Here is a 72,089-nt window from a genome sequence, read left to right on the forward strand (position 1 = left end):
TGCTTATTAGACCGAAGGAGTTCAGCATTCAGCAAACAAGTTGTTGGTAAGAAAGAAATTTGGGGGTCCATACATACTCTAGACTCTACTCCAGCCTTATAATATAAACTACCATCCAAATATGGCCTAGGATTCATCTTTTCTTGGACTGAGAAACAAATTATATCTTTTACAAAATATAAAATTGTGGGAATTTGAGTTACTTTCTACAAATTATTAAACATTAGCGACTGTACACAAGATTGCAAAACATCTACTCTCTACTCCTGTGCTTCTTCATTCCCTTCCATCTCCTTTCTTCTTGTTTGAATTGGGATTTGAGAGTCAAATAATAAGATGATTAATGATTCATTCACAGAAAAAAATTTCATCCGAATCTGTCCGAATGAGATTCTGACCGATAAGAGTTTGCAAAACAAGAGACTATTACCAGTCAAAGTCTTATTCGAACATATTAGGATAAGGAATAAAATTATGTAGATATATAACAACGTTCTATTAAAATTGGGTGATTAAGATTTGTGAGAGATGAGTTAAAAACATTTCCATTTGTACTAGGGTAAGGAATTAAAAAGATGGATGTGAAGAATTGATGTTTAGTTAGGTTTTTTTTTTTCCTTTTCTTTTTCTTTTTGCCCTTATGGTTATTGACATGACACAACATCAAATTGGTGTTCGCATTAAATAGAGCGTTCACATTATATATATGGTACTATAGATATATTGGAAGAAGATTCTATTTTCATTAATACCCAGGAAATGAGCATTGAATGGTTTATAATCTGACAACTACCATTTTCGGCCAAAAAATTTTAGAGTTTGAGACCCTAAAAAGAGAAGGGAAAAAATGAATAATGATGATCACATTGCATTCCATATGATAAAAGTAAGAGTGGAGATAAATGTTGCAACCTTCAATGTGATGCATGATTTAGAGTGGTGCCATAATTAATTTCCCTCTTTCTTTTTTCTTTTTTCTTTTTTTTTTTTTGATTGAAAAATACTTGCATAATCAAAGCTAATGTCATATTTATGAATACTTTCGTTTACTAATTGTTTTACTGTGAAAATAGTTGGTCATGCTAGAATTCTAAGATTAAAAAGGAACAAATAATAATAATCATAAATACAAACACAAGGTATTAGCACCCAGAAACGAAGCCACCCAAGGACGCCAGAAACGAAGCCACCCAAGGACGAGATGGTCCCTCCAAAAGATTTGATAATTATACTCAGTGGCGGAGTTAGGAAACTAAATCAGAAGAGACACTTATTGATTACAACTTTAATTTTTTTTTTTTTCATATCCAACAATAAGAAGATAATAACAATTTTGAATTAATATTAAGGCCAAGTTTGGGAAGATAAGAAAAAGTCAAAAAGTCAAAAAGTTACTTAAAAAGTTAAAAAGTTAACACTATTCACCAAAAGTCAACAATTACGGCTGCACAACTCTCAATCCTAATTTTCCCCTACAAACCAATTTTTACAATTTTTTAATACATATTTTTCCATAAAAAGTCAAAAAGTTAACCCAAACATCCATATTTTTTTCCTCAATTTTTTAGTCCAAAAAGACAAAAAGTGCACTTATTTAGGACACCCCAAACAACCCCTAAGTACAAAAATTTAAATAAATTATTACAAAAGTATTTCACATAAAATTTTACAATTAATTTCGAGTAAAATCGAAAAAAATATTGAATGTAACTAGTGTATCATGGACAATGTAAAAAAGTCATATATTTAAGTCTTAAAATAAATTATATAATGGTAAGATAAATCAAATTTTTACAAAATTTGAGTAAAAATTTCATATAATAGTGATATTACGTCATTATTAACATATGATATCACCCAACCAATAGCAAAACAACATATGAAAGGTGAACTCTACATGCAAATATAACTAATACTCTAGTAATTTTTAAATATATATAGTGAGATTAATTATATTTGTATATCAACAATAATGGATATTACTTTTATATTGAGATTTTTTAACAAAAGTTTCATACATAAAAATATATTTTTGTTATGGTCACTTCATTTTCAATAAAACAATCACTATTGTTTTCATAAATTTAAAAATGCCCTTAATATTTTATTCTAGATATTATTTTTGTTTAAAATTTTATTATATACATATGTAAAAATAAAAAATAAAAAATAAAATCCAGAAAGGGCACGTGACCCTCCTGGTCACATGGTGGCTCCGCCACTGATTATACTATTACCCTATACATAAAAATATGTATTGTTTATTCCTAATTAAATTGTAATTGTATCCCTCCTCAAATCATATGAAATTCTTTGTATTTTTAAAATTTTTAAAATGTTTTATTATATTTTTTTATTATTCTTGTACACTCTTAAGTGATATAAAAAGCAAGAATTGAATTAATTGATAGTTTATTTTCCATTATGGAACTTATTTGTTGGTTATTTCTTTTCATTGGTTGAATTGATTGTGTTAGATTTATAGATTGTAAATTCAATTGTTTGTTTGTCTTTATTATTGGATGGATAGAATTTAGTTGTTGATTGTAAATTTATAAGTCACTTTGATATAAATCTCATGATAATTATAATATTATATCTCACTCATTGAAAAAAATAAAATAAAATAATGTATAAATTTAATAAAATCTCATTATTATTTGTTATGGAAATGCATGTTGTTAAATTGTGTAATTAAATAAAATAGAGAAACAAATTTATACGAAATGAAATTGATTTACAGAAAAGAAATCATGAGATTACACCATACAACTTAATAAACCGAAATGCATAAAACAAAATTAAGGAAAAGAAGCGCAAACTGAAACCTTTGTGATACTACAGTCTCTTTAAAACAGATTAGCCGCCTCACCGTGGGTGCTGGAAGTACGTCAACTTCTGTCTCCCAGGACACGCCGGTTTAGACCGACTAACGCAAAAGCACCTTCTGTTAGTTTTGGCGAATCGATAATAACAGCACTCCCTCATATAGGAAGAAAATTATAGGAGCAAAACTGACTATATATTCTAGAAGCAAAAATTTTGTGTTGACAACCAAAGAAGTTGGTCTCTATTTATACACCATGGAAGAGAGAAGAGGAGCCTTCAGTCATGAAAGCATACACACAATAATACACATGAGTATATATACATATCTACAGCAGACCTGATCCAAAAAGATTAGGTTAGTGGACCACCAATTCAGTCCAACCCAAGATCCAAAATCCATTACCCGGTCCGGTCTAGGCGGGCGGCGCGTGTGTGGCAATTTTTGCATAATCAACTTAGACCATAGTCTTGGCCCAAACTCATCCTTGAAGCATCCAAAACTCCCTTCCTTCGAAAAATTTGGATGCCCTAAAGGGCTCATGCCCTTATCAAAATCTTGAGGTTTAAATACTCATCAAAGTTTTTCTTTACAATTAATTTGGGATTAATAGTTATACACAATTCTCAATATCTCATTCATAAAGCTAATTTTATGAGACAATTTCTCATTCAATTCTTAATGATTTTTTATCATTATTTTTGTGATATAAAAATTTTATTACAAAGAATCTAAACTCATTTAATCCTATCTTAACCAATAATTACTTACTTTAATTTCTTATTAAAATCACCATAATTTTTTTTTTTTTTTCAACAATGCCAATGTTAGCACCACATCGTGTGTGGTGATCTAATACTGTTTTGGTGAATAAACACTCCCAAAAATCAAATCAAATCAAATACATATGGCATAATTGATTGGATGCCTAATGTTGGTAGAGAAATGCTTCATTTCCTATTTAACTACTCATAATTACATTTTTAATGAAGTGACAATTAATAATAACTAATTGACTTTTTTTAAAGTTTAAAATCACTTCACAGGAAAGTGAGCAAACGACATTACAAGCAAAATTAAGAATACAAAATTAAAAGAGTGTAGCACCACTTATGTTATTATCAACTCAATATACACTTTATAATTAAATAAAAAGATGTTATAATTTTATATTTTTTAAGTTATAATCAAATATTACACAAAATATAATTAAAAATTTTATAAATTATAATTAAAATAACATCATAATTAAAACAAAATAACAAACTAAAAAAAAACATATGATACACTTTTGTAAACGGGTATATATAGGCGGTGTTTGGCAATAATTTTTTTGGGTTTTTTTTTAGAGTGCTGCTATTAACATCTATCAAAATTCTTTGGACCCCCCATTTCTTTGGATCCCAACCCTAAACCCTAAATTTTAATAATGTTTTTTTAGGCACCCCACTTATTACCAAATCTACCCATATTCACAATAAAATGCACACTCACCTGAATCCATTCCAACATATGCACGCAATTCACAACCCCAACCACACTCACTCTCTACCTCCCTCTCTTCTCTCTCCGTCTCTCCTCATCAGTGATGTCTCTTTTCTCTCTTTTCTCTCACTCTCTCAAAACCCCTTTTGTTCAGATGAGAAAGTGAAGATTTTTCTCTCTCTTCTCTCTCTTTTCTCTCTCTCTCTCTCTCTCTCTCTCTCTCAAACCCCTTCAAAACCCTAGCTTTTTCTCTCTCTTTTCTCTCCAACATTAACCACATCTAAAAAGTGGTTCCTGAAAACACAATGCATTTACTTGTGGGGTTGGTATTCTTCGTCGATTAGGATTTCAACGACGTGGGTCTCTTTGGAATTTGCCATTTGATTGAGAAATTCAGATGAGAAAGTGAAGATTGATGTGAATTGTAGGAATAGAAAACAATGTATATATATGAAAAACTAATCTCCATAATATTTCCATAATATTTTCAGAATAGAAAACTAATCTCCATATTTTCACAATGAAATGCACACCCACCCAATTTGTTCACCACTGTGTAGCCGAAAAAATATATTTTGTTCAGAACTATTTTGTCGAACAATAATGATCCTGTTAGAACTGTATGTCCGAACAAAATTTGTTCATCACCGTGTAATTTGAATCCATTCTAATTCACAACTTAAAATAACATGAATTAAATCCATTCAAAATACATAACTTAAATCTATTCCAATTCACTCTTTTTCATTCTAAGTTAGTTTAACAAAGAAAATTACATAACTGACTATCTGCATTAATGTTCGGAACCTATGTATTAAACGAAAGGATTATGTTCAGTACTGTATTACCGAACATAATTGTAACAGTCAGCAAACCAGTACCGAACAGCTCGAACGAAACAAGAACGACCGAAAACGACCGAGAATGTTAATACAAGACAGATAAACGACCGAGAATGCTGTCCTCGTCCTCCATTGCTCTACACAGTGAAATAAGTGATGAAGTATACGTTATACTTGAAGCAAAACTTTCAAGTTCAATAGCGTTGATGATGGTGATGAAGATAACACATTCAGGATTTAAGATGATTATGAAAAATAATAGATTTAGGGTTTATATTAGTTGGTTATGAAAAGTAATAGATTTAGGGTTTACAAACATGGAATACGTATAGTTGGAGTTGGAGTTGGGGGTGAGGGTGCGGGTGCGGGTGCGGGTGCGGGTGGGTGTCCAATATTATAGAGTATTAGTTATTATTGATAGGTGGGTGCTCTATTTCATAATGTCTTTTAATGTAATTTTACTTTAGGGTATAATTGTAATAAAAAAATTATAAAATGGGAGGTCCAAAGAATTTTGACAGGTGCTAATAGCAGCACTCTTTTTTAATTTTTTTTCACTAAAAGACAGTTTTTGCAAAATCAAAAAAATAAATACAAACAAAATATCACATCAAATCCCATAATCATTTCATTTTTCTCTCACAAACATTACATCTAATCACAAAAAAATCCAACTATCTTCCCAAATAAAAAAAAAATTCCAATAATATTCTATAACTAAAAAAATTTATATAAAAACTCACTTCTCAAACACCCACATCGAACTAACATTTCACCATTGAAAATACGACCCCGCTACGTAGCTCGAAACTCGGTGGCTCGAATTTGGCTCGACACCAAAATGACGTCGTTTTGGTGTTTTTTTTTTTTTCTTTTTTCCTGTGTTTTTGTTGCAAAAGGAAGAAGAAAAAGAAGGGAGAAGAAGAAGAAGAAGGGTAAAGAAGAAGAAGAATGGTGGGTCTGCAGATCTGGAGGAGGGGGAAGGAGGAGGAAGAAGGAGAAGTGGAGGGGAGGGGGCCATAAAAATCGGATTGGAGGAGGAGGCGGGGCTGCGACGAGCTGTGGCGGGGCTGCGATGGAGGAGGAAGAAGAAGGACTGGAGGAGAGTTGCGACAACGGTGGGAGCTGCGATGACGGCGGGGAGCTGCGACGACCTCTCCTCTCTCTTTCTTCCTCTCTCCTCCTCTTGCCCTCTCTTCTCTTTCGAGTCATTTTTCGAGCAAATTTCTCGAGCTACCAATCTTTTTAATATTCAATCAATGATGCCATTAAATTTGTTGGGTCAACTCATGATTGACTTGTCTAGCGATTGCGTAAACTCAGCGTAATTCATCATTTTATTTATCAGAGTTTGTGCTTCAATGCTGACGCATCACGTGGAGAACTTATTTGGTGATTATGTGATATGGCCAGGTAGTACCTATGAATGTTCTATTTTTTTTATTTTTAGATAGGAGGAATGTTATGACTGACAGAGCAAAAATTTGACATTTTGTGATTGGTGGTAGAAGTTGGGATATTCTTAGATCACCCGATAATTAGGGGTTGTTTGGGGTGTCTTAAATAAGTGTATTTTTTGTCTTTTTGAATTAAAAAATTGAGGGAAAAAATATGGATGTTTGGGTTAACTTTTTGACTTTTTATGGAAAAATGTGTATTAAAAAATTGTATAAATTAGCGTGCAGGAGAAAATTAAGATTGTGAATTGTGCAGCCGTACTTTTTGACTTTTGGTGAATAGTGATAACTTTTTAACTTTTTGATTATTTAACTTTTTTTCAACTTGCCAAACTTGGCCTTAATCACTTTATAGAACATACAAGTATTGTACCTAGGGATGGAGATGGAACACATGACTTTGGCTTATTATAAGAGATAGGTTAAAAATTTAATTTTTATTTATTTTTGAAAAAATATATAAAAAAATTAAGATACTTGGTCTATAAATCTAAATTTAAAATTTATTTGGTCAAAAGTCGAAATACTCAAATATTTTGTGTAAAAGGATAAATTTAGACATAATAACCAAAATATGATATATATATATATATATATATACATATATATATATATATATATATACCATGAAAGGGAGAAGCAGTACATACAGAATGAAGGAGATGGATTACGAAATAGCAAATGAAATAAACTGGAATGAATGAACAAAACTGGAATGCACTTTTTTAAGAGAAGCAGTACATACAGAATGAAGGAGATGGATTACGAAATAGCAAATGAAATAAACTGGAATGAATGAACAAAACTGGAATGCACTTTTTACCAAAACATTCAAAACATTTAATTAAAACTTTAAATTGACTTACAATTACAGTAGCAACTGTAAGGATCTGAACTGGTTACAGCATAAGGGTGTTGGTTTTCACTCAGAGCTCTTAGATTTTCAGAAATTTTCTAAGTCTGCCGAATGAGTTCAACATCATTACAATATATACAAAATAAAGAAAAGACAAGTAATAATTGACTGGTGAAAGCAGCTGGCAATGCATGGGGTAGAGCAGATGCTGTCGGTTGCTTTCGGCTGATTGATTGAATAGTTGAGCAGCTTTAAACAAAAGTTGACTGGGTGAATAGTGACGGTGAACAGTAAAAGTGAACAGTAACTTTTACTATTCATCACTTTCGGTGGAACATGTGAATAATGGAATCAATATAAATACAAATTGGCAACTTTTCTCAAAAGAGTATTGATTTAAGCTAATTTGTATGTATATGGAATCCAATGTTGATTATACAAATGGATCTTGAGCATCTTGAAACTCGGGTCCTGAATATTGATTAGTTGAATCTTCAGAGGAGTGGATATGATCTGAACCGTCTTTTGAATTGCCTGAATCGGTGGATTGGGTTTTAGTTTGATCCAACAGTCGATGGGCTAGCTGGATCATGTCTTCTTTGGATGACTGGGATTTACTCTTGGGCTTGCCTTTTGGCTGAGCAGGAGGTGAAATGGGCTTTGTCTTTACTTTGGACTTTGATTTAAGCTTTGAGTGGGCTGATTGAGCAGCAACAGCTTTGGACTTTGATTTGGATGATTTGGGCTTGGAACCACTGGATGAGGGGCTTCCAAGGTTGACTGGAGGAAAACTGGGCTGACTTCCTTGAGTAACTGCAGCAGTTGGGTTCTGCTGGGCTTTAGCAAGAGCAGAAGTTGGAGTATGCTGATCTGGTGGGAATTCTTCTTGAACAATTTCAAGAATTCTGGGAACATTGAACTTCACCCACCATTTAACTGTGTGTTGGCGAATGATGATATTATCATCAATCCCATAATGCCATTTGAATATCCATGAAATTTTGTATTTGGCAATAAATATGAGTAATAATGGAAATTGCCGTTGGTGAGTAGAGAATGGGTAAACAGAGGCAAAATAATGAATTATGTTACTGAGATCATCAGGGAGGATATCTGAAATGGCGCCATAGTGAGTCCACCATCTCAGAAACCAAGTAGGAATTTCAGATTTGAATTTTTGATCAAATGAGATGAACCAAGAATGACTAAAAGTTTCATTTTGGTACAAGAAAATCTTGAACCAAGCATCAACGTAATCATGATAATTATATTGAATAGAATGGCCAGGTAAATCACGAAGCTGGTTAGGGTTTCCCCATTCAGTCATGGAAACAATGTTGTGAATATAAATTGAATGATATAGGATCTTATAAGCATAGGTGCGATCCTGGATTGGTTTGATCAAAATGGAATGGTGGTTGAGTAGAATGTCTTTGTAGTAGGAAAGGGTTTTCTCTGGATGTGAAAGGGTGAAATGACATCCAGAGCCAAAATGGAATTTAGCAATTTCATTGATGGTTTGAGTTTTGGGGTGACTGGGTTCTTTGTAGAACATGTTAGTAACATGTGAATTGGTGTATTCAGATCGGGATGGTTTAATAGGGTTAACAGGGAATGGAGTAACTGAAACTGATTGGCTAGAGGCAAAAGGATCAGAAGCCAATGTAGATGAATAATCAGGACGATGAATGGTACCAAGAGTTTGGTAACGGTTAATCATTTCAAGTGAATGAGATGGGGTGACTGACTCCAAAGGAGGAGGGACAATAAGTTGATTAGGTTTACTGGAAGATGAGACCAAAGCCTTAGAAGGAGGCCTTGGGCGAGACATCTGTTGAGAAAGAAACAATGGTTAGCAGCCAGAAAGAAGATCTAAATAATCTTGATGGCGATGTAAACAGTTGTAGTTGTGAGCAAGTAAATTGCGACGAGCTTGAATCTGATGGTAATTGATATATTGGGCTCTTTTGGTAGTTGGTCTGGCTAATTTGAGGCGGTGAAGGCGGTGGGTAAGTTGTTTAATTTGGGTTGTGAAGTAGGTAATTCGGGATTTATGGTAAGAAGTAAATGGTGTAGTCATCCCTTACCCCCTTGTAAAAATTCCCGGGTAAGAAAATCAGGCAGGGAATTTTGACAACCAGGTATATAGGTAATCTCAAAATCAAAAATGCTTAAAATATCTTGCCAACGAGCAAAAATTTGTTTACTAGCAAGATTTTGAACATCTTTTTCCAAAACATATTTAGCAGATTTACAATCAACACGAAGTAAAAATTTTTGATTTAAAATGTCATCTTGAAATTTTTGAATACACAAGACAGTAGATAAAATTTCCTTTTTAATAGTACTATAGTTTAATTGTGCTTTATTCCATACACCAGAATGAAATCGAACAATTTGTTCAGATAATTGAGGAGTAATTTGCTGAAGAAGAATGCCACCATAACCAATATCGGAGGCATCAGTTTGAATAATTTTGAAAGAATTTTCAGTGGGAATACCAAGACAAGGAAGAGACTTGACATAATGTTTGACTTGTTGAACAATAGAGGTATGGACAGGAGACCAAGGAGGAGGATTATCCTTTAACCTATCAAATAGAGGTTGACAAGTTTTCCTAAAGTCTTTGTAAAATTCAGCAATGTAATTGAGGGATCCTAAGAATCTCTATAATTGGGTTTTATCAAGAATTTCATCAGGAAATTTAGAGGCAAATTTAATGGATCGACTAATGGGTAAAATAGTATTATGATGAATATCATAACCTAAAAATCGAATCTTAGTTTGGAATAATTTAATTTTAGGAGCAGAAATGACAAGACCATGACTTTTAATTGTGTAAAAGAATGCAGTTAAATGTTTCCAATGTTCACTAATTGATTTTGAAAAAATTAATATGTCATCAATGTAAACAATTGAAAAATGATTAAAAGGGTTGAATATGTCATTCATGATATTTTGAAATTCACTAGGAGCATTTTTTAAACCAAATGGCATGACATTCGATTCATATTAACCAAATGGTGTATTAAATGCAGTTTTATATCTATCTTTCGGATGAATTTGAATTTGCCAAAAGCCACTTTTTAAATCAAACTTACTGAAAATAACGGCTTGACTAAGGCGTTTGATTAAATCTTTTTTATTTGGAATAGGATAGCGGATCCATTCGAGAACAACATTTAAAGGTTTGTAATTAATAACTAAACGAGGTACACCTCGTTCTAATTCAGCATTTTTATTAACATAAAAAGCAGGGCAAGACCATGGGGACTTACTTGGACGAATAATGCCATTGTTTAATAATTCATTAATTTCTTTTTTACACATTTCAAGTAATTCATGATTCATTTGGATCGGTCGAGATTTAGTAGGAATTTGTCTTTCATCAAAATTCTTAATATAAGGCAGAGTGACTACATATTTTTTCCTGTGCCAAAAGGCAGTAGGTAAAGTGGAACAAACAGTTGTTTCAAGTTTTAATTTGAAACCATTGATTTGAGAAATAAGAACTGGATCAGTTAATTGTTGGTCAATGCGTTTATGATTTATTTCTTCTTTAAGAAAATTTAAATGCCGAGTTAGGCGGTTAATTTGATAGGAAATAGAACAGTCTTGTAATTGATTGAGTTTTAATATTTCAGGAGGAGATAAAAATTTAAAGGTAACAGGTTGACCTAAAACATGCGTAGTTATTCCTGTACTAGATGTAGTAAATGGATATAATAAATATATAAATGGAGAACCCAAAATAATTTTATCAGTCATGTTTGTTACTAAAACAAAAGAGGTTTTAAAACAGACATTATCTTGACAAACATGAACTTTAGGTAATTTATATTTGATATGCATTCTAGTACCATTAGCAGAAGTTAATTTCTCTTGACATTTTTCATAATATGTAGTAGGAAGTAAACCTTCTTGTATACAATTTAAATCAGCACCAGTATCAATTAAAGCGATTAATTCTAATTCAAAATCATTGATAATTATTTTTATTTTAGAATACCATTTTTGAATATAAAGTTTATTAATTAGACTTAACCGTTTTTCTTCAGGATTGTTGGATTGAGATTGGTGTGACCTATTATCAAATAACAAATTATCAGGATGAGTGGGATCAGAATCATGCTCCGATTCATGGGGAGATTCTTGATCATTATTTTGGAAATTATCGAGACTTTTATTAAGTTTAAAAGTAATGATTTCGTCTTCTAATTTTTTATCTTTATGTTGTAATTCTTTGATTGTTTGTTTAATCTGATTGATTTCGTGTTGTAAATCTTGTAAGGTCACTTCTTTTTGTTTATTTTTAAATCTCTCTAAAGTTTTGGTTAAACTAATTATTGGTTTATCAAACTTTGGTTTGGTATCTGAATGGATTAATAAGGATTTTAATTTATCAGTATATTTTTGTTTTAATTTTGGATCATCTAATTTGCCAATAAGGTCAATAAGAGCGGATTCTTCTTGAGTGTTTTTGGTAAGAATGGTAATTTGTTTAACTGGTTTACAACAAACATCATTACATCCGATATTAATGTTATCATCAGAATCATCGCTTGGTGATTGGTAGTTAGATGAAGTATCAGGATGGTCAGAAGAAGAGGAACTAGTAATAGATTGATTTAATTGAAAATTTTCATATAATTGTTTTTTGGAGTTATCATTAATTTGAAGTTGATTAACTTTATCTTTTAACTTTTGTTTTTCTTTACATTTATTTGAGTAATGACCTTTTTGTCCACAGTTATAACAAGTAACATCTTTGGTAGATTTAGATTTTGGATGAGATTTGGATTTATAATATGTCTTTTTAGGTTTAGTATAGAATTTATCATTTGATTTGGAAGGGGAATAGTTCTTTTTATATTTATTAGAATATTTGGATGACGATCTAGGTTTATATTTGGAATATTTTTGTGATTTCCTACGAGAGGGTGCAACAGGAGGTAAACCATATTGTTCACAGAAATTGCCTAATTCATATTTAGCTTTATGTTTATCTTTATTGGCTTTCTGAGTAAGTTTAAGATCAATACACATTTTTAAACCTTCTTTTTGAATAGTGCTAATTATATCACCATATGTTAAATTGTCATATTCAATAACACCAGTGGGCTGACTAAGGACATCTCTAATCTTATGGGCAAATAAGCTAGGTAATCCGTTAATAAATTTTTCTTTCCAAAATGATTTAGTACAGTCATCTCGTAACATGACTCGAGAAGTAAATACATCTTTATACCATCGAAAATCACTTAGGGTTGGGCAGTTAAGATTACTGAGTTGATCATGTATGCGAGAATATATATTTGTAGGAGTACCAATAAAATATCGGACGATTGTAGGAGTACCAACATCCAATAGTTTCATCAAAGATAGGTAGACCAGTTTCATCAGTTTGATTAGCATAAATGATTGTGTCACGTTGTTCTTCAGTAAGGTATTTTTCCCACCAAGATTTGAGCATACCAGTAAAACCAGAGGTAAGTAAGGAAACAATTTCAGGTTGAGAATATTGAGGATAATTACTGAGATAACTGTTTGCTACCATAGATAAATGATTTAGTTTTTGAAGGATTTGATCTTCACTGAGTCCATCAATATTCCATTCATATAATTTTTTTGCAGAGACAGAAAATTGATTATTAAGATTAGTTTCTTCAAATTGGAGGTCAGGTGGAGTAGGTCGAGAATACCAGTTTTTGGTAGTTTGAGGATTAACTTTGGGATAATGAATTTTAGTTAGATGAGAGGATTGAAATTGTTGGGCAAGCTGGTTGATCTCATCATCAGTAGTGCTAGTGTCAGTTTGATGAAAAACAGTGTTAGTAAAAGGTTGTTGATTTAAAACAGTAACACTTTATTCTTTGGAGGTAGAAGTATCATTGGAAGTTAATTTAGTAAATAAGTGTTCAATGGCTTTGACAGTAAATTGATCAGTAGTAACTAAGCTAGTTCGTTTGGAACGATGACTAGGAAGATTAAGTAAAGGTTGATCTAAGGGTTTAATAGTTTTTGCAGATTGGCCATCTAAATTAGTTTCTAATTTATCTAATTGTTTGCCAATAGTTTTTAAACATTGATTAGTATAATTATTTTGTTCAATCACCTTTTCAAGTTCAGGGTCAGTACCAGGTAACTTAAAAGGAGAGGCTGGAACTTCAGAACCTTGATGATCAATAATTATATTTTCTAAAGGAGGATGATTAGAACTAACAGAAGTAGTGGGAGAAGTTTTCCATTTATGTTTCGTGATTGTGTTAATCTTTTTGTAATATTGATCCATATAATCAAAGAAAGATAATTTGAAACCATATTGAACCATAAAATTATACCATTCTCGCGTTATTTTGGATTATTGAGTAGAATCATATTGAGCTCGATAAGCATATCTTCTAGTTCTATTTGCTTTGGACCTAAAGTCAATAAGTAATTTATCTAAATCAGGAGTAAAATCTTTTGTGATTGTCATAAGTTGAGGATTGACCGGAGGTATAAATTCTTCGAAATCAGTTTGTGTTGGAGAATTGTTTGAAGCTATTTCTTCCTCAGGTAAATGTGTGGTAGTAGTATAAACAGGTTTACTAATCTGGGAAGTGGTAGAATTATCAATCCCTTTTAGTTTATTTTGGGAAGTTTGGTTGGTTTGGCCAAGATGTAGTTGACTATTTTTGCGAAATAAAGGAGTGTTAAATATTTCATCTTCAGTTGTAATTTCGGAAGGGACACTAGAGGTACTATGCCTAGATGATTGACTGTGATTAAATTTAATTCGGACAGAACCATCATTATATTGTTGAATATCTTGAATGTCCTGAATTGAAGATTGTTGTTGATTGTGTTTGTAATTTTCATTGACAGCAACCCATTGTTCAGGTAAATCTATATGTTGCCATTCAATCATTTGGGGAATATTTATATTTGACTCACCACTACTACTACTACTTTGGATTAATAAAGTTTTATCTTTAGGGCTTTTATGTAAAGCATGAACATTTAAATTAGTTTGCATACATTTATAATGGACACGATAAATTAAGGCAATATTATGAGCTTTTTCTAACATTTCAGTGTATGAACCATGTAATTGAATATTTAACGTTAAAGCTTTGAGAATATGTGGATCTCGTAAACTGAGTGTAAAATCAGGAAAACAGTTGAAATGTACGGGACCTTTGTGAAGACCAGTTTCCATCATACCCATTAAACTATCATTGTAATTAAGAAAACGAGCATCGCGTAAACATAATAAAACAGAGGTATTTTTACCAACTATAGTTAATGGGTTGACATCAACTTGAATTAGACCAATATGCATAAAATTATAACCATTATTTAAATGTCGTTTGATTAATTTTGAATCAAATAATTGGCAAGTTTGTAGTGGTTTTTCTAAGGCATAAACTTGTTCAATAGTTTTAACATGGAGAGTAACTTTAAAAACATTCTGTAAAAAAGTAGTTTTATAAATTTCTTTAATTGGCAATTTGGGTATATTCCATCCAGCATCAAATTTATCATTTTGTATTTCAACATTTTCTTCATTAATTACTAAACCTTGATTAGGTAAGGAGGGTAAAGTTGTGGACCTAGAACTTACTGATGAGTTACTTCTAAATAATCGATTCATTGTTCTGTATTAATTAATCAGTTTTACAGATATCTTAATTCTTACCCTATTCTTGTCAATTGTACCTCATACCTAGTATACATACATACCCTATCTTGAAACCCCAAAGTCTGAATCTGCCTAGACCAAAGGACTTATACGAGACTGGGAAGAAGTGGGTGACTTAAACTAGGTGGATAAAACAGACTGATCTTTTGGGTGATTAAGATGAATTGAAAACCAGATTAATCAAATAAACAATAAAGAAGATTAAGTAGAAGTAGCAAAACAGTGAGAAACAGGATACAACATCACTTGGCTCTGATACCATGAAAGGGAGAAGCAGTACATACAGAATGAAGGAGATGGATTACGAAATAGCAAATGAAATAAACTGGAATGAATGAACAAAACTGGAATGCACTTTTTACCAAAACATTCAAAACATTTAATTAAAACTTTAAATTGACTTACAATTACAGTAGCAACTGTAAGGATCTGAACTGGTTACAGCATAAGGGTGTTGGTTTTCATTCATTCCAGTTTATATATATATATATATATATCTATATAATAAGAGAGAAGGCTTTTTGAAAATGTATAAAATGTGTGTGAGATATATTTTGATTCAATGGTCAATATCAATCCTGATATATATCAATGGCTCAGATCTATATAGTTCCCGCCCAAACATTTCTCTCCCTCAACCTTTCACCTACCCACGTCTCCTCCCCATTCTCTCTTCATCTCTCTCCCTCTCTGTTCTCACCTACTCTCTGCCTCATTCCCTCTTTATCTCTCTCTCCCTGTCTGTTCTTCTTCTTTCCTACCCTCCTTCTTCCGCTGCTCTCCAGTCTTCTGCCTCTCGAACTCGACTCTGCTCTCCAGTCTCGCAAGGTAAGATTTCTGCCTCCCCCTTCTCTCTCTGTCTGTGTCTGCCTCTCCAGTCCTCGAACTCGCATTTTGGGCTATTTGATTGTAAGATTGATTGTTGTTTTAATATTGATTTTGATTTTGTAATTAAATAGCCCAAAATGCGAGTGGACGGTGGTCTTGGCCTGTGATTTAGAATTTTTTACACAGTATTTGATTTTGACTTATTAGCATAGTTGAAGAGTGGACGGTGGTTGATTTTAATTTTATAATTAGGTTACCAATTATTTTGCGGAGTTGTTTGGTGGATCTGATTGTGGAGGGAAGAGTGGACGCTTTGGGGAAAATGGGTCGAAGAATTCGAATGGAAATCAGACGATTCGAAAAGCGGCTCCAGTGGAAAACAAGTTGGTGTATAGTTTGGAGGAGCTTTACAAGGGTTCTCGAAAGAATGTTAAGATTTCGAGAATTGTTCCTGATGATTCTGGGTATGCAATTCTACACCTTTACATATAATTAAGATTCTGGGTATGCAAGTTGGTGTTTAAATTTCTTGATTTGAGAAAAAATTTAGATGTTATGATTGATTGTTTGGAGTTACGAATTCTCTGTTGCCTTGAATTTTCAAGAATTTGCACGAAACGCATTGCCTCTTGCTTTATTTTAGGCTCTCTTTTCATTTTTCTGGATTACCGTAAATGAAATTCATAAAAAAATTGATTTTTTTTAATTGTTTTTGTTTCCTTTGGAATTCAAAATTTTGAATTCAAAAAATTTGTCTAAGATTGTATTTCAAGGATTGATTTTTTTTCCCTTCTTCCTTTTTTGGGTTTCTTTTTCTTTCAAGAACCAGTTTTCGCAAATGCATAGCATTCCTTTTTTTTCCAGATCACAAAACAGTTTACAAAAAAACAGGACTGAAAATTTCTTTGACTCTGTTCTAGAATCTATTTTAGGAAAATTGAGTTTTAAAGAATCTGTTATCTGTTTTTTTGTTTTCCATTAAAGGGTTGATTTATGTAGTTTTAGACTTGATTAAAGCCCACAAAAGGCTAGCCTATTCGGCATGGTCTTGAAAGCAGGGCAAAAGGCTTAAAATTTTGGTATTGTTCAATCTTTGGTGGTCAAGAATAACTCGGGAAAGACTATGGTGCATGCCCTTCAAAAAGTGTGGACCGTTTGCACCTTATAATTAAAGAAAAAATTGGTGGTCAAAAATTTTGGTATTGTTCAATCTTTGGTGGTCAAGAATAACTCGCTCTGTGCTATCCCGGAGACGAAGAATGTGGATTTGATCTCGAAGAATGCCCAATTTGCGTTTTGGTTTGTGTTTCAATTCTCAAGCTATCAAATTATTTGCATTTGGCCCAATTTTCTATCTGTGTTTCAATTCTGAAGTTGTCATTTTGTTTCCTTTTCAAATTATTTGCATTTGGGTTCTGTTTAGTTTATAGCAAATTGAGTAATCAAATTTTCTTTTTTGGTTTGTGTTTCAATTCTGAAGTTGTCATTTTGTTTGCTTTTTCGAATTATTTTCATTTGGGTTCTGTTTAGTTTATAGCAAATTGAGTAAAGCAAAAGGAAATTTGCGGAAAGGAAAGTAAAGTTCATTGGCTTGATGAGGCTAAATTACTGCACGTTACATGGGTTGGGTTGATTTGGAGTGAAAACAAGAAAAAAAAGGTATTAAGTTTTTAAAATTTCATTCGTGGTAGGTAATTGTTCAATGCATGACTGAAGTATGTGAGGTTCTAATTATATGTTTCAGTTCAAGGAGTTGATTTATCTAACCAACTACGAACCGAAACTATAGCAACCCTAAGTTTGCAATCTAATTTTGCACTTGGTTTTATTCTTGCTACTATTGAAGTTTCTAATTGTATACTTTTTTCTGTGTGGTTTGAAAACTTTCAGTATTATCCAAGTCTCAATCACTCAAGATGTTGCACGAAAGGCATTTGTACAGGTTCTTGTTATTTATAGCATTTGTCATTAATTATTGTAATTTTAATTTGGATACTTTTTTTTTTTTTTTTAATTTTTTTGTTTTCTCTTTGCAATAGAGTGTTTTCTGCAGATGAAGACCCCGAATTCGACTCAGCCTACTCAGTATCCTTGAGTCTATGATGTATGAACTATGTTTCTACATTTTTGGGTGATAATTTCAGCTACTATGTTTTAGAGAATCTCTGATTCTTTCTTCCAAATTCATGTTCTATACTTGCATTCTTTAACCATATGAGGTGTCCATTCTGTAAAACCTTGAACTATGCGGTGGAGTATCGTGGGGTGAAAACAAAGGAGGAAAAGGGGATCGAGCAAATTGTAAGATTTTCTTTACCATAGTATCCTTTATTTAATTCTATTATTAAAGGGAATTTTTGAATATGTTCAGAATAGCAAATTTTCATTATGTGTGCTCTAATAGGAAGAACAAAGGGTTATAGAAGCAAAAATTAGGATGCGGTAACAGGAACTTCAGGATGAAGAACTGAGAATGCTGACAAGGCAAGAAACAAGTTCTTCAAGCAGATCAATGTTACCAGGAGAGGTTGGATATAGCACAGGGGAAGGTATTTTCATTGTCTGGGTTCAATGCTATCTATATTCTTTGCTTTGGTTATTGTATACCTTATTTTTTTCCTTCTAATATTTTATGTTGTGCATTACTTTTATTTTTCCTGTAGTGAACGAGGAAATTGTTTCTTCTCAAATACCACTAAGACAATCTCTACGGCCTAGGCAGAACAGGCATTTATATATTTAATGTAGTTTTTTTTATTGTTCCTTCCATCTCCCCCCCCCCCCAAATTATATATCTGATGCTGCTCAAGATGTCTGAATTGTGCTTCTTCTATTTCACTTTTTATATGGCATGAAATTTCTTTTTGTGATTGTTATTTCCCATTTAAGTTTCTACTTAACATCCTTTATGTCTTTATGATGTCATTTTTTAATTCACATAATGACATTGTCTTATTTGTGGTTAGCCAAAATATATTTTAGTTAACATTGGTGTTTTTGGACGTCACTGTACATATGACACATTTTACTCAGAATATATGAATGGGATGATATTGATCATTTGTATAGGATCAAAATTACGAATTTTATTCTCATTAGCCTCATTTCAAAAGCAGCAGTCAATGTGTCTTGGAAAGCTAATCTTTATTCTCAAAATTTAATGAATAAGTAAATTTCTGGTTACAAAATTCTTGATGGTTTACATTTTTCAATTATAAAATCCAAGTAACATCTAACATACTCTCAAAATTGTTGATTAATTGAGAAGAAAATTTTATAGTACATCATATGTCAAATTATGATTTTGTGGCACGTAGTATCAATGTGAAATTAAGAGAATAACACACTCTTCATGAAAGTATATATGTGTGTATAGTATCAATGTGAAATTAAGGAGTATAGTATTCTATGCTGTCTTCATGAAAAAAAAATGTATTCAACCTACAAGTATTTAACTTAACCCAAGTATTTAACATAATTAAATGAAAATTTTGAAAGACTTAGCATTTTAACATTTATGTGTAATATGGCAAGAGTTTTTTTTTTTTTTTTTGCACATTTTTAAGGAAGTATAGTATTCTATGTTGTATTTCAAAAAATTCTGCACAATGTATATATGTGTGTATTACTTTAGTTGTCTTCATGAAAAAAAAAATTGTATTAAACTTACAAGTATTTAACTTAACCCAAGTATTTAACATAATCCGTTTTGCTTTGAATCAACTTTACAAAGTATTTAACTTAACCCAAAAAAATGTATTTAACATTTTGTTATAAAAAAAAATTAAAAAAAAATTGTACCATTCAAATATAGTATATTTGTTATGTGATTCTAAAAAGAAAGGGACTGTTTTTTTCATTTATTTATTTATTTATTTTTGAATATCTAGAGTTCCTAATGAAAAGAAAAATTTGAAAGATTTGGTATTTTAGCATTTATGTGTAATGCGGCAAGAGAGTTCATTTTTTTTTCCCCACCTTTTTAAGGGAGTATAATACTCTTGGTTGTATTTCAAAAATTCTGGTAAATGTATATGTGTGTATTACTTTAGTTGCTTCATGAAATAATTATTCATTATTGCTTATAAAATGACTTTGTTATTTGGTGAATTTTTTTTTTGGCATAAATTTATGTTTGGACTTTTCAAGTCATAAATGGCGAACTTCAAAATATTTATGATTATAATGGATTTTGATTTTATTTTTAATTTCATCTCTATAAAATTGAAGTCAGTTAAGAAAGAGAAAAGTTTAAATTTGGACAATTATTTTGCTCCGATTTTAATTTATCATTTTAATGTGATTGTTAAAAAAATCTATTCTAAATGCTGGGTTGACTCAGAAAATGTGAGTTTGATTATGGGTTTCTCAAAGAATGTAGAGAGAGAGAGAGAGGTTATTTGTGACTTGGTTTGTGGTTAGTGCTCTGTGTTATAGAAATTAGTGTGATAGGGAAGGAACTATTTGTTTGGAACTATTTAAAAGCAAAGTAAGAGTGATTTATTTAGTTGATTTTCCTGTAACAAAAAAATTAAATCCACACTCAAAAAAAATTATTTAACATTTTATTTGCAATGTAATATATTTATTTAGTTGTATCATTCAAATGTAATATATTTGCTGTGTGATTCTAATGTACATATGATAAATATTATTCATATAATTTTTTTTGAATATCTGGAGTTCCTAATTAAAAAAAAAATTCAGTGATTTGGCATTTTAACATTCATGTGTAATATGACAAGCGAATTTATGTTTTTTTTTTTTAGCACATTTTTAAAGGAGTATAGTATTCTATATTGTATTTCAAAAAATTTTAGTGAATGTATATATGTATGTATTATTTAAGTTGTCTTCCTGGAAAAAAAAATATATTAAACTCACACAATATATTTTAATTGTCTTTAAGAAGAAAAATATTTCAATATATTTTTTCAATATTTTTATCAAAAAATGACATAAACTTTATAAATTTTAACATAATATATATAAATTATAACTACATTTTAATTTTAAAATTATTTATATCTTACCTTTAGGTACGGATATACGTTAAGATATATATATATATATATCACATACGCGACCAAACACAAATTCAAAACCCTAACCTGTCATCTCTCTCTCTCTCTCTCTCGCTCTTCACAGCACTGGTGAATGCACCAATGTCTCCGCCTTCCTCCACCATAGTACTTCTACCATAGTGTCTTCTTCTTTCTCTCTCTCGCCATCGTCAGATTCAAGAAAACAATCGCCGAACTCTCACCATCTCCAAACTCTCATCGAACAACTTGATCTCGGGCAACGGAAGTTAGGTTGTTAATTGTAGTTCCTAGTGGTGAATCTTCGGATCTATTGAATCTGTGGCAAATCTGAGATCTGAGGTCTCTCAAATGGATTACGGATCTGAGGTGCTCTGAATGAACAACGCCGATCTTCTTCCTCCTCTACAATCGTCTCTCTCTCTCTCTCTTAAATACCATTCTTATTTTCGAACTCTGAGGTTTTGGATAGAAAATCTTGAGATCGATTTCCATAGAGATCAGATATGTCATTAGAGGAACAATTGGAAGAGGAATCGGCACACCGCAGCTCTAGATCTGTCGCCTTCTTATTCCTCCATTATAGTCGGAGTAGGCGTCTCTAGTGCTGTCCTCGCTCACACTCTCGGCAAGGTGAGAAATTCTCGTTTCTATTTGTTTCTTGTGAAAAAATATTATTAATCTCCCCTATGTGTTATCACCTAATAGGCCCTGTTTGATTGGGGATCTGTAGAATTCATATATTTTATGTTTGTAATTTTTTTTGAAGGGGATATAATATTCGGTGGGATTGTATATCCCCCATTATATCATATCCCTTTGATTGAGATATGATGTAAAAAGTCTAATTTATCATTTTGTCTATCTAACATAATATAATTTAATATATTTTTTTAAATTTAATATAATATAATTATTAAATTTAATTTAATATTATTGAATATAATATAATATAAATATTATTGAATATAATATAATATTATTTTCTTTAATTTAATTTAATATAATATAATTTAATATAAATTTTGAATTTAATATTATATAATATTATTGAATTGAATTTAATTTAATATAATATTATTGAATTTAATTTAATATAATATAATTTAATATAAATTTTAAATTTAATATAATATAATTATTGAATTTAATTTAATATAAATATTATTGAATTTAATTTAATATAATATAATATTATTTAATTTAATTTAATATAATATAATTATTGAATTGAATTTAATATAAATATTATTGAATTTAATTTAATATAATATAATATTATTGAATTTAATATAATATAATATTATTTAATTTAATTTAATATAATATTATTGAATTTAATTTAATATAATATAATATAATTTAATTTAATTTAATATAATATTATGAGGACAATCTTGGAAATTACTTGTTATATCCCACAATATATTTTGTAAAACAAACATGCGTAACATATATCCAATATTATATATCAAGTCAACAAACATGACTTGGGGATATACTATCTAATACCTATATTCTATTCATTATATATCCTGACTAAGGCCCCGTTTGGGGATTTACCTTTTTAGTCAAAAAGTCAAAAAGTTACCCTTTTAGCCAAAAAGCCAACAACTCATACCAAAAATTCAAAAATTTTCTTTTCTCTTTATTTTTTGCACATCTTTTCGTAATTAGCTAAAAAGTCATCCTAAACATATAAGTTTTTTTTACCTATTTTTTTAGCTAAATAGCCAAAAAGTTACTAAATTAGCCTGTTCCCAAACGAGGCCTAAATCTCACATCATATTATATCCTCCATTTTATATCCAGTGAAACAAACATGACCATGAAATACGAGTGCATGTACAGATATGGATACAGGTACGATACGAGTATGCCGACACGACAAATTCTTTAAAAAGTATGGTACGGGTACGGCTGTAATACGTCAAATTTTTTAAATTTTTAATTTTTTTAATTATAAATTTATAGTTAAACATCCAACATACAAATCAAAGATTCAATATCAAAGTTAAAAAGAGAACAATTTGTCTAAAAAGTTATATATAATTTTTTCTTTTTCTTTTTGATTGTCTAAAACATAATGCAAAATTGAGCAAAACCGTGACTTATGGATAAAGGGTGTTGGAAATAAATTACTTGATATTTTCAAAATTAAAAGAAGAATAATAAAGGCTGCAATAAATTCTAGCAGCTGTAAGAAAAAAAAAAAAAATCACCTCGTCGTACCGATGCCTTACCCATGTCATACCCACGGCATACCCAAATGTATTTGCTGTACCCAACATGTATTTAGCGTACCCAATACACATACTTCCGTACCGGTATGCATACTCACACCCGATAAGTACCCGATACTCATACGGTATCATTTTTGGAGTACTCGTGCTTCATAGGTTACCACAGAAAGAAGTTTTTCTAGGGCATAGTTTGTTTTCACAGTAAAAATTATTAGATGCATTTGATATTTAGCAGGCTGTACAATAATTGCCTATAGTTCACATACGTTTGTGTTGATTAGTAAATTAATTAGTATAATTTTGGACTTTTTAGCTAGAAATTAATATAAAAAAATAAATTCTATGCAGTATAGTAAGTTAATCACCAGTATAAAACAAGTAGGCTTAGTTTAGTTTTGTTTCACTAGTTTAGAGATCTGTGAGGACTCAATCAACTTTTGTATTATGTGCGTATATGAGAGGGTAATTTATACTTATAAATTGGGCCGAGCTGGGTAATAGGCCGTTATGGGCCACGTTGTGAAGGACTGAATAAAAAGGCCATGAAGTTACTCCGGCCCAAGAGAGGTGTAAAGTTACTCCGGCCCAAGAGGGGTATGAAGTTGCCCCGGTCCGAAAGAAAGCTTTGAACATAGCCCGGTTGCCGTACTCAAAGTTAGTCCGGTCTTGGCTTATCGAGGTTATCTTGGCCAGAACCTTGCTATTTGATAGCTCGGTCTGATCACACCGTGGTTGGGGCTAGGAGAAACCTGGGTAAGAGCAGAGGACAGAGAACCAAACTAATTATAGTTCGGCTAAGTAGGGCCATGCTTATTTCGGTCGTATGGTAGTTCGGCCATGGTAAAACCATCTCACTTGGTTTAAACAGTGAGGGGGGTGTTGAGGGATAAGCATTATCCTTCAGGAGTATGAATCCTAGGAGGACTCTGCATGGAGGAGTAAAAGTCCTACTAGGATTGTGCCACACGAAACCTATAAAAGCTCACAAACATCACCTTTGGAGAGGTAACACAACTTTGATTCTCGAATTCACAGAGCTTCTTGTCTACTTGTCTGTTTTTCTGACTTAGGCATCGAAGGGGTTTCCGGCACACACCCGCCGGCTAGCTCACGCTTGTGTTTTGAGGGAGTAAAGTGACGTCGTACGGAGGAGCGCAGACTTGATCAACAGGATTATACGAGAAAGTTTATTTTTTTCCCGTACAATTAGCGCCGTCTGTGGGAACTACAGACAGGACAAAACCTCTTGATCAAGCTTTACCTCTTTAGGAACAATGGCGCAAAATGAAGATTTACCACAGTCCGCCATCGACGGGCAAACACCAAATGGAGGTGCAAGGCGCGAAGGACTACCTTCTATCCCTCCCATGGCGGACTTGGAGCCCCAACGACATAACTCCAGGAGGGATACTAGGGCGAGGCGGACTAACAGCCCCCGTCACTCTCATTCACAAAGTCCTAACAGGCAAAGGCGGAGGATTGATCCTTAAATTCTAGAGGACCGCGTGAAGGAGCAAGACGAATTAATAAGGAAGATGACAGCGGACATGGAGGCCTTGAAGCGCTAGATGAAGGGAAAAGGAGTGGCGATAGGAGAGGGGCGCAAAAACAAGACGCCCCCTCGCCGTTTAGAAGACCATAGAAGGCACTCCACACCATCACAAGCAGAGAGTAGAAGCCTCAGGACAGACGATACTCAGTCTAGAACCTCCAGAATTCGTTACTCTAGGTCTGAGAGAACGAGATCATTGAGGTCTTACACAGAGGGAAGTACCTACCGACCCTCACACTCGCACCAAACATCATCCAAACAGACGGAGTTGCCCAGATCATCCGATTTGCGGATCATGCTGGAAGAAAAGGCACGATAGAAGGAGGATACCAGGGCGCGCGACCCACGCAGAGTTTCTGCCCTTCAACGATTGGCTCCTCGATCGCATGGAAGCGTCAAGGTTGGAATGCCATTACCACGCCCTGCCTACGAACCGACGGACAAAGCATTAGCAAGGCTGCAGACCTCGCCGTTCATTCCGGCAATTGAAAACGCGCCCCTACCTACAAGCTTCTTTCAGCCCAAATTCACTACGTACGAGGGGAAGACGGACCCCTACATTCACCTAAGCCACTTCCGCCAGGTTATGGTGGTATATCGGCGAAACGAGGCTCTAATGTGCATCCTCTTCCCGTCAAGCCTTGGCGATCTAGGCTTGACTTGGTTTGAAAAACTTCCAGAAAGCAGCATAGCCTCCTAGGCGCAATTGGTGAAGGCGTTTGTCACAAGGTTCAGAACAAACACCAAAACCCAGGTGGAGATTGACCAGTTACTCTCCATCGACATGGGTGAAAAAGAGACGCTAAGGTCCTACAATAGTCGTTACTGAGAGACATTCAACCAGATTAGGGACTGCCCCACCAATCTCGCCATTGCACAGTATAAAAGAGGCCTTCCAGTCGGGAATAGACTAAGGGACTCGATCACTATGACACCACCCCTCACCATGGAAGCCTTGATGGAAAGAGTGCATCAGCACATCAAGGTAGAAGAGGATGGCGCACGTGCGAAAACAAAATCTGGCACGACTACAGTACCAGAGAAGAAGGCCTCAGCAAAGGTCAACGCGGTAAACCGTCCAAGCAAAAACGGACGAGGCAGACGAGACAACGAAGAGGACCAGGATAAAAGATGGTTGAGAGTCCGCACTGCCATAACCACGGTCTTCAAGAAACCGATCTACCGAATTCTAAGTGAAATACGGGATGAGCCTTTCGTCAGATGGCCAGCTAAGCTTGGGGAAGCTCAGAATGACTATGACGAAAGATCACGGTGCACCTTCCATAAAGAAAAAGGGCATCGCACTGAGAATTGCACGCCATTGAGACAGCACCTGGAGGAGTTGGTGGCAGCAGGACACTTGGATAAATACATTGAAGGAGGGACGCAACCAGCCCCCCAGGACCATAATAACCCCAACGAGATGCCAGTCGACGCCCCACCTCAAGGCATTATCAATGTGATACATGGAGTCTTTGAACCTGAGCGTGTATGCGAGCTTAGGGGATCAATCAAAAAGGCTGAACACTTAAGAGAGGTGCTAAGTGCCCAACTTGCCATCAAGAAGGGGAAGATAGAGGCCACAAACGTCATGTCTTTTTCGGATAAAGACTTGGAACAGATATATTGCCCTTACAATGATGCCCTGGTCGTCACTCTCCGAGTCAAGGATTTTGACGTCAAGCGGATTCTGATTGACCAGGGTAGTTCATGTGAAATCATGTACTATGAAACATTTAAACAATTGAAGCTACAAGACAAAGACTTGGCGCCTGCCGTATCTCCCCTAATTGGATTCAACTCCATGCCAGAATGGCCCGTCGGCAAAATAATTCTTCCAGTCAGAGCAGGAAGCGTGACGAAACAAGTGGAGTTCTGGGTATTGAAGGTCCCCTCCACTTACAACATCATCTTGGGCAGAACATGGCTGCATGCCATGCGATCGGTGGCGTCATCGTACCACCAAGTAATGCGATTCCCCAACGATACCGGGGTAATTGAAGAAGTTTATGGAGATCAGATCATGTCGAAGCAATGCTTCGTCACGGTGAATGGCAGCCGCGCTGCCAAAGGATACGTTCATTCGGTGGAAGAACTTGAGAGTAATGAACTATTCGCAGATGTAGGCAAAACAGCTAATCAGAAAGCGGTGGAAGACTTGGTAGAGGTAAGAATAGATGAAAAAAACCCGGATAAGTTCTTTTTGCTCGGTTCATCATTGTCCAGCACTGAGAGATTAGAGGTCTTGGAATTTTTAACCTCCAATATCGAAGTGTTTGCCTGGACACCATACGACATGCCAGACACTGATCCCAACTTCATCTGTCACCAACTCAATGTCCACCCATCCGCCAGACCAATCATCCAACGCACACGCAGATCGACACTCCACCATACCGAGATAGTAGCGGAAAAAGTAGGTAACCTGCTAGAGGCAGGAGCAATTAGAGAAGTGCACTACCCAAGATGGATCTCCAACATAGTCGTAGTGCCAAAGAAGAATAGCAAGTGGCGTGCCTGCGTTGACTATAAAACAGTCAACAAGGCGTGCCCAAAAGACAGCTTTCCTCTACCACGGATAGATCAACTGGTAGACCTAACGGCGGGGCACAACCGACTTAGCTTTCTGGATGCATACAGAAGCTACCACCAAATCGCTATGCATGAACCAGACCAGGAAGTCACATCCTTTACAACTCCAAGAGGATTGTGCTATTACAAGGTCATGCCCTTTGGCCTAAAGAACGCAGGGGCGACATTCCAACGGATGGTCACCAAGATGTTTGAACCGTTGTTAGGCAGAACAATGGAAGCTTACATCGACGACATGATGGTCAAGAGCAAGGATGAGAATGACCATCTCAAGGACCTAGGCGAGATGTTTGAGATCCTGAAGAAGCACAAGTTGCGCCTCAATGCGTCCAAGTGTGCATTCGGAGTAGGATCTGGCAAATTCCTAGATTTCCTAGTAACCAACCGGGGTATACAGGCAGACCCCTCCCAAATCAAAGCAATCCAGGATCTGGAGAGGCCTAACTCGGTGAAAGAAGTACAACATCTCACCGGCATGGCGGCTGCACTCAACCGATTCTTTAGCCGGTCGTCAGACAGACTACGACCATTTTTTCAAGCATTAAAAGTCAAGTTCGAGTGGGACGAAGAATGCGACCGAGCTCTGGAAAGCTTGAAGGAATATATGTCTGTAGACGTCCCCGAACGCCCTGGGAAGGAACGAGTCCCCCCCGTTCCGTTCGATATTGGGCTCACTACAGTTCAGGACTCTCAAATTGTCACGGTTCTAAATCTGAACCAAAGAGTCCAAATTCGGCAAATCGTTTTGAGAAAACAGATTTTTTTGTAAAGAAGTGCCAAACATGGACTGCTTTGCCAGATACAGAGTCGCCACCTAAATGTTTTATTTTGGAAAAAATTAGGAAACCCTGACTCGTTGCCTAAGGCCACGTGTCCGTCATCACCAAAGTTGCCTCGGCTCGGGAACTTGGGTACGATTGGGGAAGGTCACTTTGTGAGCACCCCCGCTCGCCCGATCAAAGATTGGCCTCTACTAACCATCATATCTATTTTTGAAAACATTGTGTGTTCTTATTCCGGTTATTAGCCTAGATTTACTATGTAATGCGCACAGCATACAAGTATAGACTGGATCGCCTGAATTGGAACAAAACATTTCATGTTTGTTTATTTGAAAATGGTTTGATGGTGCTACCCACAAGTAGGCTAAGACATGGATTTACCACCCTCAGGTGGGCTTAAAAAACATGATTTTGCCACTATCTAGTGGGCTTTAAAACACACAGTGAATGAATTGTTCCAATCCAAATAACCCAACCTTCACCCACAGGCATTCAGGCAGTTATATCACATAAGCAATTAGCCTCATGGTAAGCATGTTATTCATGGCAGTCACTCACACACATGCAAGGATGCTAAAGCATAAAAACTTACCGAGTACTCCAAACCAAAACAGAAGCTATTTAGAAATCCATGCATGATCCTAATTATACAGAAATGCCTAATGCAACACATGCAAAATGCAACTATAGCAGGCTCGGCTATTCTAAACATGGCATATGAGATGCAACAGCTAACAAGTATTCAACTTTGAAATTGAAATACGAATACAGTTAGTACGATGCGCCGAGCCCGGTGCATACAAAACAGATGAATGAATGCAAACATGCTATCATACTGTATGCTAATTGAAACATGCCCTAATCTAACCATCAAAAGCTGGTAAATAAAAGGGAGAAAGACGTGGGGTTGGAAGACGTGCATCACACACGCACACTTATTACAGTTGTGCCATCGCGCAGAGGGTCCGAATAAATAGTACAGTCCAAATAATACAGCCCAAATATGTACAAATCCCTAATTAATTTACAAATTAACTAAGAAAAATAATAAACTGGCATGCAAGCCAGGGACTGTCTTGACTCTTCTCCAGATGATGAATGATGCATGCTCGGGTTGCCTTTGCACGAAAATTCACTGCGATGCCCCAATTAGCCTCTGTTTTGTAATGATTTCTTGGAAAGCGCGCAAAGCTCCGGGAGGTTGCTGATTCTTGATTTGCTGCAACAGAGAGCAGGAGAGGGGCATAACAATGTATTTTCACAGATGTATGCATGCCTCGATCCTTGTGCCATCAATCACGCATCTCGATGCATGATGGCCGAGGAATCGAATTGTGCAACTCAATATAGAATGAATGCACATAAAAAACTCAACTAAAACCTAACTCCATCATGGATAATCCGGAGTGTCGGTGACTGGGGAATTGAGACACGTTCCGTCACTTGGAGTACGAAATGTACCTCGTTTCCCGTGCTCAGGCTAACTCCTATCCCAAGCACAATGCAATATGTATGACATGCATGAGTGCAACTAATATACAACCTAACATACACAATGCTATGAAATGACATACACGATGCACGAGGTAACATAGCATATACAATGCGCTAACATACAACCTAGCATACGCAATGCTATGAGATGAAATGGCATATACAATGCACAATGGACTTACACCAACATGAGTGGACCTCAGTCACACTCACATAAGAGGCCATTAGATGAAAATGAGACTCTCGAGATGCGTGCACGCATGCACGCAAACCGAGGACCGATCCTAAGGCACCAAATGCCACTCTAACAAGACATGGTAAGGCATGAAATATGATATGCAAACATGCAAATTTCAGCGCTAAAATATGACCCAAAACAGCCTCGAATCATAAAAGCATGGCACCCGATGCAAGGAATGGTCCTGAAATGCAAGATTAAGCACACGAAATGACTTATAGCTACATCAAGCATGCATTATTTGATTATGACATGTAAAGACAGACTCAAGGCAGCCCCAAAACAAGCATGTTTACAGTTTTAAGCATGGCCAAACAGCAAACACAAATAGGGCTAAACCGATGCGCAAAAATGGCCCTAAATGTGAGATAAAGAAGCAAGTCACAGTTGCTGGCCTCAAACAGATGAGGGCCCTTCAACAATGTTGAAGAGGGGCTTAAAATATGACCTTTTACAGTTTATGACCGGACCAAAAACAGTACACAAGCATGCTCAAAATACCATGCAAAATAAGGCCAAAAAGAGAGCTATAACACAAAGTATAAAAAGGATGCCTCAAATAATAAATGACCCTTAATGAAACATGAAGAGGGGGTCAAAATAAGGCTGTTTTCAGTTCGGACCAAAGTCCAAAAACAGAAGCACAAGAGGTTAATAAATCATGCAAAAATGGAGCCAAAAAAGAGATATAAAGGCAAGTGATAAATAGAAGCCTCAAACAGCAATGAGTCCTTCAACAATGTTGAAGAAGGGCTCAAAATAAGCCACTTCTCAGTTCATGACAGAGCTCAAAACAATTTATACATAAGCCAAAAATACTACACGAGAAATAGGCATACAAAAGAGATAATGAAGCAAGTGCAATAAGGAGGCCTCAAACAGTGAGAGGCCCTTAAACAAAAGTGAAAAGGAGCTCAAAATAAGCCTAACTCCAGTTAGGGTCGGAGCCCAAAACAGCAAGCAAGCGTGGCCTAGAAAGCATGCAAAATATGGACCAAAAGGAGGGAAATAGAACTTACCCTTGAAGACCACTCTTTTGGCAACTCTTGGCTTGAGTTGCAGCACTCCTAGGCCTTGAAGAACAACCTCCAGCTGCTGGAATGGAGGATGGAAGGGTGGGGCTATGGGTTGATGAAGAAATGAGTGTAGGACTTAAGGGTTTTGAGCTTGGAAGAGAGGGAGAGGAAGGTGTATGTATGCAAAGCTCTTAGGGCAATTTTGTAACCCTAATAACAGAGCTGGAGCCCCTGTTATATAGGCAAAAAGGGAGGGGGGAAAAAAGGGGGGAAAAATGGAGGGAAAACAATCCAAGTTTCCCTCAAAAAATGCACCCCCTGGATACACAATCTGGGGGGAAAACAGATGCATATTTGGAATGTGCCTGCAGCAAGGAACATGGCCGGCCGGTTACTGAGGTTGCGGGTGGCTGGCCGGCTTTCCCCATGGCCGGCCAGCCAAGGGTCAAAATGGTGAATGAGAATTAATGGCCGGTCACCACAGAAAGAGGGCCTCCCATGTGTGCACAACACAGCCCTGTGGTAAAAAACTGGAGAAAGTGAACCAGGAGAGAGAACAACCCACTTTTAGGAGGGGTTCAAAAGGGTCAAAAGGAATTACTGGCCGGCCACCAAATATTGGTGGCCTCCTAGATGTGTACATCACAAATATGGGATTTAGGGTGCAAGAAAATGGCCCAAGGGTGGTCAACATTGGCTTTGAAGTGAACAAAATCGGGCGACGGATGGCGATGAAGGGATAAAGTTGGCTGACAGAACAATTACTGGCCTCCCATCCTTCTATGACCTTCCTAGCAATGAAACAGAGGTCCCTGCCAAAAATGAACCAAAACCGATGCAAAATGAATGTTCGGGGGCCGAAACGCGCAGCCCGAGTCCTTGAAAACTGACTGTTAGGCACCGGAAGTGGTATTCGACCACGAAGTCGGTTTCTTGAACCACAGTGTCCCTCAAAAGGGAGCAAATAAGATGTATGCCAAAAACCGGGACAAACGGAGGTGGTTAAGCGGTCCCGAACCGAGGCACACGGCCAACGGCTCCGAAAAATCGAAAATCGGACTCCAAACGGGAAAAATGGCCTACGACCACGAAACGTAGCCTACGACCACTGAGAGATGATCTACGAGACCTCTCCCTCCCTTCGGTAAGAGAAAATAGAGAAAACAGAGCCTGGTTCGTAAACCGAGGCAAAACGCAAAAGAGCCTGGAAGTCCGGAGGCAAGGCTCGCAGCCGAGACTCTGAAACTTCTGAGCAAGCACAATATGCAATATCATCGAGTGCTCAACTGGTGACGTCTGAGTCTCAAGGTCGGTCAAAAATGGGATGTCTACAGTTGCCCCTCTTTGACAGAACTCGAAAGTCATAAGCGACGGGAGTGAATGTCAAAGCCCAGAAACGACCCATTTTTGACAAGGCCGAAGACTTAGACAAACATACGAAATAACAATGATATGCCCGCAGGCAGGGGCAAAATGCAACCGAAAATGCAAGAAGCCGAAGGCAACTCATGACCATGCAAATGCAGCAAGCTGTAATGAAGCAAGTATTCGCAAATAGATGCAACAGTTTTAAGCAAGAATGCAAATCGAACTACATTTCATGCAGTTATGGTGCAATCTTAGCGAGCATGTGTGATAGATACACAAAAGTGAAGAGAGCGTACTGGATACACTATATGAATAAAATGTGATTGATACACTAAGCGAAGCAAAGTGTGATAGATACACAAAGTGAACAGAGTGTGATTGATACACTGAAAGTGAACACAGAGTGTGATAGATGCACTACGTGAAGCAAAGTATGATGGATATACAAAAAGTGGACGCAAAGTGTGATGGATGCACTAAGTGAACAAAGTGTGATTGATACACTGAAGGTGAACACAAAGTGTGATAGATGCACTATGTGAATAGAGTATGATAAATATACTGAAAATGAACACAAAGTGTGATAGATGCATAATGTGAGCATAGTATGATTGATATACCAAATGTGAGGACGAAGTGTGATAGATGCACTTAGTGAATAGAGTATGATTGATATACTGAAAATGAACACAAAGTGTGATAGATGCACAATGTGAGCAGAGTATGATTGATATACTGAAAATAAACACAAAGTGTGATAGATGCACAATGTGAGCAGAGTATGATTGATATACCAAATGTGAGCACGAAGTGTGATAGATGCACTTAGTGAACAGAGTATGATTGATATACTGAAAATGAACACAAAGTGTGATAGATGCACAATGTGAGCAGAGTATGATTGATATACTAAATGTGAACACGAAGTGTGATAGATGCACTTAGTGAACAGAGTATGATTGATATACTGAAAATGAACACAAAGTGTGATAGATGCACTTAGTGAACAAAGTATGATTGATATACTGAAAATGAACACAAAGTGTGATAGATGCACAGTGTGAACAGAGTATGATTGATATACTAAATGTGAACACGAAGTGTGATAGATGCACTTAGTGAACAAAGTATGATTGATATACTGAAATGAACACAAAGTGTGATAGATGCACTTAGTGAACGAGTATGATTGATACACTAAAAATGAACACAAAGTGTGATAGATGCACAATGTGAACGAGTGTGATGGATACACTGAAAATGAACACAAAGTGTGATAGATGCACAGTATGAGTAGAGTATGATTGATATACTAAATGTGAACACGAAGTGTGATAGATGCACTTAGTGAACGAGTATGATTGATATACTAAATGCGAACACGAAGTGTGATAGATGCACATAGTGAACGAGTATGATTGATATACTAAAAATGAACACAAAGTGTGATAGATGCACAATGTGAACAGAGTATGATTGATATACTGAAAATGAACACAAAGTGTGATAGATGCACAATGTGAGCAGAGTATGATTGATATACCGAAAATGAACACAAAGTGTGATAGATGCACAATGTGAACATAGTATGATTGATATACTAAATGCGAACACGAAGTGTGATAGATGCACTTAGTGAACGAGTATGATTGATATACTAAAAATGAACACAAAGTGTGATAGATGCACAATGTGAACAGAGTATGATTGATATACTAAATGCGAACACGAAGTGTGATAGATGCACTTAGTGAACGAGTATGATTGATATACTAAAAATGAACACAAAGTGTGATAGATGCACAATGTGAACGAGTGTGATGGATACACTGAAAATGAACACAAAGTGTAATAGATGCACTATGTAAACAGAGTATGATTGATATACTAAATGAATGAAGTGAAGTGTGATTGATACACAACACGAGAATGTATGTGATAGATACACTAAAGTGAATACGTGCATGGTAGATACACAAAATGAGAATGTGTGTGATAGATACACAAAAGTGAATGAAGTGTGATTGATACACTAAGTGAATGAAGTGAAGTGTGATTGATACACAACACGAGAATGCATGTGATAGATACACTAAAGTGAATACGTGCATGGTAGATACACAAAATGAGAATGTGTGTGATAGATACGCAAAAGTGAATGAAGTGTGATTGATACACTAAGTAAAGGATCTCAAACGGAACTTCTTTGAATGAACCGTACATACAATATCGTGCATGAATGAGAAAGAAACTTGATAGGTACAATGCAATACAATGCATGATGCTTAAAGAAAGCAATAAATGGACAAAACAACGCTTTAGAAAGCACCTCATGAGGTGAGTGGCGGTGAACCGCTTTGCTCCGACGGGGATCTCCCCTTGTGCTCTTCGAACACTTACCTTCAACTCACAGTACAAAGGTTCTGAAATACTGACAAGGATTCTTCACCTAGAACACTTTGGATGCTGCCTTTCTTCCTGATCATATTCACAACTTTTCCTATTCTCCAACGGGGTGACAGACTAGGTTGGTTCAGTATCCAGAATTGAGGTGCATACACGCTATCTCAACCTATGGGGCTTCCATACAGATTTCAAGCCGAGGACACGCCTCTGGGTATTTAAACCAGACTTTAGTCTCGAAAATCCCGAACCTTTATGTTCTAGGCATCAGCCATTCGAACTCTAGTTTCCACCGTCGCAGCTGGTCTCTTAGGAACTCATTGCAAACACGGCCAAGATGTCCCTGGCATGAAACGGTCCTCAAGGAGAGCACTTCTGATTGCCTATTCTGGCTTGAAGCAGACTTGATCTTGAGCTTGAGGTAGAGGCACACTCATACTTCGGAGCATTGGCAAGACTTGAAGAGGTACACACGGAATGTAGTTTCGGAACTTACTGAAGTTGAAACAAACTCAGATACCCGACATTTTCCTCTTTTGCTTTTGCTTTGCAGTCCGGAACCATATATAGCTTTAGATAGGTCCTAGTTCTACTGTTCTCACATGACCTGGGTTGAACCCTGCGGTTTTTATGAAAAAACAAATTCTGTTTTGTACAAATCTGGAGAACGACACGGCACTCGGAGCACAAAACGATTTTATTTTTGAAATTGAGAGACGAGTTTTCGGCCGGGTATTGAGCCTACGACTGAACACAGCGCACTACGACTCAACAACTGAAAACAAAAGGTAAACAACCTAGACACATCGAGTAATACTCGAAACGACTTAAAACAAGAATCGAGATAAAACAAAAAGACACGACACCCAGACGTGCACAGGGAGCCTGTTTCACCGGGTAGTGTTTCCCACCATTTCTCATTTGTGGTTCTCACATCACTCGGCCCTCAAGCTCTGTTTTTTTTGAAAAAGCCCTCTTCTCACTTTTCCTCTCATCGCACATCTCTCTATTCTTCAATCTCTCATTTTTCATCCCTTTCCTGGATGGTTGATGGATAAACAGCAAATTGTGGGCTCGTGCCCCTAGCATTCTGCTAGATTCTCTTTCTTCCGCTCATAGCTAGTGAATTCCTCCCACGGAAAGGTTGCGCTACAACTGGGTGTGTAGCAAATCTGCAGCTAACATCAATTGATGATGCTTTGCTGGGGAGTTTGGATGTGATAAGATCTGTCCAGATGATAGAGTGGAATATCTTGCCCCATTCTAGTTCGTGCTTCGCACTTTGCTTGATACCTCGTTGCTTGGAGGATGTGAGAGCTTTCTGCCCTTTGTTGTGCCCTTTTTTGGCGAATACGGTGCCCTTTCCGACAAGTAGAGTGCCCTTTCTGGCAAGTATTTTGACAAAAGGGAAAAGACAGAACACCTGACTCAACTGTGCCCCTAGTTCATCATTTTGACCATTTTTTGTTTTTGCTTTCTACTAAAACAGTTTTGACCAACATGAGAGTTAGATTAATGCGCTTGTTCGATTTTCTGATTTAAAATCATGCAAGTTAGGCTATGAGCACTGAGAGTTTTCCTTTTTTGGGTCCGAGAAATGGTCCAGTTTTGAAAAATGGAGTACTTTTCGAGAAGATTAGTCAACCTCAGTAAAAATTCTCAAAAACTATTTTTGCAAACGACCACTGCTCAACGAGTACGGAACCTACTCTTGAGATGCACAACCTCGGACCCATAGTAATGGAAAATTGCCCCTTGTTTGAAGGACACTGCATGGCAACGGAAAGTTGCCCCTTGTTTGAAATGACACTGCGGCGTTTTGAATGGCAACGGAAAGTTGCCCCTTGTTTGGATAGCACCGCAGCGCATTGTAGGCAGTCCTCAGAGCGACGAACACAACCAGACTCTCAGATACAGAGAAGACAAAGATGACCAAAACCATCGCATGGACATAATCGAATTTGAAGTGTTTTTCGACTGGACTTCAGAATGAAGTTGCCTACGTATCCCAAAGATAGGAATCAAGCCTCACGTAGTTCGGGGTTAAGGTACACTCGGGTATTTAACCTTCACTTTTTAGGCTCTAACTTTTGCCAAGGCGCTCGTTGCGGGTTTTCGACCTTGCGAGCTTTGTTCTTCTTTTTTCTTTTTCTCAATTTTTTTCTTTCTTTTTTTTTGATATTCTTTTCATTCCTTTTTCTTCTTCTTTTTTTGCATTTTTCTTTTTCTTTTCTTTTTGCATTTTTTGCTTCTTTTTTTTGTATTTTTCTCTTGCTCTAACTTTTGCCTGGGTCGCCCTTCTGGGTTTTCGGCCCAGCGAGCCTCTCAAAGGGTAAAAGTATAACAAGTCCATGCCAAATGGTTTTGAGATCCTGAAATTATCTGAATCCAGGAGAATGGCTGCTGTTCTAGCTTCGCAAGCTTCTTCTGATGAGATCTAATCTTCTTGACCTGACTTTGGGTGCCTCTTGTTTGAGGGCTGCTTCAAATCTGGCCACACAGGCCTTACATGGCGGTTGACCGTTGAACGTTTTGAATTGGTCCAAGGTTCGAAAACAAATGGATTGAATCTTGAGGCTGAGAGCGATCCTAGGCTGCACAATCTCAAGAGCGATTCCACACAAGTCTTCACAGGACTGCGCAAAACATTTTGTTTTTTGAAAGTTTTTAAGAAAGCGACAAATCGCTAGCGCCGAAGATAGTGTAGAACCAATCTGGATCAAAGCTAGGGTCCTTCTCAATACTCACACTAACAAGCATGATTTCATTCATTAAGGGCTTAGCACGCCTCTCTTTCTCTCAGTTTGATCAAATTTTGCAAATCCCGAGGAATTCCTCTCTTTGTTTTCATCGCAACGTTCAAAAAGTTTTGAAAAACTCAGGTCATTACAATGACTTCAAGGCACAGAAAAGGCAGAGTTCTTAGTCAAATACTGCCATCTCATTCAGAACTTCCGACATAACTGGCACAAGGCAGAAGCAAATACGAGAGCGTGAAAATCACTGCTGTTTCATTCAAAATCTGTCGGCACAATTGGTTCCCTGGCAGAAACAGACTCAAAACAAAACGAAAAGATAAACACAAAACAAAATGATGACGCCCGAGGTAACACCCCCCGGAATCACCTGACTCCTATACAACAGGACTGACTCGATACAACAAGACAGACCCAAAAAAAAGAGACTTGACTCAAAACAAAAAGACAGACTCAAAACAAAACAACAAGACTGAACCAACACCCAAGTCGGAAGCTACAAAAACCAGCACTCGCAAATGCTCAAAACAGTGCGTGCCATACGTCACATCTGGAGTAAACTGAGTGCCGCCCGCAGGTGGTTCATCCCCCGATCACATAATCACATTATCCCCCACAAGTTCACTGATCAAATGCCGATAGACTTTGTAGGACCTGGTGCGGGGATGACCCCGTTGTCAAATAGATCTTGTACATCATGGCACAGACGAAAGCAACTGTCGGTGTCATGACCGGTTTGTTGATGGTAGGCGCAGTATTTAGTCTGATCATGTTTTGCAGGGATAGGATCGGGTAGGGGCCATTGTTCCAACGGTTTCAGATGCCCTTTCCGGATTAAGACCTCTAGAGCTTTTGACAAAGGCATATGAAGTGGGGTGAAAACCCTCTTGACTCGAGGTGGATATTTGGTTTCTTGTGAGCTACTCCTTGACGCACCGGTGAATGGGGTAGCTGTTTTTGATACGGTGGTGGTAACCATGCCCACATCAGAAGATCTTGTAGCTGCATCACCACTGGTGGTCGCATTTGAACTGCGGGAAAATGCCCTCCTGGGCTGCTCTTTCTCCTGGTCAAGAAGGCCCTGCTTCATAGCGTCCTCAATCTGTACCCCCATCTCATGCAGATCAGAAAAAGTAAGGAAGGGGAGTACAATCATCTTTTGCATCAGTTTTGGCTGGAGATTGCGCACAATCATCCTGATCTGGTCCTTGTCAGTAGGCCTCAGGGTCATCATCGATGCCTTCGCCCTCCACCGAGTTACGAAATCTGAGAAAGTCTCTTTGGGCTCCTGCCTCGTTGTTTCGAGATCACGAGTTGTAATCTCGATCTGGGTATTGTACGAGTATTGTGCGACAAAGGCCTCGGTCATTTCATCCCAACTTCTTTTTACCTCATCTTCCAATTTTGCGTACCAGATAGCGGCCACACCCGACAGGGTTCGGCCGAACAGCGAAAGCTTTTGCGGTCGAGTTAGGCCCATTGGCAGCAATATATCTGAGAATAACCGGAGGTGGACCATGGGATCCCCGGATCCGTCAAAACGATCAATCTGCGGCATCTTGAATCTATCTGGCAACGTTACGGCCACATCGGTATATCCGTCCTCGATATCCGGAATAGCTTTTACTCCTTGTGATTTCTTGAAAAGCTTCTCGAGCTTGCTCAGTTTCAGAGCTGTATGGTCTATTTCGAACTCGAATGGAGAGTCCGGGTGGTTGGGTGTATGGGTCTTGGACAGTTGAGGCGGAAGCAGAAGCGGAGCTGGCCCCGTTGGAAGGTCTATGTCCTTTTGGATGTTCTGGACATTGGGTAAGGTGTTCTGGGTGTTTGGCAGGGCATTCTGCACAGTAGGTGCTTGCTCGGGTAACGGGACCCCTGGTGGAGAGGGAACTTGATGTGAGGCCGATGCTGCATTTTGCTGTTGCAGTCTAGTGATTAGCTCGGCCTGCTGAGCCATGACTGTGGCCTGCTGTTTAGAGAACTCTGCTTGGCGGGCAGCGTCCTCCTGCATTTGTTTCATGCTCTCTTGGAGCTGGCGCATCATTTCTTCCATCCTGGCAGTATTCTACTGATCTTGTTGACTGACTGGTGGGGTGACTAAAAACTGATAAAAACTGAGGCCTCAGCCCGGCTATTCACTGGTGGGGTGGATAAGGGCCACTGATCTGGTAACCGCTGGACCGGTGATCTATGCCTACCTGGCCCCTTTTACCCTGCCTCTGGCGGAGGAACACTAATTTGCCCTTGAACTGAATCTCTCACCTGACAAAATCTATCAGCGCAAGTCCGATGAACCTCGAGGGATATCGGAGCCTTCTGAAGCTATGGTTCCAAGACTACCTAGCAAAAGAGAAAACAAACAGCACCTCAGCTCAGCTTCACCAAAACAGATACGAGTGTAACAGGATGACTGTGCCCTCTACTGAATTCAGCCCCCAAAATTCAGCCTTAAATCTGATACCCTCAGGTAAACTGAATCCCAAGATACTGAACTGGTGCCCGCAGGCCTGATGCCCAAACTTGCAAACTGATACATGCATTCCTGTAGAGACGCACTCTAAATGCACATAGCAGACAAGTGAGAGCCAAAACACCCCTATGTTGGGGTAGGGTTTCCCTGTCCTATTTTGTCAGGAGCTAGGGTTTCACTACGCACGCAGCGGTTTCAAACAACCTATAAACAGGTAAGCAACCTATCCTAGTTTAGAATGGTCACTATGGATCCGAATATGCACTAGGTTGAATGGTCAAAAAGGTGCCCCGGTAAAACCGGGGTTTGTGTTCCCATACTGGCAGAACCCACAACCGGTCAGCCTTATGGTCATGCCTTGACAAGACGTGCCTCCGGCAAACCGTTCAGGAATAGCAGATGGCAAACACGGTGTCCTAGGCGCACCAATGCAAATGCAATGCAAAGAAACACATAAGTGTAGTAAAAAACAGATATCATGAGTTCGAGTCAAGTTCTCTAAATCCCTAGTGGAGTCGCCAGAAACTGTAGACGTCCCCGAACGCCCCGGGGAGGAACAAGTCCCCCCCCGTTCCGTTGGATATTGGGCTCACTACAATTCAGGACTCTCAAATTGTCACGGTTCTAAATCTGAACCAAAGAGTCCAAATCCGGCAAATCGTTTTGAGAAAACAGATTTTTTTGTAAAGAAGTGCCAAACATGGACTGCTTTGCCAGATACAGAGTCGCCACCTAAATGTTTTATTTTGGAGAAATTTAGGAAACCCTGACTCGTTGCCTAAGGCCACGTGTCCGTCATCACCAAAGTTGCCTCGGCTCGGGAACTTGGGTACGATTGGAGAAGGTCACTTCGTGAGCACCCCCGCTCGCCCGATCAAAGATCGGCCTCTACTAACCATCATATCTATTTTTGAAAACATTGTGTGTTCTTATTTCGGTTATTAGCCTAGATTTACTATGTGATGCGCACAACATACAAGTATAGACTGGATCGCCTGAATTGGAACAAAACATTTCATGTTTGTTTATTTGAAAATGGTTTGATGGTGCTACCCGCAAGTAGGCTAAGACGTGGATTTGCCACCCTCAGGTGGGCTTAGAAAACATGATTTTGCCACTATCTAGTGGGCTTTAAAACACACAGTGAATGAATTGTTCCAATCCAAATAACCCAACCTTCACCCACAGGCACTCAGGCAGTTATATCACATAAGCAATTAGCCTCATGGTAAGCATGCTATTCATGGCAGTCACTCACACGCATGCAAGGATGCTAAAGCATAAAAACTTACCGAGTACTCCAAGCCAAAACAAAAGCTATTTAGAAATCCATACATGATCCTAATTATACAGAAATGCCTAATGCAACACATGCAAAATGCAACTATAGCAGACTCGGCTATTCTAAACATGACATATGAGATGCAACAGCTAACAAGTATTCAACTTTGAAATTGAAATACAAATGCAGTTAGTATGATGCGCCGAGCCCGGTGCATGCAAAACAGATGAATGAATGCAAACATGCTATCATACTGTATGCTAATTGAAACATGCCCTAATCTAACCATCAAAAGCTGGTAAATAAAAGGGAGAAAGACGTGGGGTTGGAAGACATGCATCACACACACGCACACTTATTACAGTTGTGCCCTCGCGCAGAGGGTCCGAATAAATAGTACAGTCCAAATAATACAGCCCAAATATGTACAAATCCCTAATTAATTTACAAATTAACTAAGAAAAATAATAAACTGGCATGCAAGCCAGGGACTGTCTTGACTCTTCTCCAGATGATGAATGATGCATGCTCGGGTTGCCTTTGCACGGAAATCCACTGCGATACCCCAATTAGCCTCTGTTTTGCAATGATTTCTTGGAAAGCGCGCAAAGCTCCGGGAGATTGCTGATTCTTGATTTGTTGCAACAGAGAGCAGGAGAGGGGCACAGCAATGCATTTTCACAGATGCATGCATGCCTCAATCCTCGTGCCACCAATCACGCATCTCGATGCATGATGGCCGAGAAGTCGAATTGTGCAACTCAATATAGAATGAATGCACATAAAAAACTCAACTAAAACCTAACTCCATCATGGATAATCTGGAGTGTCGATGACTGGGGAATTGAGACACGTTCCGTCACTCGGAGTACGAAACGTACCTCGTTTCCCGTGCTCAGGCTAACTCATATCCCAAGCACAATGCAATATGCATGACATGCATGAGTGCAACTAATATACAACCTAACATACACAATGCTATGAAATGGCATACACGATGCACGAGGTAACATGGCATACACAATGCGCTAACATACAACCTAGCATACGCAATGCTATGAGATGAAATGGTATACACAATGCACAATGGACTTACACCAACATGAGTGGACCTCAGTCACACTCACATAAGAGGCTATTAGATGAAAATGAGACTCTCGAGATGGGTGCACGCATGCACGCAAACCGATGACCGATCTTAAGGCACCAAATGCCACTCTAACAAGACATGGCAAGGCATGAAATATGATATGCAAACATGCAAATTTCAACGCTAAAACATGACCCAAAACAGCCCCGAATCATAAAAGCATGGCACCCGATGCAAGGAATGGTCCCGAAATGCAAGATTAAGTACACGAAATGACTTATAGCTACATCAAGCATGCATTATTTGATTATGACATGTAAAGACAGACTCAAGGCAGCCCCAAAACAAGCATGTTTACAGTTTTAAACAAGGCCAAACAGCAAACACAAATAGGGCTAAACCGATGCGCAAAAATGGCCCTAAATGTGAGATAAAGAAGCAAGTCACAGTTGCTGGCCTCAAACAGATGAGGGCCCTTCAATAATGTTGAAGAGGGGCCCAAAATATGACCTTTTACAGTTTATGACCGGACCAAAAACAGTACACAAGCATGCTCAAAATACCATGCAAAATAAGGCAAAAAAGAGAGCTATAACACAAAGTACAAAAAGGATGCCTCAAACAATAAATGACCCTTAATGAAACATGAAGAGGGGGTCAAAATAAGGCTGTTTTCAGTTCGGACCAAAGTCCAAAAACAGAAGCACAAGAGGCTAATAAATCATGCAAAAATGGAGTCAAAAAAGAGATATAAAGGCAAGTGATAAATAGAAGCCTCAAACAGCAATAAGCCCTTCAACAATGTTGAAGAAGGGCTCAAAATAAGCCACTTCTCAGTTCATGACAGAGCTCAAAACAATTTATACATAGGCCAAAAATACTACACGAGAAATAGGCATACAAAAGAGATAATGAAGCAAGTGCAACAAGGAGGCCTCAAACAGTGAGAGGCCCTTAAACAAAAGTGAAAAGGAGCTCAAAATAAGCCTAACTCCAGTTAGGGTTGGAGCCCAAAACAGCAAGCAAGCGTGGCCTAGAAAGCATGCAAAATATGGACCAAAATGAGGGAAATAGAACTTACCCTTGAAGACCACTCTTTTGGCAACTCTTGGCTTGAGTTGCAGCACTCCTAGGCCTTGAAGAACAACCTCCAGCTGCTGGAATGGAGGATGGAAGGGTGGGGCTATGGGTTGATGAAGAAATGAGTGTAGGACTTAAGGGTTTTGAGCTTGGAAGAGAAGGACAAGAAGGTGTATGTATGCAAAGCTCTTAGGGCAATTTTGTAACCCTAATAACAGAGCTGGAGCCCCTGTTATATAGGCAAAAAGGGGGGGGGAAAGGGAGGGAAAAATGGAGGGAAAACAATCCAAGTTTCCCTCCGAAAATGTACCCCCCCGGATACACAATATGGGGGGAAAACAGATGCATATTTGGAATGTGCCTGCAGCAAGGAACATGGCCGGCCAATTATTGAGGTTGCAGGTGGCCGGCCGGCTTTCCCCATGGCCGGCCGGCCAAGGGTCAAAACGGTCAATGAGAATTAATGGCCGGCCACCACAGAAAGAGGGCCTCCCATGTGTGCACAACACAGCCCTGTGGTAAAAAACTGGAGAAAGTGAACCAGGAGAGAGAACAACCCACTTTTAGGAGGGGTTCAAAAGGGTCAAAAGGAATTACTGGCCGGCCACCAAATATTGGTGGCCTCCTAGATGTGTACATCATAAATATGGGGTTTAGGGTGCAAGAAAATGGCCCAAGGGTGGTCAACATTGGCTTTGAAGTGAACAAAATCGGGCGACGGAGGGCGATGAAGGGATAAAGTTGGCTGACAGAACAATTACTGGCCTCCCATCCTTCTATGACCTTCCTAGCAATGAAACAGAGGTCCCTGCCAAAAATGAACCAAAATCGATGCAAAATGAATGTTCGGGGGCCGAAACACGCAGCCCGAGGCCCCGAAAACTGACTGTTAGGCACCGGAAGTGGTGTTCGACCATGAAGTCGGTTTCTCGAACCACAGTGTCCCTCAAAAGGGAGCAAATAAGATGTATGCCAAAAACTGGGGCAAACGGAGGTGGTTAAGCAATCCTGAACCGAGGCACACGGCCAACGGCTCTGAAAAATCGAAAACCGGACTCCAAACGGGCAAAATGGCCTACGACCACGAAACGTAGCCTACGGCCACTGAGAGATGATCTACGAGACCTCTCTCTCCCTTCGGTAAGAGAAAATAGAGAAAACAGAGCCTGGTTCGCAAATCGAGGCAAAGCGCAAAAGAGCCCGGAAGTCCGGAGGCAAGGCTCGCAGCCGAGACTCTGAAACTTCTGAGCAAGCACAATATGCAATATCACCGAGTGCTCAACTGGTGACGTCTGAGTCTCAAGGTCGGTCAAAAATGGGGTGTCTACAGTGTCTTCCCCACCACTACTTGTTACCCCAGTACCTGGAAAAGAACTTTTCTTGTACCTGGCAGTCTCTCAGCACGCAATTAGCGCAGTGTTGGTTCGTGCGGAAGGAATCCAACATCTGCCCATCTTTTATGTCAGCAAGACATTGCTGGGAGCCGAAACAAGGTACTTGCCACTGGAAAAATTAGCATTGGCCTTAATGATGGCCTCCAGGAAATTGGCACACTACTTTCACGCCCACACCATAGTCGTCCTCACAGCTTTCCCACTAAAAGTTTTGTTTGAGAAGGCGAACTTTTCTGGGCGAATCTTGAAGTGGGCAATAGAGTTGGGACAATTCGATATCAAATTCCAACCCAGAACCGCAGTAAAGGCCCAATCTTTGGCAGACTTCGTCCCAGAGTTTACTCTTGGAAGTCATCATATCTGCCCAGTCGACCTAACTGACACAACCGAACTAGGGATGGAAGTTGACGCCGGAATAGCGCAACCCCTAGCAGAAGGTACTCAGTCAGACTCCAAGGCAGACCAGACTAAAGACAGCAAGGAAGAAGCAAACCAAGCTACACTGAACCAAGACTCGCCAACAAATAAAGACTTGGTACCATCAGATAGCGAGGGGCAGACCGCAAGCATGGACCTTGAAGAAAACACCAGCAACATTCTTGACCCCACGACATCATCTGACCCCTTCACTTGCTGGAAATTGTTCGTTGGAGAGATGTGGAAGCTCTTTGTAGATGGAGCATCCAACCGACATGGTGCAGGACTTGGCATAGTCCTCATCTCACCAGACGGCCTGGTTGTGGAGCAAGCAATCAACCTTGGCTTCCCAGCATCAAACAACGAAGCGGAGTATGAAGCACTTCTTGCAGGTCTCAAAACAACGTTCTACATGAAGGCCACCGAACTAATGGTCTACAGCGACTCAGAGCTGGTGGTAAACCAAATTTCTGGCAACTATGAAGCAAAAGATGATAGGATGGCCAAGTACCAAGAATTGGTCAGAATAGAGATCAAGAAATTTGAAGTAGTAAGGATAAAACAGATTGGCAGGGAGGAAAACAGCAGAGCAGGCGAACTAGCAGGCGTCGCTTCAATGGCAGATACTTCTATCCCTCATCCGTTGCTCATCGACTACTTACCAAGACCAAGCATTGAAGACCCCGAAGCAGAAAAGGTATGTTGCGCCGAGCTAGGCCCCTCATGGATGGATCTCATCATATTGTTCCTAAAAGATGGCGTCTTACCGGAAGAAAAGAAAGAAGCTAACAAAATTAGAGCAAAGTCGCAGCGATTTTGGCTCTCCCCATCTATGGCATTATACAAAAAGTCATTCTCAGGACCTTATTTAAAGTGTGTCCACCCCAGCAAAGTAGAAGCATTCTTGTTCGAAATACACGAAAGGTTGTGCGGAAGCCACAAAGGAGGAAGATCGTTAGCCTACAGAGCCATTTCGCAAGGATACTGGTGGCCATACATGCAAGCAGACTCAGAGAAGTATGTGAAAAAGTGCGAGAAATGTCAGAAGTTCGCACATCAAATACATCAGCCGGCCAGAGAACTGCTACCATTGACTAGCCCATGGCCCTTTGCAATGTGGGGCTTGGACATAGTAGGACCACTTCCAACAGCGCCCGGAAACAGGAAGTTCTTTCTCGCAGCAACAGATTACATCACAAAGTGAGTGGAAGCAGAAGCATTGGCATCAATCAAGGAAAAAGATGTGAAGAAGTTCGTCTGACAAAATATCATTACTCGATTCGGCATACCTAAAGCCCTCATATCAGACAACGGCACCCAGTTTGATGGCAAAATCTTTAGAAGCTTTTGTGAAGAATACAAGATAGAGTTCTACAATTCTACACCAGCATATCCTCAAGCAAATGGCCAAGCAGAAGCATCAAACAAGGTTGTCTTGGATGGACTGAAGAAAATGTTAGAGAAGGCAAAAGGCAAGTGGACGGAGGAACTTCCTCATGTTTTATGGGCTTACCGCACCACACCTCGACGATCAACAGGAGAAACACCATTCTCCTTAGCCTACGGCATGGAAGCCGTAATCCCACTGGAAGTTGGCCTCCCCACAATTAGAAGCGAAAATTTTGATCCAGACTTAAATGGAGAAGCCATAGCATTGGAGCTCGACCTTGCGGAAGAAAGAAGAGAAAGAGCACTGGTTCACATTGCCTCATACCAACAAGAGTTATCCAAGAAATACAACAGAACAGTGCATCCAAGACAATTCAAGATCGGAGATTGGGTACTGCGCAAAGTGATGGGAAACACCTTGATACTAGGAGATGGCAAGTTAGGGCCTAATTGGGAAGGACCTTACAAAGTGGTCGGATTAGCTAGCAAAGGGGCATACCACCTGGAAGATGAGGACGACAAAGCCATTCCAAGGCCTTGGAACACTGCCAATCTCAAACTATTTTATTTTTAGCTTTTTTTACGAGTATGTGTAATTTTCCTTTCTCTTAATAAAACAAAGTCAATTCTTTTCAACATAGTTGTTTTTTGTATGAGATTGTATTAGTGAGTTAGGGACATCAAAAGTAAGGTTGGTTGGAAAAACCAATCTATAGGTTGGCTGGAAAAACCAACACCCCTCCTAAGCCCAGGATAAGGATCCAGGCTGCAGGACGTCTGGTCGGAATAACCAAAAATTTTATTCTAAGTTGGCTAGAAAAACTAACTTAGAGGTTGGCTAGATTAAACCAACACCCCTCCTAAGCCCAGGATAAGGATCCAAGCTGCAGGACGTTTGGTCGGAATAACTAAACATTCTATTCTAAGTTGGCTGAAAAAACTAACTTGAAGGTTGGCTGGATTAAACCAACTCTCATTACTCTTCAGCCGAAGTAAGGGTATGGCTGAAGAGTGGTTGGTTGGATTAAACCAACTCTTGTTATTCCTCAGCCGAAGTAAGGGTATAGCTGAAGAGTGGTTGGCTGGATTAAACCAACTCTTAGTACTCTTTAGCCGACGTAAGGACATCGGCTAAAAGAGTGGTTGGCTGGATTAAACCAACTTTTGTTACTTCTCAGCCGAAGTAAGGGTATGGCTGAAGAGTGGTTGGCTGGATTAAACCAACTTTTGTTACTTCTCAGCCGAAGTAAGGGTATGGCTGAAGAGTGGTTGGCTGGATTAAACCAACTCTTAGTACTCTTTAGCCGACGTAAGGACATCAGCTAAAAGAGTGGTTGGCTGGATTAAACCAACTCTTAGTACTCTTTAGTCGACGTAAGGACATCGGCTAAAAGAGTGGTTGGCTGAATTAAATCAACTCTCAGTACTCTTAAACCGAAGTAATGACATCGGCTAAAGAGTGGTTGGTTGGATTGAACCAACATTTGGTACTCTTTAGCCAAAGTAAGGACATCGGCTAAAGAGTGGTTGACCGAAGTAAGGACATCGGCCAAAGAGAGGTTGGCTGAATTAAACCAACTCTTGATACTCTTTAGCCGAAGTAAGGGCATCAACTAAAGAGTGGTTGACTGGATTAAACCAACTCTTATTACTCTTCAGTCGAAATAAGGGTATAGGCTGAAGAATGGTTGACTGGATTAAACCACTCTTGGTACGCCGAAGTACGCATATCGACTAAAGAGTGGTTGGCTAGTACGGTCAGTCAGTTGGCACAAATAAGACCGAAATAAAGTATCTCGGCTGAAAAATAGTATGCTTCAAGTTACAGTTAGAAAGCATGCTCAAACAGGAAAGTAAACCGAGATAACAGTTAGCACAAAAGAAGATCATCCTCATTAATCAAGTTCAAAGCGATTACAAAGGGAGGGCCATAGCCCGGTTACAAGTCGAAGCAAAAAGGAGAAAAAGAAAAAAAATACAAAATCAGCTAAAAAGGTCATCTATTTCGACATCCAGAGCTCGGCATCAACCCGAAGTCCGGTTTCAGACAGAATTACAGTCTGAGTTGGGAGCTCGGTTTCAGCAGGTTGCTCAATGGTTAGATCTTCAACCGCAGGCTTCGCCCGAACTGATTGGTTAGCTGGAATATTGTCAACGGGAGTGTTAGTTGGCTCATTCTCTTCATCGTCATCGTCAGACGCTTCAAGGAATTGCTTCTGAAGATCGGCTGCATACTTCGCCAGTGAGGCCGGAATAAAATACTGAGGAGCATTGAAGACCTCGGTGTCGGGACCGCAACCGAGCTACTCCACGGCACCCCTCCAGCCACACTTGAAGAACAAGCCCTTCGCAGCTTCACACTGCTGGATGTATGCAGCTTTGCCTTCCTTGAAGCCCTTCACCTCGGCATCTTCAGCTTTCTTCTTCAAAACATTTATTTCGGCGTCCTTAACACACTCAAGTTTCGCCAATTCCCGCAAATACTTGTCTTTCATCTCGGTTAGGGCTCTCTGTCTGTCAGCATCGGCCGAAGCAACTAGGCCGGTCAGACGAGTCACCTCGGCCTCCAGCTCGGCCGTCCTCACTTGTTCTTGTTTGAGCTCGGCGGTTTTGGCTTTGGCCTCTGCCATGGCCTCCCTTGATGTTCTCCTGAGCTCCAACACCCGCTTGTGTGCAATGTGGTTCTTCTGAATGGCCTGCAATAGAATAGAAACTTTCCTTTTTAAGCCGAGCTGAAAGTAGGAAGAATTAGAAAGGTACAAAAGCAAAAGAGAGTGCTACCTACCAGGATCATGGATTTTGTTGAAGACCGGATGGCCTTCAGCTCGATGTTTAGCTGATTATGGTGCTCCATGTCCTTTGGAAGGCACACACTTTTGGCAAGGTTGAAGGCCAGTATATGATCCTTCTCAGCAACCACCGAATCAGTTTCCTTAATATCTTGGTTCTGATAAGTGAGCTTCGGTGCCCACTTGGAGGTAGCTCGGTCAGATGGCTCTGGTTGCGGACTCGGTGGGCGGCTCGGTGGAAGGGTGGTTTCGTCTTCATCAACTAACCGTTGTTCGGTCTGGGTAGTTCGGGCGCGTTTAGTTCGGCGTGATGAAGAAGGCTGTTGAGAAGGAAGGGCCACCACAGTCTCTTGAGTTTGGCTTGGTGGCAGAACTTCGGGTCTGGTGGTTTCGGTCAGGAGGGCCTTGACTCTGTTCTTTTTTGCCATTTCTTGTTCGTCTATCAGAGGGACTAAGATAATTTGTGGCAAGGTAGGGTCCGGTTCAGGAGCGTCTTCCAACAAAAAGTCAGTCACTCTGGCTTTTCGGCGGCCGCTATATCTATAGGTCGGTTCGAACTTTAGCAGCTTGGCCCAACTACGTTCTGGATACCGTAGTGCGGCGCGGAGAGTGCCTAGATTGGGGTAGCTGTAAAGTGATTGAAGATGGGCTGAATCTGTGAAAAAAGACACTGTTAGCTCGGCTGCTGAATAGGAAACCGAAATAAAACGAAGCAGACAAGGGAACCGAAGTAATTATACCAGGTGTTCATTTTTTCCAATTAATACTTCGGCCAGGAATCTGGGCCTGGTGATCCTCAAAGTTCCCAGACACTTCCAGGAAAAAAGTAGTTAATACTATCTTAGAATATGTAGAAAACTAACCGTAATTAATAGTAGTTAATACTAAAAGTAGTTAATACTATCTTAGAATATGTAGAAAACTAACCGTTCATTTTTTCCAATTAATCGTCATCACTGTTAGCTCGGCTGCTGAATAGAAAACTAATCGTTTTCTAGGAAAAAATCGTCATCATTCAAGTCTTTATCCGGTGTGTTTTTTATTATTTTCTCACGTCGACGACATATTCTAAGATAGTACACCCAGCCGTCTTCCTTCGAACCTATGGAATAGTGGTGGAAGATTTCGGCTAGACCGAGGTTGATGCCTGCTTGGCGGTTTAGTTCGGCTATACCCATTATTATACGATAGGAGTTGGTGAAAAGCTGGGTTGGGCATAGTCTGGTTTGCCTAAGGAATTCACAAATTAGGGGTTGGACTGGAAATCTTAGCCCGGTTTCTATTATTGAAAGAAGGGTAAAGGGTACAAAGCCTTGGTTTCCCCAAGGTATAACATCTTTTTCGGCTAAGGTTAGGTGGACGTCGTCGGGTATATTGTAATCTTTTCGGAATTCGGCTAGACCGCCCGGAGTATTTACCAAAAATCTATACTTCCCCATTTATTTTATAAGTTATGAATAAATTAGATCGGTCGCAAAATTGTGCTCAGTAGCTCGGTTAAGCGCGCAGTGGAGTGCCTGGGCAACCTAAGTCTGCAAAGTGGAAAACAAAGGGGTTAAGCACAGATCATTGACCGTGCTACAAAATAAAAGCAAGAATAGGAGTCCTACTTCGGCTATGTGGATGCTACAGGTTCTGTCTCGGTTTCAACAAGATGCTTAGTAGCTCGGATTGAGCAGGGGGTTCGATAGCTCGGTCTTGGCAAGCGATTCGTTATCTCGGTTAAAGAGAAGGCTCAGTCAGACCGGTTGAGCCTCAAGGGGCAACTTTCTGAGTTCGGTCTAAAAACTTAGAAAGCTGGCTTAGCCCCAAAGACCTAGCTCGGTCGAAAGATAAGGTTTCAGTATGCTACGTTCGGACTTAGTTCGGTTCGTTTACCTCGGTTAAGGTCTATCAAGAAGTGGTTTGACTTATTGAAACTACTGGTACCAACATGGAGTACTAGTTCGGTTAAAGTCTGATAGAAGGACATTGACTACAAACTACTTTTTAGTTCGGTTGTATGGTAATTGTGGATCAAACTAAGTGTTCTGCAGACGGCTTCATGAAGTTTATGGGGTTCTTATGAAGTTTTTTCCTAGAAAACGCAAGGTAGAGCAAGAAAATATGTTTTGCAAAAACATAAACAGTGTGCGAAGAATGAAAGAAAGCAAATGCAAAGACCACAAAAGCAAAACAAGATAGAGGTGCAGTACTTACCAGATGAAGAGGCAAGAACTGGAGATGAGAGCAGTAGCAATGGAGAACACAAGCTCAGAGGTTGAAGAGCAATGGAGATTCAGAGAGAGAAGTTGAATAGTATGGTGAGTAATTTTGAAATACAAAAGAGTTGGTGTTAGTGAAAGAGCTGGAGGCGGGAACTGTTCGAATATTGCGAAGTATGAGAGCGGCGTTACAGCTGTGGATGGCCAATAGCAACCTGCCACGTGTCGTTAGAATGGGAATCGATTCAGATGTTGTGATTGAAGAGACATTTTGACCGAACAAGCGGAGCCCGGTGTGTAATTAGCTCGGTTGGATAGGCTGGAAGGTTTTAGCTCGGCTGGATATGCACAAGGGGTTTTTTTAGCCCGACTGGAAAAGCTAAAAGGTTTTAGCTCGGCTGGAGAGGCTAAAAGATAGTTTAGCTCGGCTGATAGACAGGTAATCCCTATCATGCTACGCAGATGGAATTAAGGGGCAATTGAGAGGGTAATTTATACTTATAAATTGGGCCGAGCTGGGTAATAGGCCGTTATGGGCCACGTTGTGAAGGACTGAGTAAAAAGGCCATGAAGTTACTCCGGCCCAAGAGAGGTGTAAAGTTACTCCGGCCCAAGAGGGGTATGAAGTTGCTCCGGTCCGAAAGAAAGCTTTGAACATAGCCCGGTTGCTGTACTTAAAGTTAGTCCGGTCTTGGCTTATCGAGGTTATCTCGGCTAGAACCTTGCTGTTTGATAGCTCGGTCTGATTACACCGTGGTTGGGGCTAGGAGAAACCTGGGTAAGAGCAGAGGACAGAGAACCAAACTAATTATAGTTCGGCTAAGTAGGGCCATGCTTACTTCGGTCGTATGGTAGTTCGGCCATGGTAAAATCATCTCACTTGGTTTAAGCAGTGAGCGGGGTGTTGAGGGATAAGCATTATCCTTCAGGAGTATGAATTCTAGGAGGACTCTGCATAGAGGAGTAAAAGTCCTACTAGGATTGTGCCACACGAAACCTATAAAAGCTCACAAACATCACCTTTGGAGAGGTAACACAACTTTGATTCTCGAATTCACAGAGCTTCTTGTCTACTTGTCTGTTTTTCTGACTTAGGCATCGGAGGGGTTTTCGGCACACACCCGCCGGCTAGCTCACGCTTGTGTTTTTAGGGAGTAAAGTGACGTCGTAAGGAGGAGCGCAGACTTGATCAACAGGATTATACGAGAAGGTTTATTTCTTTCCCGTACAGTATATATGCTACATTTCTATTTTAGCTAATCACTTTTTTAATACACACTTCAACAAGCATCTTTGTTTAAAATATTATTTCTTTCATAATTGTCGACTGTCCAAATCCCAGCTTCTAATCCTTTCTCTCTCTCTCTCTCTCGCTAGCTTGCTATGATTACAGTGTCTCTCTTTTACAAGGTGTTCATCAGTTAATTCTATGTCATCTTCTTGGTGATGGATCTTTGGTTGTTTTCATGGATCTTGGAGTATCGATGTGAAAATTTGAGTGACTGATCTTGAAGTATCTGTGTGAATTTTCCATCTAGATCTGTAATGTGTATGAGTATGCTATGAAAACATGTGTTTATGATTTGAATGTATTTGCTAGTGGTGGTGGGGTGGTGGTAGTAGTACTGGTGACGGTGGCAGTGACGGCTATGTTATTCATTATTTTTTATTTTATTTTATTTTAGTTTTTTTGTTATTGTTATGATGGTAAGATCTAGATGAAATGCCATTTGTTTGATTGAAAATTGAAACTGAGGAAGATCAACATTTTAGCTAACATTTTCAACAGATCATGTATTTGTGCATAAGGGGAGTCATGGTTCAACAGATAAGAGGGAAAGTGGATTTGGGTGAAAAAAATTCCAACAAATGAAAGGGAAAACAAGTTTAGTAAAATTTAATAGATAAATTTTTTGAACAAATAATTTCAACAAATCATGAAAATATGCTATGTAAATTTCAACATATAAGAAAAAATAACTTCGGTAAATTTTGACAAATAGATTTTTAAATAGATAATTTCAACATATAAGTTAAAAACATTCAACAGATAAAAAAATATTTCAACAGATAAAAAAATTTGAACAGATAGATATAAATTTAAATAAATAGTCAATGAACAGTCAACAGATAAATTTTTTTTGAACAGATGGCAAAAAATTGGAACATATAGCAAAATTATGAAAAGATTGAAAAAAATTTGAACAGATAGTCTACGAAAGTCAACAGATAAATTAAGGGGTAAAATTAAAAACAAAATATCCTTCAAACTAATGAAAAAGCTTCTTACCAAACTATTTCACAAATGGTAGATTTCTCACCAAAAAAAAAATTTCACTAGACTTAATGCCTTAGACAGTTGTTAGAGTGAATTTATAAACAATTTTCTTAAAAAAGTAAAGATATGATGTGACTCAAAAAAATTAAAAAATTAAAAAGTTGACTTTAGCTAGGTTTACAAAATAGGCCATTGCAGGTGTTTGTTTTGGTTTTTTTTGAGCCAACTTATAGTTTTTAGTTTTGGAAAAGTTATTTTGAATTATTTGGTTAAAACTTATTTGAAACAGCTTTTGATTCTAACAACTTATTTTAACTCAAAAAAGCTGATTCTGATAAGCTGCTCACCTTTTCTAATTATCAGTTTCTGCTGTGAACATGTTAATTTACGGTTATACTTTTAGATTTTTTTATTTTATTTATTTTTTTAAAAATAGAAAAAAACCTAAATGGATTATAGATTATTATTATTATTTTTTATGAGAAATGTAGACAAGTAATGAATAACAAAAATTAAAAATTAATTAAAAAAGTTATTTCACAGTTTATTTAATAAATACTACTGAACAATTTAAATTTATAATCTGACAGTTACACCAAATAAATTAACAACTTTTTATTAAAGTCATAATTTATAATTTGTTAAATTATAGATTATAATTTATTTTAATAACTACATTGAAGGGCCATTGTGCCGTGGTATAGGGAAACAACCGATAAACTTGACATTTAATGATAGGTGAAAGATATTGACTGACGCATGATATTATTATACTTTTGTTTAATAATTTTTGGATAATGCTAACGTATTTAGTATTATATTAAGGAAAATGTTTGAGAGCTCGAAACTTGTTCTTTCTTAATGTCCAAAACGACGTCGTTTTAGACATTAGGCTCTTTTTTTTCTTCTTTTTTTCTTTTTTTTTGCCATTTTTGACCATTTCCGAACTCAAACGCAGGGGGAAGAGGGAGAGGGAGAGAGAGAGGGAGAGGGAGGGAGAGAAGAGAGAAGAGGGAATGGAGACACACACACACAGGCCCCTGCATTCCGGCCGATCGTCTGATCGTCGAGCTCCGCCGATCGTCGCAGCTCTGCCGATTTCGTCGCAGCTCTGCGATCGTCGCAGCTCCGCCCGGCTGCCGTCGCCGTCGCCTCCGCTTCTATCTTCTTCCTCTGCCTCTGCCTTCTTCCCTTCTTCTTCTCTTCTTCTTCTTTCTTTCTTCTTCTCTTCTTCTTCTCTTCCTCCGCGTCTGCTTCTTCTTCTCTTAAAAAAAAAAAAAAAAAAAAATTCAAAAAAGGTCGAAACGACGTCGTTTTTATTTTCGGGGGATTAGGGGGGACGCTCTTTCGAGCTACGTAGCACGGCTCTTATATTAATTTATCTTGAGCTTAATACTTTTTATTTTTAACAATGATTCATCCTATTAATTTGGGAGCACTAATTGACTACTAATGATGTGGAAATTAAAAAAAAAAAAAAAAACACACAAGAGCAAAATATCCCATCATGTAAGACCCACACCACTTTAGAGCTATTAATGCTCCTCTTTTTAGTGATCTCACTTATTTTTCTTTTATTTTTAACTTGTTATTGTGTATTTAATATAATATTAATTTATTTTAAATTTAATAATTTTTTATTTTATTTTTAACCTATTATTAGCATGATGCATAATTTTTCCACGTCTCGGGTTGTCTGTGACGGTGTTTAGGCATAATAAATCAAGCTACATCGGTACCTTAAGTGGACCGGGTTGCATTAATTAATGTTTCTTTTAACATTTGTCAAGAAACAAGCATTAACAGCGGTCCCACCAAACCTTAGAAACTAAGCAATTATTTTATTATAATTTTTTAATACACCCAGTTTAAAAATTTAAATTACAATTTTGTTTAAACAAACATTCAAGTACTGAAATACTTTGCCCAAAAAAATAAATTCTAATCAAATAGCTAAAATATCATATATATATATATATATATATGACATACACGAACCCAAATCATAAAAATCAAGGCTCTGTTTGGTTGTGCTCTGAAATCAATTTTCTACCCGTGTGTTGGAGTATGATGTTTGGTTTCGTTTTCAAATCAATTTTCTACACTCTGCAGAGAGAACTCTGATGCACAGGCGCCTTTTTTGTCCACCCGGATGACCACCCGGTAGACCACCCGGATGTCCGGCTGGTTCCAGATTTATTTATTTATTTTTTTTTTTTTGCAATTGATTTATATAATCGGGACAAATATTTTCTGAAAATTTTTAAATTTTTTATGTGCTTTAAAATAATTTTGAATTGTATGTTTAGTTATGAGTTGTAAATTTTTGTATCACATATCAAATGTCACATCAATAATTTCCCACTCAAATCAAACCTCTTTTCCAAAACTATTTTCAAAACTCTTTACCAAACAAATTTTCTACACTCAAATCATAATTCCACAACACACAAACTCAAAATACAACTCATACTCTCAAATCACATTTACAAAACTCTACCAAACACTACCCAAAACACTCTCTCTTCTACTCTTTCCCTCTCTCTTCTCCAACCTTGCTGCCCATCGCCTCGCCTACTCATTGCCGCCACTAGCCCACCAACGCCTTCACCACCGTCTCTTTGTTCACCTTCACCGTACACAGCTTGTACAGCATTGGTATCGCGTCAACGGCAATATCAACGGTGGAATAGCTCCGCAAACTCCGATGATGTCTCTCTTATGGTTCACCACCATCTTTACCTCTGCTCCGGCGTCGCACGCCTAGTCCAACCGTCGTTCTCACTTCGTCTCGCCTCTTCACTGCACAGATCTAGTAACTTCAGACCCCATTTCATATCCTCAACAAGGTTCCATCGATATATGCCAATGAGAAGGCGAACCTGGATCTGTTAGAGTAACCAGATCTAGTGACGCAGAATTCTCTCTCTCTCTCTCTCTCTGACAAACAAGTATTTAGCTTCGAATGAATGTATATATATATATATATGTGTGTGTGTGTGTATATGTATATAGATCTGAACATTTTAATCGTATATATCTTGTGATGGACGGTGGTTTATGGATGGTAAACACTACACACAGTTTATATTCATGGCGTTTTCTGCTAAAATGCACCTCTCTTTTACAGTTTATTGTTGTTGATTAGGGTTTAGATGTTGTTGTTGTTGTTGTTGTTGATGATGATGAAGAAGAATTTGTGTTGTGATGATGATGAATCTTTGTTTGTGGAATGATTTTAACAGATAATGGGTGATGAACACGAAGCAGATTGCAGTAGATAGGAGAGAGATGAAAGATTTTAACATATAGAAAAATAATAAAATTTTGAACAGATAGAACATATTTGTTTTAAACGGATCTGCTATAGTTGATTTTCAACAGATAATATAACAGATTTATTCAAATAGGATGGAAAAATGAACAAATAGACAAAAAATTGGATATATAGACAAAAATAATTTACAAATAGAATTTTATTTGGACAAATGTTTAAATAGATAAGGAAAATTTGAATTGAAAATATTAAAAAATTAAATAGATAAGGTAAAAAATTTGAACAGATAGTCAATCAAAAGTCAAGCAAATAAAAAAAGTCAAGGGGTAAAATTAAAAACAAAATGTCCTACAGGACTTCTCACTAAACTATTTTATAAGGCGTGGACGTCTCATTAACAAAAAAATATCTAGTGGACCTAATGCCTTATATATTCTCTAAATTAAATTTATCACCAATTTTCTTTATTTTTTATTGATAGTTAGAGGCTTTTCTCATAAGTACTATTCGCCTTTCTAGAGTTTTATTACAATGATTTGAATCGTTAATTTTATTTATTAAACAAAATTAGTGTTTATAAAAAAATAAAGATAAAGAAAATTATAAAAATGATTTATTTATTTTTTAAAAAATTAATCGAACAAAGTCATGGGTTATTATGATTACCCATGCATAATTTCCATGTATAGTCGACCAAAATAAATAATTTCATAATATTAAAAATAGGACATGCTGTGGACCTCATCGAGCAGATAAAGGGAGGATGATGTTACAACACCCCATTGTAACACCTCGATTGAGGTGTGTTTTGATTTTATTTTGACAATTTGAATCGTTCATATTATAGAGTTTGCCAAGTATATTATTCATATAAAAAAAATTAGGGTAATCGAACATGCATAGCCCATGATTGGACCATAATTATTGTTAAAAAAAATTATCAAAATTATGCTAATCATTTATTTTTTAAACATAAATGTGATCTTGTTATGAGTTATATATGTCTAATTGACTTATTTTTTTCATGATCTACTCTATAAACTTTATAATATGAATGATTTGGATTATCAAAATATATTCAAAAAATACCTCTACGAACTCACAACACAATATTCTGCCTACAAATGCACAGCACCCTTCCTAGGTTCTCACCAAGGCCCAACAATATCTCCAATCCAATGGACTAGAAATAAATCCATTCCTTTTTTATAATTTTAAAAATGTTTGAGAATCTTAAAAGGTTCCACAATTTTTTTTTTTTTTTTTTCACACAATAGAATTTTAGATAGTAGAATTAGCTTATCGTACCAAGTTGATGCTTGATTTGAACACTTCATCTTTAGCATTAAAGTATCATCTCAGGATTACTTGAACTTAGGTCAAGCCTCACGTTGTTTGATGGGAGAATTTGATCAAAATTACTTCCTAATAAAATTTTAATATATTAAGAATAATCACAAAAATAAAAAAAATTAAAAAGTCCAATATATGTCACTATTAGTTTCAATCAAATTAGTATTTTTAGAATTTTCTCATCAAGATCTATCAAATAAAATCCATATTGATTATGAAATTCTTTTTTAAAAAAATATTACCGGCAAAATTGATGTAAATAGTAATATATTGCTCTATTTGACAGTAACATGTTACTCTGTCTGACAGTAATAGCAACATGTTACTAGAATAACATGTACTCTGACAATATTATCTTACTCAATTATGTGCCTTCTCCATATGAGATTTATGAAACAAAATAGATTGAATTGTTTTTTTTTTACGAAATAAGGTCCAATAGAGAGGTTGGACTAAAATTTCCCCGACTCCATAATGACATGATATATTATGGCTAACTTCTAATTTGTCAATTATACAAAGCCCAATTGCTTGTCAGATTATTGTTCATAGTAAATTACATAGAGTCCTGTACAAAATGTCCAAATATTTATAATTTTAATATACTTCAAATATCTCAAAATACTTTAAATATATATATATATATAAATATTACATATTACATATTTCAATATACTATTACATATTTTTCACACTAATAGCAACACGGTTGTTTTTAGCATTTTTGCAATTATAAAATTAAGAGTAAATTACACCCTTAAAGTTTCATCCATTTCTCGCTTTATTCCTTTAAATTTGATTTTTTTTTTAATTTGGCCCTTTATATTTATAATTTTTTTCACTTTGGTCCTTCATGTTTGCAATCTTTCTCACTTTGACCTTTTAAATTTGATTTTTTCACTTTGGCCATTCATCTTTATAATCCTTCCCACTTTGACCCTTCATGTTTGCAATCATTCTCACTTTACTTTTAAACTAACTTCCATCCAAAAAAGTGACAGAATTTGTCACATCACTAACACGTCAGCTCCGTATGTTGTGTAAAAAATTCACTAAAGATGCCAAAAATAAAAAATAAAAAATAAAATGAATTTTTTTTTTTAGTCTTTAGTGAACTTCTTTTTTTTTTCGAATTTATTCGTAAACATTATTACATTGTAGATGCTTCTAGATTAGATGTAGCTAAAAAAATAAAAATAAATTTAACTAAAAAAAAAGAAAAAATTTCACTAAAGGCAAAAAAAAAAAAAAAACAATAGCAAATTTTTTATTTCAGAATTAACAATACAGATGTTTGAGTCAGTATATTTTCATTTTTTTTGTCTTTAGTAAACTTTTTTTTTTGTGTTAAATTTGTTTTTATTTTTTTAGCTGCATCTAATCTAGATACATCTATAATGTAATAATGTTTATGAATAAATTTTTAAATTTTTTTTTTTACTAAAGAGTAAAAACAAATCTAATTTTTTTGCATTTTTAGTGAATTTTTTACATCACACATGGAGCTGATGTATTAGTGATGTTGCAGATTTTGTTAATTTTTTAGATGGAGGTTAGTCTAGGAATAAAGTGAGAAAGATTGCAAAAATGAAGGGCTAAAGTGGGATGTATTGCAAACATGAAGGGTCAAAGTGAGAAAAATTAAGTGCGCTTTTTGACTTTTTACGAAAAGATGTGCAGAAAAGTAGAGAGGTGATGTAAGCCAAAAAGATAAAAAGATAAAAAAAATATGCTTATATAGCATACCCCAATTAAGTTCTTAAAGGGTCAAAGTAGGAAGGATTTTAAACATGAAGAGCCACAGTGAAAGCAATTAAACTTAAAGGGCCAAAGTGAGAAATAAGTGAAATTTTAGGAGGGCAAAGTGTAATTTACCCTAAATTTAAATGATGGCCCTCTAATATTTTTGTTCGCACTATAGGCTTTGTTTGGCAATCATAGTTGAGACTAAAAAAATACAAAAGATAAAATAGGCTAAATAGGTCAATAAGACAAAATATTACATTTAAACCATAATCATTTTACCTTTTTTTATTACAAAAGTTAAAAAAACCAAAAAAATTAACCCGAACAAGCTCTCTAATTCAAAACTAAAAAAATCCCAACTCAAAAAAAGTTAACTAAAAAAACCCTACCCAAACAACAACCTAATCCCCACAGCCACGGCTATAAAATGCCTACTAAGGTTTGGTTAGTAACACACACCCTGCAGCCTCGGCTCAGCTCGGCACGAAGTTAAAAAAGCCCTGTTTTTGCCCTTTTTCCTCTGTTTTCCCCTGTTTTCGCAATTACTGTATGTAAATCAAAACACAAAACATGCAGCGGAATAAAATCATCATATCATACCTTTCGATGATAGAACCTCGTGGATAAATCACGTGCTTCCAGAGTCTGATAAATTAATCCCAGCAGTGGGGTGATATTACAATGGTGAATATCACCCACACAAACCACAGTGCAATTGACTTGATCGTTGTTTCTTGGGAGAGAGTCAGAATATGGGTTGAAACAGACTCAACGTTGTTTCTCTTGGATTACCCATAACCATATAACAAATATTTAATATATTATAATATCTATCCATATCAGTTAAGATACAGATAATATCTAATATATTATATCTATCTATATCAGTTCAAACTGATAACGTCTGTTTCAAGAGTGGTTATCCTAAATAGGTTTGATTTCAAAATCAAAACCTATTTGGATAAGGATTCAAAATCAAATTTTAATGGTCATGCCACATGGGCGCCCATTACTAACATCTCCCACTCGCACATGAGTTGGCATGACACTGCCACATCTCTATCTCAATCTCCCCAAAAACGACCAATCTCATACTAGCCACTGCACCGTGTGACTGCTGAGAACACCTGCATGTGGGAGCTCTATACTAGAAACTCAAAATGAGCCAGCATAGAGACATCAACCCAAAAAGAAAAGAAATAGTGTCTCATATACCCCAGACCCATCTAATTACACCGGTCCAAAAAACATCTCTAATCCCTCAAAAAGAGCATGTTTGACCCTCTCAATTCTTGCAATATATTCACACTCAATTCGCCTCTCATACAGAGCGATGTGAGTTGCCGGCAGTGAATATACAACAGTGGTGTAATACTAGATGATCTTCCCTTTGCACTCATGCCATTTAGTTTAGGATTGACCGCTTTCCCAGTGATGTCCCTTAAGGCCGAATCATGCATGACCGCAGGCAACATACCAAAGTAGCAGAACATCAACCCCTTACCTTATGACATAGTCAAAAGTCACAAAAGGGTACATAAATGAAAGTCATATCAATAATGACTCGTAAGACTCACACGGTGAGGAAGCAGGGATCCATTCTCTCACCTCATTACTCGGTCGCTAAGCACATATAGTATGAATATATGTTACGGTGGAGTAACTCTTCCATAAAGAGTGACGTCATACTCGATACACCGTACAGATATTAGTCTAGTCGCTTTCTAGCGCCTAACCCGAATTCTCTATTTGCTCGCCTTCTAGGCGTCAAATGAGATCTCGAATCTGGCTAATCATAACAGGCACAACATGGAAAGTGGGTACTAACATCCATGTTTGGTCCTTAACACGACCTCATCTTGGTTATAACCAAGGCGACATACATAGTGGATGATTTAAGCCTCTCTTGGCTCCGAATAAAAATAAACCACCAGTCTCATCCTTGCTCGCTCCCAAGCGCCAAGGGCGATTGCTCGTGTGAGTGAGCCAATCTTGCCTGCTGACATCATCATTTGCTAATCATTATGACACAAACCATAATAGTGTCAACATCCCATCATCTCAAAATAAGTGATCGATTTAAAAAAAAATTGACCACAGCTTGCGCAATTATAGATTCCAAACATAAGCCTTATCAGCACCTCTTGCGATAAGTATATACAACGAAATCCACCATGTGCGCCTCACATGAAATGATTTAAGATCACTACCTCTTGCGCAATAACCTCTCTAAAGATATTTTTGGTGACCAATTTGCGTTCATTCTTAATGCGCCCAACTAGCGCAGATGCGCCCAACTAGCGCATTGAATTTTACAAGGAGCAAATTAATATGCTTCTAATAAAGCATTTTATCCACAGTCTAATGAGCAAGGTCAAAGTCTGAACAACTCAGTTAACCATTTATCAAAGATAACACTTATCATGCCGAATACGCCCACATAGCGTACTTTAGGCTCCCACAACAAAGAAAAGATCAAGGAATATAGGTCATCTGTTTCTCCCAAAGACAATCTGAGGATTCACTCAATAGCTAAGGCTCCGGCTTTTACCGATAGGTAAGTCAATGGGTTTGCAATTTTGCATCTAGAATCGTTCTAAGATATTCCTTATGTAAGTCATCGAAGACAAACCGAGAATTTTCCTAAAACAATCCCTAAGGATCGTACATCCGAGCATATGAATTACATCACCCATGTCCATCATATCTAAAATGGAGGACTGCCCACCCTAGGTGGCGACAACCTTATAAATTCCTGGCTCATAATGACTAAGTAAGGAAAAACTTCTTTTTGGACCATTGATCATGCCTTAGTGGTCTTCGTCGATCATCGTTGCCCTATCATGGCTTGACGAAATCTAAGAACCACTGTTTGGATAACTGCTTTAGGCTGTAAAAGATTTATTGGAACTAGCAACCTTTTTGCGCTCCTAACTTTTCACCATAAAAGCAGAAGGTAAATCCCTACGGATCTACTTATCCAATTCTCTAATGAGAAATCGGGTCACAATGTCCACAAATCAATGTTCCGAACTTATGTCAATTATAGCCTAAGTCAAAATAACCTCACTCCCCAGGAGGAAGTCTTCTCATGGTCTACACTTTCCTCAATGGTGCGACCATTCGGTATCTAGCGAGCCTTATGCCTCAACAATGACTATCCAAATTACGCATAACTTTATAACAGTTTTGCGTCATAATGGAAAGTCAACCAAATTATAAAAATGGTTAATCCTCAAAGACTTTGTCTTAAACTGCGCAACATTGATCCACTTTCTAAAAACAGGAGACTAGAGCCTTTGGCATTATCCTAGGCTCTTTATCATCTTGCGGAGCAATCATGAATGTTTCCCTCTCAATCACCCAGTGATGACGTGGAAAATTTTCACATTTGCTACCACGCAACTAAGAATGTAGAGTATTCTGTTCTAATGGAGTAATCCATTAGTAGACACATCGCTCCCACTGTCCCTAGGATATTGGAAATTTCTTTCCATTCTCAACTAGGCTACATAGAGCGCTATGCTTGGAATTCTCCATCTTATAGAGTTCCGAAAACTCTATTCACGTCACCTTTACTAATAAAACTTTATGTGACTTAGTTACACTACCACAAAGCTGCTTACCTATATGCACATGACCCGGAGGGTTTGCATGACCGCATACAATAATGCGCCACACGACCCTTTGTGTTTACAAGACAACATACAATAATGCGCTATAGAACCCTAGGTCTTAACTTCGCAATCTTATGAGAAGTAGAATAAAGATAAGCTGCTTAATGGTTACAGATCGCCCATAGATGGCTCTCTGCTAACCCATTACTCAAAATGGAGTGTAAAAACTGATATGGAGGGCACTTAGTTAGGGATATAGGCAACAAACTAGTGCAATTCCCAATTGGGAAACATTTTGCGCCATTATCTACCTAACATTAACAATATTTAATTCCTTATCTCTACTACACCAGTGTGTTGTTGAGTACTAGGAATAATCAATGTTCTAAGCATCCATCTCTCTTCACAGAGTTTTTCTGAAAAAATAACTCAAATAGATACTCGCCACCTTGGTCAAAACTAAAAGCACAAAAAACTCTTATCTAATTGATCTCGACCTCATATGTGCAATGTCAAAAATCATCTCAAAACTTTTGACTTATGGGAGATCAAATAGTCTTGACTCAGATGCGTATCGTAATCTATAAATGTGTTGAGATTGAGGCTTAGCTATTGTACCCTCACACATATCTAGTCACAAAATATCATAGTGGACTAAATGCGCCAAAACAAATGACCTTCTGCGGCTTTCCTACTTACTTGTGCGCACCCATTGCGAACAAAGTTACACATTCACATGAGAGCAGGATGTCATAAGCGAGTGGGCCCGAGAAGGCCTACTCAAACCATCATGTCATCATCTCATTAATGTGATTAAGTATAATAAGCCACTGGTTCATGACCAATGTCATAAACTAATTCCAATCATCTTAATGTGTGAGTTCTCGAAGACAAGTTTTAAAGGTTTAGGCCCAACTAGGTAATGACTCACGACTAAGTCATATTCACTAGATCATAAAAAGGATGTCATGGAGATATCAACTGCGCCTAAGTCGCAAATTTAACTAGTAAGTGCTAATCCCCTGCACCTTCAAGTCAATTTTATTCTCCATACACTTTAATACATCTAGTTGAAAGATGACGATACTCCTGTTGCCATCTCTATTTCTCGCTTCATAGTTACTTGCAATTAATTCTACTATCCACAAGAAGGAGAGAATAAGCTATCAACTATGATAGCTCCTGAAGTAACTTAAGCGCGAATTAGGCTAAAGAGTCTAATTCAACACAATGCTCTTACAAGCGATGCGTTAAATTCTTAGAGTCATAACAACCTTGTCAGCCTTAACCTTTTCATTACTATGCTGCAACGTTTGCGCTTAGTGGTAAATGTTATTCAAAACGTTAGCCTTGTAAAGGAATCACACAAAGAAGCACCTCATCCATGTTTCACACTCAAGTGTGGAAACAGTAAGTGTCCACACTTAGACAAGTTGGCAATGCTAATAGATTTTGCAGCCACTAAGCGCTAATCTTTTCACTCAGTGTTAATAGATTTTGCAGCTTCTAAGCGCTAATCTTTTAACTTCACGTGATATTTCAACGCACACTATTATAGTGCATGAAATTTCGCTCAATCCACTCCCAATAATTGGGTAGAGAGCAAAACACTGCTCGTACTGGCTACTCGTCTTACACTTAATGACTAATTTATTTAAGCTCGCATTTCTTGGATGACGTGACTCTTGAATGTTACTTCATCCAATGATGTAACATTATTTACAAGTCAAATTACAAAGTCAATCCGCGCAACTCATTAGTCAAGATCATATACAGATCTATTGAGGGCTTACTAATTTCATAACTCCAAAACTCGCCAACTAAAACTATGTAGCGTGCCGCTAACTATAGCGCACACATTAGTTTTTATTGTGCCAAACAAGGCAACAAAAACACGGCGACTTTGAGTCATGTTTCCTTACTTTGGCTCAATTAAGGTTTGACCTAAAGTCTCCAAGACTTTTTCTCATCTAAAGAATGCGATTAGTTTGTTCACATTTGAACATCTCTACTAAGTCTAGGTCAACCAAATTAACTTCCATAAGCTAAATCAATTTAGAGAGAAATTCGCATTGGGATTAATTTGATTAGCATAATATAATTTTGCCGCAAAAATCTAAATTAAATAGTGACAATATTACACAAGTCGCAAGATCGAAAATCCGCTATGCTCGTAATCATCTCTTGCGCCACAAGTGACAATTATCCAAAATTTAGTTTAATTTATGCGCAAAATATTGGTTTTCGGGAGTTAATCTACAAAGATTTCTCTCAACCGAATAACCTCCCACTGACTATGGCATATACAAAGCATGATAAATTCCATACAATAGCATTTTAATGTAAATCTACAAATAACTCATGCTATATTTATTTAATAATGGAATTCTAATAAATAAATAAATAATCATGCTCTTCTAATTACAACATATTACAAACCCAAAAAAATATGCTGTATTCAATATTTAAATTATGCCATAACAGAAAGTACATCATCCTGAAATTTTCTGGATTTTTTTGGTATTTTCTGGAATTTTAAATAACTAATTAAACACACATAAAATTAGAAATAAAAAATCCAGAAACTAGTAAACAGAAACAATATTCAGATTATGCCATAATTAAAATGTACATTGTTCTGAAATATTCTGAAATTTTTCTGAAATATTCTGGAATTTTAAATGACTAATAAATACACATAAAATTAGAAATAAAAAATCCAGAAACTGATAAAATGAGACAATATTACCAGTAGATATTAAAACATTTCAGAAGTCCATAATAAAAATTTCAACCCCAGAAAATTATTTATGCAATACCAGCATCATTTTAAAGCATAAAAAAATGAATTATTAACACAGAAAAAATATTTTTTATTTTCGTAAAATTTTCAAAATTTTATAGAATGTAGAAAAATTAATTCTGAGTCTAAGGGTACCAACCATGCTTAAAACAAAGCTATAACGAATAAATTATGGCCAATTAACGCAATTCAGAATTAAAAAACAAACAAACAGAGCCTTAGAGCCAAGCCAGCGCGGAAAAAACGGCTCGGCTCGGCTCGGCGCCGCTCAGCGCAAGTCGGCTCAAGGATCGGCTCGGCGCGCGGCTCAGCCTCGGCTCGGCCCGCGGCTCAGCCTCGGCTCGGCGCTCGGCTCCGCACGCGGCGCGCGTGCGGGCGCGGACGGCGCGCCTGCGTAGACAGCACCGCCGACGCGCGCGTGATGGCGCGTGCAGGCGCGTCAGAAGGGCATCCGGCGCGTGTAGGCGCGTGGAAGCGCGTGGGCGCGCGTGGCTTCGACGTGGTGGCGCGTGAATGCCACGCGCCGCCTTCCAGGGTACTGACAGTTCCGATTTTTGTACTGCCGGACTCCTTTTTCCAAAATAAAATCATTTATGCTCTAAAAAATGACATTAATGATCATAAAAATGAAATATTTTGGATCTCACTATCTTTTATAAATATACATATGATAAAAGAAAGCACGAAAATATCCATCAATGGCTCTGATACCAATGTAAATCAAAACACAAAACATGCAGCGGAATAAAATCATCATATCATACCTTTCGATGATAGAACCTCGTGGATAAATCACGTGCTTCCAGAGTCTGATAAATTAATCCCAGCAGTGGGGTGATATTACAATGGTGAATATCACCCACACAAACCACAGTGCAATTGACTTGATCGTTGTTTCTTGGGAGAGAGTCAGAATATGGGTTGAAACAGACTCAACGTTGTTTCTCTTGGATTACCCATAACCATATAACAAATATTTAATATATTATAATATCTATCCATATCAGTTAAGATACAGATAATATCTAATATATTATATCTATCTATATCAGTTCAAACTGATAACGTCTGTTTCAAGAGTGGTTATCCTAAATAGGTTTGATTTCAAAATCAAAACCTATTTGGATAAGGATTCAAAATCAAATTTTAATGGTCATGCCACATGGGCGCCCATTACTAACACTGTAAGAAATGGAAAACATCTCCTTTGGATCCAATACTCCACCAAGGAGAGGACAGATCATTCTCAGGGTACTCAGCGAATTCATCGATTTGGCTTTCTCGGTTGCGTCGATGGTCGGAGGGCTTGGTCTGCTCCCAATGGTTTACAGAATTTGGGGTTATTTGCATAGTTGAAAAGCGAAAACTATTGAAATTTCTGTATATCTCAGCTTCAACTTGTTCTTGTTGTCAATTCTTTGGCTTCTTTAATTGTTTGATCTTTTTAGATTATGGATTTGTGTTTTGTATGGAAATAATGGAAAGAAAGTGAGATTGAAGATAGGTACAAGTTGGATTTTGGTATTCTTCTCTGTAGCCCCAAATAATTTGTAGTGCTTTGTATATTGTAAATTATTAAGTTTTGTTGTAAAGTGGTATTGATTTGATTAATTAGTAAAGTTCTTGTGCATCTTTCTTTGATGTTTATGCAGTGTTGGAAGATAGTTCAGTAAAATTCAGAGGTGATGGAAATTGATAGTGGTTGGTTACTTGTTCTATTTTTTTGTTTTTTTTTTCCCTTTCATTTGTTCCTTTGATTTTGGTGATGGTGTGGTGGTGGTAAATGTGAAGGCCTGAACTTCTTTAATTTTTGGGGATTTGCTGTTAATTGAGATGTATTCCAATATTTCTCACATTATTTGAGCTTTCAGATAGAGGGGTTTGATGAACTTAATGTTGTTCACATGGCAATCTCCATTTGATGATTTTAGTTGCTAATCTTTTTGCAACGATGGGTTTTTGTTCCACATCTTCAAGGCACTTTTGCAGGTTGGGAATGAGGCAATGATTTCAAATTGTTTTGTCAAATTAATTTCAAAAGAAAAACATTAAATTTTAGTGTCCTTCATTTCAAAGCCTTGCATCACTATGAAAAGGGCGGCTCTGAATACACCACAAAATTTTGGTTGAACACGGGGTTTGTTTTGGAAGGATTGGGCAAGGGATTGGACTATTAGTCCGGATGGATTAATAGTCCGTTATTTGTTTCAAAAGTTTTGCTTCAGACTAATAGTCATAGTCTCATATTTGTGAAACTATGCTATCCCAGGGGGGTGGGATAAAAACTATGAGATAACTCATCTCATGGGATTAGCTTTTAAAATTACATTTTTGCTCTCTGGTATTTAATTATGTATTATATTTAGTAAAATTCAATAAAATTTAAATGTTTCAATTTAGAAATAAAATAATTTTATTTAATTTTTATTTTGGTTTTATTTATTTATTTTTTAAAAATAATTTTTTATAGATATTTTATCGATGTTTTATTTTAAAATTTTGTTTATATTTTATTTAATTTCATTATTTAAATTTTAATAGATGTTTTATTTTATTTTATTATTTAATTATTATTATTATTATTCTTTAAAATAAATTTATTTAGAATTTTAATTAAAAAATAACATATATTTTATTGATATTTAATTTTTTTAAAATAAATTTATTTAATTGTGCAAAAAATAAAATAAAATAAATTTTTATTTAATCTAGCTAAAAATAATTAAAATATTAAAGCTATGTTTAATATTACTATTACTTAGTAAATAATTGAAAATGATAAAATAGTCATTTGAGCATTTATCTTTCTCTATAATATCCCAAACAAACATTGGATTCATTAAAAATAGTCTAATCGAGACATTTAATCCCATTACTAAACAAAAATAGGATACAAATCCAGTCCAACCAAATAGTCCGGGGACAATGTATCCCAGGACTAATAATCTGATGGATTACAATCCCTCTTTATCTAGTTCGTCCAAACAAACGCACCCTTAATGAAAAAATCTTTATTACTATTATGTCTCTATTTAAAATAATTAAAAAGGATTTAAAATTTAAAAAATGCAAATCATAATACTTTTACACAACTTATCTCATAATTAGTACAATATTCTATTTAAAGCCTCCACGAGAAAAAATTTAAGTGTCTAATCAAATTATAAAATTGGATACAATTTTCTCACATGATCTAAAATCTATCAAGTATGCACAACTTAATTTATATAAGAAAATTATATACGATTTTGTGTTTGAATTCTATAAATACAAAACTGCATCACATTTTTCTCTTACAAGAATAAATGTGAAAGGGGACTCACTTCAAGTGTGTTGAGGAAAAGAATAGAATGGAAAACTTGACTCCCTCTACCACGAGGGTGCCATCAGGAATCTTCCAAGAACCGCCCACATTTGGGGGACATAATTCAACAACAGCAAGCAACGGTTCCATTTTCTCCAACAAAACCTTAAAGTGTATATATAATGTTTATTAATTTTTTTTATTTTAATAAATTTCAATTTTAAATTTATTCATTAAATTAAATATATTTATTATTTTAATATTTTAATTGACTTTGAAATTTATATACAATACTTTATTATTAATTTTTATGTTTTTCATGCATAAAAATAATCATTATTTAAAATTCAACAAATTTCATGACATGTACAAAGTAAAACATTATTAATTACTCCTAAACAAAATTTTCCGGAGCACTTGTTAGCTTGATTTGTTTGTGTGTGCGCGCGCGCGCGCGATGGGGGATATGATATTACAATAAAATTTAATAAATTATAATTACAATAATGAATATTAAATATTAAAAATCTTTGACTAATAAACCAAAAATATTTTTCTAACTTACTATTTTGCCAATTAAGAAAAAAAGTCAATTTATTGACTTATTCAGGTCACATCATACCTCTATTTTTTTTGCACGTTTTTCAAACAAATTTAAAAAAAATCAAAAAATTAACTTTTTTTCTAATTGCCAAAACAGGCCTAACATGCTGCTTGTATAACAAAATATTATGAATACAAAAAATGATGCAAAAGTCAAAAACGTAAAATTTTTGTAATCGGCAACCCCGTTTAATAAAACTTCATTCAATTCTAATTTTATTCGCTCTTATGTTTCAGTGAGGATGTGATTATTTAGATGTGAATCTAATCCAAATTGTACTTTTATTTGCCTCTTCACTGATTGTGTACGGAGACTCAAAGCAAAAATAAAAAATGCAATCGAAATTGTTGTTCATAAATTATATAGAGCCCTGTACAAAACGTTGAAATATTTATAATTTTAATAGAATTCAAATATCTCAAAATACTTTAAATATTTATATATATATATATATATTACATATTTTAATATACTTGTTACATATTTTTCACACTAGCAACACGAACAGTTGTTTTTAGCATTTTTGCAATTATAAATTTAAGAGTAAATTACACTTTGCCCCTTTAAAATTTCATTCATTTTTTACTTTGGCCCTTTAAGTTTGATTTTTCTTAGTTTGGCCTTTTATATTTACAATTCTTCCCATTTTGGCCCTTTAAATTTGATTTTTTCCACTTTGGCCATTCATGTTTGTAATCTTTTCCACTTTGACCCTTCATGTTTGCAATCATTCTCACTTTACTCTTAAACTAACTTCTATCCAAAAAAATAACAAAATTTGTCACATCACTAACACATCAACTCCATATGTTATGTAAAAAATTCACTAAAGATGCAAAAAATAAAAAATAAAAAATTGAAATTTTTTTTTAGTCTTTAAAAAAAAAATTCACTAAAGACTAAAAAAAAACGATAGCAAAATTTTCATTTCAGAATTAACAATACAGGTGTTTGAGTCGGTATATTTTCATTTTTTGTCGTCTTTATTAAACTTTTTTCTTTTTTAAGTTACATTTTTTTAGCCGCATCTAATCTAGATGCATCTATAATGTAATAATGTTTATGAATAAATTTGAAAAAAAAGTTCACTAAAGAGAAAAAAAATCCAATTTTTTTGTTTTCTATTTTTTATTTTTTGCATCTTTTGTGGATTTTTTACATCATACATAGAGCTGATATATTAGTGATGTGACAGATTCTGTTAGTTTTTTTAGATGAAGGTTAGTCTAGGAATAAAGTGAGAAGGTTTGCAAATATGAAGGGCCAAAGTGGGATGGATTGCAAACATAAAGGGTCAAAGTGAGAAAAATTAAGTGCACTTTTTGACTTTTTACGAAAAGATATGCAGAAAAGTAGAGAAGTGATTTGACCAAAAAAAGATTAAAAAAAAAAAAAAGTGTTTATATAGCACACCCCAAATAAGTTCTTAACGGGCCAGAGTAGAAAAGATTATAAACATGAAAGGTCAAAGTGAAAACAATTAAACTTAAAGGGCCTAAGTGGGAAATGGGTGAAATTTTAGGGAGG

General features: G+C 36.9%; 1 protein-coding gene and 1 long non-coding RNA gene across 4 annotated transcripts; both read left to right on the forward strand.

Moving 5' to 3' along the window:
- The first annotated feature begins 17,044 nt into the window (after window positions 1–17,044).
- On the forward strand, window positions 17,045–19,283 carry LOC145822512 (uncharacterized). Its single transcript, XR_014363853.1, has 6 exons — window positions 17,045–17,278; window positions 17,870–17,921; window positions 18,019–18,064; window positions 18,199–18,280; window positions 18,384–18,528; window positions 18,643–19,283. It is a non-coding gene; the product is annotated as an uncharacterized LOC145822512 (long non-coding RNA).
- A 1,780-nt stretch (window positions 19,284–21,063) lies between these two features.
- Window positions 21,064–54,018, forward strand: LOC145822513 (uncharacterized). 3 transcript variants are annotated; one of them, XR_014363855.1, is made up of 2 exons: window positions 21,064–21,654; window positions 52,676–54,018. XR_014363855.1 is itself a non-coding variant. In XM_082919675.1 (2 exons), the coding sequence occupies exon 1, from the start codon at window positions 44,915–44,917 to the stop codon at window positions 46,400–46,402; it is 1,488 nt and encodes a 495-aa protein (XP_082775801.1). In that variant the 5' UTR covers window positions 40,020–44,914; the 3' UTR covers window positions 46,403–52,790; window positions 52,958–54,018. The 3 variants fall into 3 exon arrangements, 1 of the variants encoding a protein (XP_082775801.1); XR_014363854.1 differs by having other exon boundaries at window positions 52,958–54,018; XM_082919675.1 differs by lacking the exon at window positions 21,064–21,654 and having other exon boundaries at window positions 40,020–52,790; window positions 52,958–54,018.
- The last annotated feature ends 18,071 nt before the right edge of the window (window positions 54,019–72,089 follow it).

The sequence above is a fragment of the Camellia sinensis genome, chromosome 3 (genome assembly GCF_055761805.1).
Source record: "Camellia sinensis isolate YWXY chromosome 3, ASM5576180v1, whole genome shotgun sequence".
Classification (NCBI taxonomy): Eukaryota; Viridiplantae; Streptophyta; class Magnoliopsida; order Ericales; family Theaceae; genus Camellia; species Camellia sinensis.

What these genes read in the sequence shown, in the direction of transcription:
- LOC145822513 (XM_082919675.1), top strand. Translation starts at nt 44,915, where the DNA reads ATGATGGCCTCCAGGAAATTGGCACACTACTTTCACGCCCACACCATA.